Source organism: Mustela putorius, unplaced genomic scaffold (genome assembly GCF_011764305.1).
Source record: "Mustela putorius furo isolate JIRA1106 unplaced genomic scaffold, ASM1176430v1.1 tig00003845_pilon_pilon_pilon, whole genome shotgun sequence".
Classification (NCBI taxonomy): domain Eukaryota; kingdom Metazoa; phylum Chordata; class Mammalia; order Carnivora; family Mustelidae; genus Mustela; species Mustela putorius.
The window spans coordinates 6,106,922-6,179,010 of record NW_025421998.1 but is presented as its reverse complement, the minus strand read 5'-3'; the positions used below and the strand labels follow the sequence as shown (position 1 = coordinate 6,179,010).

The 72,089-nt window shown below is 38.6% G+C and overlaps 1 protein-coding gene and 2 long non-coding RNA genes across 3 annotated transcripts; 1 reads left to right on the top strand and 2 right to left on the bottom strand.

The window, feature by feature from the left end:
* The first annotated feature begins 34,452 nt into the window (after nt 1-34,452).
* On the top strand, nt 34,453-37,903 carry LOC106006372. Its single transcript, XR_001180395.2, has 3 exons — nt 34,453-34,964; nt 35,432-35,491; nt 36,989-37,903. It is a non-coding gene; the product is annotated as an uncharacterized LOC106006372 (long non-coding RNA).
* A 10,420-nt stretch (nt 37,904-48,323) lies between these two features.
* LOC101686968 lies at nt 48,324-54,033 on the bottom strand. The gene is made up of 3 exons (XR_198504.3): nt 53,782-54,033; nt 49,770-49,912; nt 48,324-49,546 (listed from the first exon to the last, which is right to left on the bottom strand). It is a non-coding gene; the product is annotated as an uncharacterized LOC101686968 (long non-coding RNA).
* An 11,074-nt stretch (nt 54,034-65,107) lies between these two features.
* LOC101677035 (acyl-coenzyme A thioesterase THEM4) lies at nt 65,108-67,476 on the bottom strand. The gene is given in 6 exon segments (XM_045089505.1): nt 65,108-65,164; nt 65,166-65,326; nt 65,329-65,553; nt 65,556-65,674; nt 67,013-67,095; nt 67,456-67,476. Coding segments are annotated over 6 exon segments (666 nt in total).
* Between the last annotated feature and the right edge of the window lie 4,613 nt (nt 67,477-72,089).

Genomic DNA, 72,089 nt, shown 5'->3' with positions numbered 1-72,089 from the left:
GAGTGGGGAAGAGGTTTACATTTCAGGTGCCCCACTTGACTTTGCTGATATGAATGGAGATGGGAGCAGACCATAGTTGTTGTTTTTTTTTGTTTTTGTTTTTGTTTTTGTTTTTTTGTAGTGTTTAACTAGAGTTAGAGGCATTATTGGCAGGAAGTTTTCTCTTACTAGGCTGTCCCTTTTCTGGTCCTTTATTCAAAGAAAGTGGACTTTTTTTTTTTTTAAGATTTTGTTTATTTATTTGACAGAGAGAGACACAGCAAGAGAGGGAACACAAGTAGAGGGAGTGGGAAAGAGAGAAGCAGGCTTCCTGCTGAGCAGAGAGCTTGATGCAGGACTCCATCCCAGGACCACAAGATCATGACCTGAGACAAAGGCAGATGCTTAACGACTGAGCCACCCAGGTGCCCTGAGAAAGTGGACTTTTATTGGGGCATTTTACATCTGCATCTTTGGCCTTTCTGGGTTGCTTTTCTCTTCAGTTCCAAGTCTCAAATACAAAAAGCAAAAGGAAAATACAGGGAATTCAGCACTCTGTCGTTTTTAGGGTCCCCATGCCACATCCCAGCCTGCATTTCTCCTATAAAATATCCAAGACATTTTAGTTGTACTAAGCAGAAGGAATAGGGGAAAGTACATCTACTCCATCTTCCTGGAAGTGAAACATGAAATTTTAACTTATTGATTTTATTATTTTATGTAATGGCAATCATTTTTATGTCCCATTTAATAGGCCCCTCGATTCTTAAGGTTCATAATAATAGTTTTCTGCTATGATTTTCTCTTATTACATAACAGATTAATTGGCTTAAAACATCACTTGTTTATTTTTTTCAGTTTCCATGGGGCATGAGATGTGGCGTGGTCTAGCTGTGTCTTCTATTCAGTTTCATAAAATGAAAATAAGGGTCAGCTAATCTGTATTCTCACCTGGGGCTTGGGGTCCTTTTTCCATATCATTTAGGTTGTTGACAGAATTCAGTTCTTCACAGCTGAAGGACCAAGGCCACTGGATCCAAGAATGGCATCTCTCCATAGACAATTCACACATGGCAGGTTGTGTCTTCAAGGTCAGCAGGAAGTGTCTCTATGTTTTGGGTCTCTCCCTTCAGGAGAGATAAATTTATGACTCCCTTTTCAAGAATCATATCATTTATGTATTTATTTATTTTTAATTTAAAAATTTAAAATAGTACTGGTGATAGTGGAGATTATGGTCTTGTTAAAGGGAATACCACTAGGGGTGCCTAGGTGGCTCAGCTGGTTAAGTATCTGCCCTCAGCTCAGTTCATGATCCCAGCATCCTGGGATCAAGTCCTAGGTGGGGGGGGGGGGTCCCTGCTCAGCGGGGAGCCTGCTTCTCCCTCTCTCCCTCCCCCTGCTTGTGTGTGATCTCTCTCCCTCTGTGTGTGTGTGTCAAATAAGTAAATAAGCAAAATCTTTTTTTTTTAAAAGGGAATCCTTCTAAAATTTCACAGAATATTTCTGTAGGTATTAGATATTCTTTTCAAATTAAGGAAATTTTCTTTTTTCTCTAATTTGCAGACTTCTGTTTTAATCATAGACACATGTTAAATTTGACCAAATACTTTTTCCACACATATTTATAAAATCAGATTATTTCTCTCTTTTATGTTTTTAACTTGACAAATTATATAATCAATTTTCTGATGTTAAATAATCTTTGCATTCTTAGAACTTGGTCATGATGTATTTCATTTTTATTTTTGGATAATTTGTTTTTAATGCTCTTAATATCTTGATGCACAATTTTGCCTTTATGTTTTCTTAATAAAATTGGTCTCTAATACGCCTTACAGATTTTATAAGTTTAATAAAGTGTAAGCTTAACTCTTAGGATTACTTATGGCATTTTCTCTATGTTTTCCATTCTCTGGAAATTTGCAAGGCATTGAAATTATTTATTCCTGGAACATTCAGTAGAACTCTCTTGTAAACTATCATAAGGTTTTGGATTCTTTTTAGGTAGATCTTTCCAACCCTGATCCAATATTTTTAATGGTTTTTGGCTATCCAGATTTTATATATTGACTCATCTTTGTGGATTATATTTTATAGGAATTTGTCTATATCTATTTTAAATTATTTTGCCTTTCTTCCATAATATACTCACACAAATCAAAATGAGGTCTACATTTATAAAAGTTATACCTTGGGAAGCCCAGTCTCACCTTTTCATCAGTCCTTATTCTTTACCCCTTGCCCTGAAATAAGTATTTTCTTAATCTTGTCTTTAAATGCATCCAGTTTTTTTCTTTTTGCAAAATACGAATTTATCTTCTTATTTCTTTCTTATAAAAAATGTTTATGAACTGTGTCACTCCTCAGCTCTGTCACCAGCAGCAATCTGGGGTGAGGGAGATGAAAGGGAGATGCTGAAAGGTAATCAAAATGGCAGCACAGTGCAAAGACTGTGAGTCCAGGAGATGGATCGAAGCAGAGGGAGTGAGTGTGGCCTGGGAGTAGTCACTGCACTGCCCTGGACAGCAGTCTTGTGGAATCTAAGCAGTGATTTGGAGCAGAGGGCTACCACACACACATTCCTTGGGAAGACATATCTCAAATAAGATGAACAGGCCATGTCAGACCTCCTCTCCTTTCTTCCTTGATGGATTTTGTGAGAAGAGGTACAACGAAGAAGATATTAGAGAGAGAGAAGTCAATGAGCAGGGAGGTCATCCTCAGACAACTGCATGGCATTGCACCGTGGATGGAGAGCTTTCTGACTGGCAGTAATTTTGTGTACACAAGAGTAAGGTGTAGTAAGCCAGAGAGGGATAAAAACGAAAAGTACAAGATCAAGTCCTCAATAAAAAGCAAAACCCAAAAACAGCCCTACAAGTCTGTGGCAGGCAGAATAATGCCTCTCACCTGACAAAAAATGTATACATTCTTATATCTGATCTCTATAAATATGTCAGATTCCATAGCGAAGGTAATTACGATTACAGATGGAATTACAGTTGCTGAACAGCTAACTTTAAAATTGGGAGATTGTCTGAGATAATATGGGTGAGCCCACTGAGAGTTCTTTAAAAAGTAGAAGAACAAGGCAGAAGAGATTCAGAGGGAGACGTGACTACAGAAGGTCAGAGTGAGGCGATGGGCTCAATGGGCCATTGCCAGCTTTGAAGATTCAATCAACCAGCCAAGGAATGTGGGCAGCCTGCAGAGAGCTCAAAAAAAGCCAGGGGATGGATTATCCCCTAGAGCTCCCAAAAAGAAATAGCCCATTGGGAACTGTTTCGAATTTCCAACCTACAGAACTATGACATAATAACTGTTTATTGTTTTAAATCACTAAGATTGTGGTAATTTGCTATGGCAGCTTTGGAAACTAATACAAATATACACAAAAATCTTAAAATAACCTTCTTTACTTTGGATTTGAATAGTCACTTGTATTTCTGGTGATATTTTAAAAATTATCAATCTAAAACTATGTCTCTGTACAATTAAGAAGTACACACAGCATGAAAAGTTGAATTTGAGACCCATGTTATGTTTTAAGATTAACAATTTGAATCAGACTTGAGCTCCCACATATTCAATACCAGTGAGGAGCCTGTCCAGAGTCTGTTCACAAAAGGAGGCCTCCTGAGACAGAATTAATTATAGAAAAAGAAGCTGGTCAGAAAAGCCTACAAATAAAAACATAGCAGGTGGTGAAGAAAGGCAATTTTGAGTATTGTCTGGAATCCATCACAATAATTTACTCAGCTTGGCCTATCAAGGGCTCCTGTCTGAATCCCATTGAGAAATGGAGATGTAATTTAAAATAGAAATAGCTGTTTTTCCTCTATACTATGCAAGGAATTCATTGTTCAAGCCAACGTCAGTTTGCTACCCCTCAAATTAAGCACAGCATAAAGGCAAGAGAAATTCTTCTTAGTTCAGCAAAGAGTACCTCCTGGCTTTATCTGTTAGTCCATTCAACTTCATTGAAAGTTCCAGAAACACAGTGACAATGTTTGACATTTGGAAAATTTTGGCATATTGAGAGATTCAGCACCTCTGCAGAGGCCATAGTGGTTACGGGTAGTAGGGCAGAGATGGTAAGGAGGGAGGTGCCTGGCAATGACGGAAATGCACAGGTAACACCAAGATTTAGAAATGGGCAGGGACAGGAAGTGACTCAGATTTCCACACATTGAGGTCTGAAGTCCAGCAGCTACTGTAGTGCACAGTGGGGCCAGGAAAGAGAGTGACTCTTGACTGACCCTTAGGGAACACCGACACTAAAAAGTAACTGGATGACATCTTGACATTTCCGGGCAATGCAAAGGAGAGAGGCAAAGCTGAGGGGAGAATGCAGACATCCTATTGCACCAGATGGACACAATAGTCAAATAATATAGTTCCACCCTATCAAAATTCTGTACTTTCTTGGCTTACATTGTATAAAGAAACATCGGTTACAAAGAACATTTCTGGATTTGTAGCAAATTTTAATAACTATATCACATTGCCCAGATCTGTGAGGTACTGTGAGCTTTGAGGACTTCTGTATTAATCCACCATTTTCCTTTGTCAAATCATGAAAGAATCACTGTAAATGTCTGAAGACTTTCCCATCAATAGAGAGATATTTCTTCTGAGGAAGAGGAGGTGAAAGGGCTGGTCGGCAGCTTACACATCAAGACACCAATCAATCACAGCAAAGATAATTTTCTCCCCTATAGTTTTACCCAATGCTTTTCACAATTTTAATGCTCTATATAGTTTATCATTATTAAACTATTTCTCCTGTTCTCGGTAGGCAGAGAAAGAAATTGCCAAATTAAATTCCACCATCCAACTTCCACTATGTTATTAGTCTGTGGGTATTGTACCCTCTGGCATTCAGAACTTCAAGAACATTTTATTCTTACATATTAAGAATTTTACTCTTGACTTCGCACAGACATGTCACATCAGTTTTTCTGGATTAGTACTGTAGGTTAAAAGAATAAATTCAAAGACACAGAATTGGGGATGTGTTAAGGTTTTTTTCCTCTACACTGACAAATATTTCACTTTTGAAGAAAACTTCATGAAAGAAAAAAGGCACTTTGTCAAATAAGAATAATAAAAATAAATATCCAAAGATTCAGAAAAACAAGAATGCGGAATTAAATTTTCTTGAAAATATTATTTTTATCCTACCCAATTTTGCACAATTAAATTATCCACATTTAGTTTAAATTTTCTTGTTATAAATAAAGACACTTCCTTTCACTTTAAATTTCAGTTAGGCAAATAAGAATAGAAAGAAAAAAGCACTCAATTGCTATCACCCACAGGCAACCATTTTCAAAATTTGATACACTTCTTTAAAAGTTTTTTCTACATTGTTTAAATATGCTAAATATAATATTTAGTACACATGTGTATTGTGATATGATTTTTATTTTCTAGTTAATGCTATAAAGCAGAATTTCTCTATGTTATTATAAATTATTTTATGGTATCTTAAGTGCACTAATATCCTCATCCACTGGAATTTACTTAATTTTCATTTGTCAAACATCCAGATTGATGTTTGCCCCCTTCTGAAATATGTCCACTTATAACTATGCTAAAAGAAGAAATTATGCATCAATATTTTTTTCTTTATCCTACTTACTTTGTTAGAATACTTCCTAGGATGTGGAATTATGGAATGAAAAGATAGAAATATTTCTAAATCTCTTGCAAATTGTTTTCTAGTAAATTAAAATAAATTGCCTTACTACTTGGCATGTATATGAATACCCTCCCCCATTCCTTTTTTCTAATCATTTCTTACCATACTCTATCATTTAGGAGGAAAATACTTTGCTAGTTCAATGTATTAAAAATAATTATCATGATTATTATATAATATGATTGATAACTTATTTCAAAAATTGCCAATGAGGACAACAATTTCATAAAATGATTCACTAGCTTAGCTTGAGGCAAGAATGAAAGTGCTCCTCAATTATTTGGAAGATACCGTCTCAGGGCAGTGAGAGGTTCAGCTGAGGGGTGTGAGGCAAGAGAAGTTGCAAAGCTACACAAGTGCGTACACTGTTGCACTGACTGCCCTGTGATAAGAAGCTGTGGAGGGACACAGCAGGTTCCTCAATGAACATTTTTGTTTGAAACACAGAAATTCTCCATTGCAAGAAGGAAATGCACCTGACACTTCCCAGAAGAGAGAAAAGAGAATTTGTCAGGATACCAGCTTCAGTGCCCTTCCTCTCCATCTCCCCGTGCAGTTTCATACGACTCTAGAAGGCTTGAACTAGGAGCAGGTGAGCCAGCCAACACGAGGAAGGGGAGGAAGGAGGCCATCCAAGGCAGCTGAAAAGATACATCAATATGTTGCTTAAATTTATATGCTGTGATTCCTTTAATAACCTCTTCAGACTTTATCTACTGGAATATTGAGGGGGAGAAACAGATTGGTGAAAACTGTGCAAAACTCAGACTTGTTTAAGAGTCTGATTTAAAAATGTACATGAATTAGATTTGCTTAAGATCTATCTTTCAGGGTTCCTGGGTGATTCAGTCATTTAGGGTCTGCCTTCGGGATGGAGCCTGCATTCCACTCCCTGCTCAGTGGGAGGCATGCTTCTTCCTCTCCCACTCCCTCTTGCTTGTGTTCCCTCTCTCACTGTGTCTCTCTCTGTCAGATAAATAAATCTTAAAAAAAAAAAAAAAGAGTTTTCTTTCATCAGTCTAAACAGTGGAAGACAATAGGTAATATCACACTTAGAGCTGTGAGATGAAAATAAGATAAACCTGGAGGTTTTTACTTCCCTAGGATGATATTATCATCTCAAGGTAATAGAAAAATATTCTGAGATAGAAAAGAATCAAAACAAAAAATCGGACTTTGTTTAACCACCTGAAACTTCAACCACCTAAAAAAGAATATAGTATATAAATGTCAATTAAAGAGCAATTTGGCTGTAGAGGCTCTCCTGTATGGTGTCATTTGTGTGATAATGTGAACACCAGATTTCTAATTCTACTAGAAGTTATCCACCCAGTGGTTCAGGCATTTTTAAATAAAAAAATCAGTTATTAGACACTCTTCTCACCCAGTGTCCCAATTTTTAAACATTTAATCTATGCTTGTACAGTCCATTTTAAAATTATATAATTTTTCTTTTAAACAAAACTCATTTTATAATCACTCCTGAAGCAACATTTAAGGTGATTCCTTGACATTCTTATATTTTGACTAATTTCAATGCTTTTGGCTTTTCTTTTCTGGTAATAATTTTATTAAGTGTACTAATATTCTCATTTGACATGTTGATTCATTTGTATTGTTCTGGGGAAAATACTTCAGTCACCTGTACAGAAGAATAATTGTATATTTGGTACTCATTTGGTATCTGAAAATATTGTTATAGTTTTCTTCACAAACAAATACTTCTTGAATACTACCTAGCTAATGCTTTCCTCTTCTAAGATGTGCGGTTTTCTCTCCAATGCCATCCAATTGGTGTTTTGGGAAGCTATAAAGATCATCTGTTTTCTATTCCCTTATGTATGACCTATTTTTTTTCCATTTTTTTAAAGGGCTTCCTTAAGTTTGTCTCTGATTTTTTCTTTCAGTGTAAAATGTGATGCTCATTCCTTCCATTGCAATTTTAAATTCAACAACCTATTTTTAACCCTGTGAGTATAACAACTAGACCCATCATTTTTGGGTGCTTCTCACAAAATTCAGGCAATGTGCTGAGTGATATGTATCTAAGATCACAGAGCCAATGCATAAAAATGAACCAGGATTTTGAACCAACCTACCCAACTCAAAAGCCTGTGTTCTAGGACTTTGGGTACTTGTGTCAATATTAGTTAATCTCAGATCATGCTATATTTATGACATCTTTCTCTAGACCAGAGATTGTGATGATTATATTTATGTGTCAGTTTGACTGGGCACCACAGGGTCCCCGGATATTTGGTTAAAAATTATTTTGTGGTGGGCGCCTGGGTGGTTCAGTTGGTTAAGTAACTGTATTGGGCTCAGGTCATGATTCCAGGGTCCTGGGATCGAGTCCCACATCTGCTTTCTCTCTCTGCCTGACCCTCCCTATGCTTGTGCTCTCTTTCTCTCTCTGTCAAAAAAATAAAATATTTTTTAAAAATTATTTTGTGGTGGCAACAAAGATGTTTCTAGATGAAATTAACATTTGAACCAGTATGAGGGATTGTGGGGGGTAGGGAAGGAAAAAATGAAACAAGATGGGACCGGGAGGGAGACAAACTATAAGAGGCTCTTAGTCTCATGAAACAAACTGAGGGTTGCTGGGAGTGGGAGGTTAGGGATAGGGTGGCTGGATTAGGGACATTGGGGAGGGTATGTGCTATGGTGAGTGCTGTGAAATGTGTAAGACTGATGACTCACAGACCTGTACCCCTGGGGCAAATAATACATTATATGTTAATTTTAAAAAAACATATTTTAACCAGTAGACTAAATAACATAGATGTTATTAACAACAGAGGGGAGAGCCTCATCCAATCAGATAAAGGCTTGAATAGAACAAAAATTGGACTATAGGAGAATTTTATCTCCTGACTGACTTCCATCTGGAATATTGGTCTTCTCCTGCCTTTGGACTCCGACAATAACTAGAACTTGCAGTATAGGCTTTCCTGGGTTACCAACTTGCCTACGACAAATCTTGGAGTTTCTCAAGTCTTCATAATCCCATGAACCAATTCACATATGTATGAATTGGTTGTATTTATCAATATTTTTTAAAGATTTTATTTCTTTATCTATGAGAGAAAGAGAGAGAGAGAGCATAAGCCACAGGAGTGGCAGGCAAAGGAAGAAGCCAGATCCCTGCTGAGTAAGGAGCCTGTGTGAGACTCATCAGACAGAGCCACCCAGGCATCCCTGTTTTTATCAATCCTTGCAGGAGTGCTGACCATGCTGACTCCATCTTTGGCACACCATCTTGTCCATGTCTGCTTGACAACCATCCCCGCTCCCAGGAACTATGTCCTCCAGGCCTCTTGGAGGCTCAGGTATGTCATGACCGGAATGCAGGCAGACTTGTTCTAGTCTTTGACAAATCTGTTTGGATAACTGTTAGAGGTAACAAAGTTCCCCCCATACCTCTCTTTTTTTTTTTTTTTAAAGATTTTATTTATTTTATTTGACAGAGAGAGAGATCACAAGTAGGCAGAGAGGCAGGCAGAGACAGAGGGGGAAGCAGGCTCCCTGCTGAGCAGAGAGCCTGATGCGGGGCTCGATCCCAGGACACTGAGATCATGACCCGAGCCGAAGGCAGCGGCTTAATCCACTGAGCCACCCAGACGCCCCCCGCTATACCTCTTAAGCACAAATGGCCCCACGAGCTCTGTTAAATGTTAACTATCAATTAAATGTTTGCAAACCCTTCTATCTCTCTACAACATCCTCCCACATGTCCCCTCACTCTATAAAGTCGGCAGACTGAAGTCCAACCTTTGCAGAAGTTAGCTGCACAGATCCATAACATCATCTGCCTAACCCTCCCTGTCAGTAGATTGCCCCGAATAAAACTCGTGTAACCTGTGTGGAGTTTCCTTCTGTTTCTCAGCCTCAAAGTGCTTTCTCAGTTTGGAAGATACATTACAGCCCCTCCACCTTCCAAAAATTCTGTTTCTCTGGAGAACCCACACTACTACAGAGGTAGTTTGGGATGAATAGGTGGAATTTAGAATAGTTAGAAAGCTCCTAAAATTTTATGTAAATATTTCCATGTGAATGTTAGCATATGTATTTTTCTGGATGTATTATCGATAATTTTCATGAAATTCTTAAGGATTCTCTCATTTAATAAATGCTAAGAAAAAAATGCTATAGACTGTTTTCTTTTAAATCTTATTGAAGACATGAGTCTTCTATTTTCTACATTTTACCTTTTCCCTTTAATGTCTTGAGGGTATCGAAGTCTCTGATAGTTCAAAGAAATGACAGTGTCCTATTTTGAATTTGCTATGCTCCATCTTTTTTTCCCTTTAATCTACTGTCAAAAACAGATTTATCATTATTCAGTTTGGGCTCATATGTAGTAGGAATTTAGAAGTGTTGTGAGAAGATCATATAAATGGGTCCTACAGAGATTTTTATAGTGCTTACGTTGTTTCTTCTTGATCTAGGTAAAAAAGTATAGAAAAATAAATGGAGATAGGTTATCATCTTAGTCCAGGTGTCTGAAGGGGTTATGGAAGCATTTTTCTAGGGATTTCCCTCCATGGCAACATGAATGTGGTATGGATAAAGATACTTATTTATTTATACTAGATGTTTCTCTCAGTATCTGAATACTGTCAGCTATGCATTGGAAGAACCTGACAGGGACTTCTTCAGGGACTTTTCTTTTTTTTTTTTTTTTCTCCCACTTCCTCCCCAACATTATTATTTCTCTTAGAAGAGGCTTATTACTCAGCCCTGTATGTCTTCATCTTGACTCCATTGGCAGTAAAGGTAGCAGAAGTTATTTTACTTTCCTAAAACAAGATGACACCTATTCCTAATTCCCAGAGTTGTTGAAAATTTTCCATGTTAACAAAATGTATTGGTCATTTTAAGGAAAATTTGGGAGGAGACAGAGTAGCCAGGACTTAGTCATGTACTTTATCTTTAAACTGGGCTCCCTGTCTGTGTTGTCAAATCCCGGAGCCCACAGAATACAAATTCAACAGGATGCCACCTACACAGGAGAGTCAAGTATGCATTCCCTTGTCACTGGGAAGTATGACTAGACAACTCTTTTTTAAGTTCATATTTCTTCCCGTGAACTTGACCTCTAAGCAGGAAAATGCTCATAAAGCTGGCTTTCCTCACCTTTGCTCGAGAGTAGTAGCTGTCTGAGTTAGGATTTGTTCAAGTAATGGAATCTTGACTCTCTTTTATGTTATCTTTGGTACACAGGCTGAAGGTTTTATCTTTATCTGTGTCATGATTCTAACAACGAAATAGCTCTGGCTAACATATAGTGACAGGTAAATCATTTAAAAACAGTTGTACAAAAAGTTCTTTTCCACAGTGATTACCTTTCTTAATAGTAATTCCTAAACCTGTCCATTTTAATGATTCATGAAATCACCCCCTAATAGTGTATAAAACATATACCTTCAAGATTTTCAAATTTTATTGTGGTTATAAAACTGAAAAAAAAAAAATCCCTTTTCTCCTTTCACCCTGTAAAGAAATAACAGTTCAAGTTTATGTTCTCCATAAAATAAATAAAAACAGAAAACCCCATACAATAGAAATCAATTCTTTTGTCATTTTAACAGGAGTAACAGCACCTGAATTCAGGTAGGATAACTCACAAGGAAATGATTTGAGATGACTTAGTCAGAAGAAGGGAAAAAAATATAAAAGATTTTCTCATTCTCACAATTATTTTGCATGATATTTAAAATATGTTTTTTGTGTTATTGTCTTTTGCAAAACATGAACAGAAATGCACAATGGACCACCAGATGCTGAGTGAAATTATTCACAATTAATGTCTAGGATCAGAAAATATTCAGAGAAGAATGGAGCAAAAATCTAAATGTTTGGCTAAAGAAGGTATTCCTATCTTTAAAACTTAGTCTTGGCTTAACTAATCCTTACTTTGGGTTTATTATGTATGAGTTGCTCTTCTAGACCAATAAGATTCTTAACTTGGATGCAGAGAAAAGAAAAGAAATAATGACAGATACTTGGATAAATAATTGTAACACAATAGGAGAAGTAAGATAATAGAAGTATACAAAATCTATAGCAATACTATACTGAAATGAATAATAAGTTTAATTCTGCTGGAGAAAATATATGTAAGTATAATGAGGGAAAGGGAGAGGGCAGATCAGTTGAAGAGCTTTGTTGATACAACTAGATCAAAGACAATGTTTTGATGACTTCAAAAAATTTGGAGTTCTTAGAATATTATTTTGAGGGAAGAAGGCAGGAATGACAGGCAGTATTTAAAGAGTAATAGGCAAGCATGGTCATGAACGTTATGTCAGGAGGAATCTAAGTGATGGGAGCCATGCACTGGCTTGAAGCAAAGCATTGACTTAGTCACATATGCATTTTACTGTAGTATGTAGATTGAATTAAAGGTCCCCCCCCCAAAAAAAAAGAAACAAAAGCAGAAGAATCAGTTAATAGGGAATTGCTGTAAGCTGAATATAAAAAGTTGAGATTCTGCAATAAAGTAATAATTAAGGGACAAAATGGAATTTAGCAATGAAAAGCATTATAAATACAAGGAAAGAACTAAGAAGATTTCTAATTTAGCTTGAGAAATTGAGAAATTGTGTAAACATTCACAGAAACCAGCACTATGGAAAGAGACTGTTATTTATTCAGAGAGATAATACATTAATTTGAGAATTACATTAAGCGATTTGTGACACAGCCAGGTACAGGTGTGTTTTGCTTTGTTTTTATTTATAAACCTAATGAGTGTGGTGTTTATTTTCTGAAAACTTACAACTTGGAAAAAAAATAAAGATATACTGAAAACATCTTTTTATGAATTATAAGTACATTTTTATCTTCTCTGTGGAAATATATGAGAATACTTCCTATAATAACAAAACACTAATTTAATTTTAACCGCATTAATCCAACTCAACAAACATTTATAATGGACTTCCTATGTCATAAATCATATTCTAAGGCAATAGATATGCAGAAATAATTAAGAAATAGTCTTTGTCCCCAAAAAAGCATATTGTCTAGTGGAAAAATAAAATAAAACAAAACAAAACATAAAAGCAACCAATGACTCAATGCATTAAAAGTTATAGGAAAGTGCTAAGTAATCACAAAGGGGTAGGGCATAGGGCGTGGGGGTCGGGGATGGGTCTCAGGTGACTGGGGTTTCTTTGGCCATACATAAGGAGGATGCAATTTTCCGAGTAAATCAGTCTCTGGGTCTTTAAATCAGGACGTAATGAAGAAATTGTCAAGCATCTTGATCATCATTCCAATGTCCTCTGTTTTACAAGGGAGCCTGGGTGTGCCAAGAGGTGTGAACTGAAGCAAGGTTTGTTTTGGATGCATTTGAGAGATGTTTTCCCACCTTCTGGCATCAAGTCATCCATTAGTCCGATGCAGTAATGTTTACATCTATTTTCTGGTTTTCACAGTTATTTTAGTAGAAATCTTGTTACATGGCTGCTTTAAAAATATTTGTACACTGAATACATAACTTTTATTTTTTCAACATTATTGAAGAAAATTTGAGAAAATTGTAAGATATTTAAAGCATACATCTTGCTTTTTTTTCTTTTTGCTCCTCTGCTTTTATGCCCTGTCTTCAGATTCACCCATCCTTTCTTCCACTTCATCTAGTCTGATTTTGAACCCCTCTACTGTATTCTTCATCTCTGTGGTTTTTGTTTGGTACTTTTTTATATTTTCTACCTCTCTGTTGAAATCCTCACTTGTTCATACATTATGTACCTCATTTCAGTTAACATCTTTATGACCATCATTTTGATCTCTATCAGCTAAATCACTTATCTTCTTTCCATTAATGTCTGTTTCTGATTTTTTATTTTCCTTTATTTGGAATGGATTTCCTTCATTTTCATTGGTTCTCTGTGTTGGTTTCTGTGCAGTAGGTAAGACAACCACTTCTCCTGGTCTTGAAGGGTGATGTCAGATAGGAAATCAACTTATCCTTAGCCTAGACCCATCCCTTAAACCTTTATGATTATGTAAGCCACCTATTTTGTTCTTAATGGTTCCAAACAGAAGTTGAGGTTGTGCCAGGACCTACCAATGTCCCAAAGAGGAGGAGCTCAGCACCTTATGCAGACTTCTGGAAGCTGGGCCCTCAAACCACAACTTTCAACTATGCAAAAATATCTCCTTCATGGGAAGACTGGGAGAGGGGTGTTTCTGACCCTTTCCCACTGAAACCTGGGAGAATAGTTGTTCAACAATTGTTTCTCTGTTTGCTGCAGACCTGTGACACTTGCAAACACAAATACTACTGTCCATCAGAGCTAAAGAATCAAGTGGTCCTCCTCTTGGTAGCAGACATGAAAGCCAGAGCACCAGACGTGGTCTCGTGCTCTTTTCAGGGAGATACCAGCCCCTCCTCCCACCCACCCAGAGGGAAGCAAAAAGAGATTATGGAGACAGCCTCTGCAATCACTCATTCTCATAATCATCTTCCAATCATCCTCTAGATGTGTGCTAATTTAGGAGCCTGAACTTCAGGCTAAAGCTTTTAATACATGTAAATAGGTCTCTTTCAGGAAAAGACTGAGAAATGGACATTTCTGTCTGCCTCTGTGCTTCCTTCAGGTGACAGCCACAGTGAGTCCTTGTGAGCCTATTAAGAACTGTTTCTTTGTTTGCTAGAATATTATAGGTCCCACGAACATAAGCCTCATTGGCTTTCAGAGCTAGATGTTCTGGGTCACATCCAACAGAAGTTTTAAAAATTGAGGCATTCGAGTTTGGACCCAAGCCCTTCACTCCTCAGGGAGATGCCAGGAGGTATAATTTCCCTATTGATTATATGTTGCTGTGCCAGGAGTTTGTTGTTTTGTTTTGTTTGTTTGTTTTTTATTTATTTATTTATTTATTTATTTTCAGGAGATCGAGACTGATTGCAGGGGGCATAAGAGAGAGAGAAAGAGAATCACAAGCAGACTCCACACTGAGCACAGAGCCTGGTGAAGGGTTTAATCTCACAACCCTGAGATCATGACCCAAGCTAAAACCAAGAGTCAGATGCTTGCCCACTGAAGTGTCCCAGAGGTTGGAGTTTATGGTGAAGTATGTCTCAGTCTCTCTTACCCACTTTTGATGTATTTTTTTCCTCATTCACTCAATATGTAGGAGTCACTCAACTCGTTTCTAGGTTTCTTCTAGAGGGAATTATTCTGTGTGTAGCTGCAGATTTGCTGTGTTTGTAAGAGAAGGTGACTTCAAGAACCTCCTATGTCATCATTTCCACATAACTTAACTTTAAGACATTCTTACTCAGAAAAAAAAGTTTTCTAAGTGTTAAATTCAATGCAAAAAACATAAAAGATTGACACATACAGTTACGTTAGCATTAAACATTTTCATGCCATCAGTTAAAAAGAAAAACACACAATCAAATATTTTTTAAAGACTTTTTGTGTATTTGAGAGAGAGAGCGAGCACAGGGGGAGAGGTAGAGGAAGAAGGAGAGAGAGAATCTCAGGCAGACTCCACACTGAGCAGGGAGCCCAAGGCAGGGCAGAATCTCACAACCCTCAGATCATGATCTGAGCTGAAACCAAGAGACAAATGCTTAATCAAATGAACCTCCCAGACTCTTCTACTGTCAAATTTTTTAAAACATATTAGCGTCATTTATAAATAATATTTTTTTTTAAATCAACAAGAAAGGGCTAAGCATTCTTAGGACAACATGTCTGAAAAGAAATGACTTATGCCCAGATTTCTTGAAAGGAAAACTAGATGGATAATAGGGTCACATAGTGAAGTGGAGAAGATAGGAGGGGACAAAACTTATAGAAGGGAATGATGCATTTAGTTTTGTTTTATGTTGAAGATGCAGATGTAAGAGTCTTCAGTTAAACATGAATTTTTAACCTGAATCTGTGTATTCCAGTAAGAAGGAAAGCCACTGTATTAAGGATGAGATGAATGAGAGAGATTGTGTGGACTTAGACAATAGAACAAGGACAAAACACTGACATTTAGAAGGCCAGGAAGGATTTCAGAGTTTTAGAGGCTTAAGAAGGAAAAGCCAGAGTCATACAAGGGGAAGCAGAAAGAGCAAAGGCATGGAGGCCAGAGAGACTCTAGGTAAGGAGATTGATGACAATGTATGCATCAAAAGTTTGGGGTAAAGAAACCCCTGAAAATGTCCAAGAGATGGGAATGAGGAAGTTGTCACTGACCTCAGTGAGTAAATTTTGATGAGATGCTATGATTATGATGTACTGTAAGTTGAAATCCAACCTAAAAGCAATGCTATAGAGAGTATAATTTCAAATTGATACAGAAAATGTCTGGGGAAAATATATCATGAAGTATTAATATTTTACTGTGCCTGAAATTAAGAGAATTTTCCTCCTTTACATTTTCTCTATTTTAATAAAATCCACAAAACATATGAAATATTTTAAAAAACCAGGAATTATTATACAAAGAGAAAGGAAACAGAAGAGCAATCAGCAGTTAGAAACCATTGCCAATGTCAAAAGCCAATAAATACATAAGAATAACCAAATAAAATGTGCATTGCCTAAATTAAAAAAATAAATATCTTATTAAAAATAAAAATGACTTGAAATAAGAAAAAATGAATAAATAGTGAAACATACTGAGTCAAAAAATCAATAAAAATCATTACAAAACTGAAGTATTTCTGATTAAAGTGGCATCATATCCTGCAAGGAAAGAATTATTGGGATACAAGAAAGATTGGCAAAACATTGATAATTGGTATATTTAGGCCAGGGGTACATGGGATCTTGATTCATGATTCTCTCTATTACTTGTTAAAAATAAAATGAAAAATATATATTAAGTTGCCAGAAGAAGACACTGAGAACGTGACAAATCAGTCTTACTAGGATATACAAAGTAAATACGTAACTCTAAATAAGCATGGTTTAAGTTAATAAAGTAATAAAATCAGCTACTCGACGCAAGAATTTACAAAAACAAAAAGTTCTGAGGTGATTGGAAGGAAGTAAATCAGAAACATCTAAGCACAAAAAAATGAAACAGACCACAGCCCCAACACAATAATAGGTCCATAAACCCAAGAACTGGTCCTTTACTAAACAGAAAAACCACTGGAAAATGTATAAAAATAAAAAGAAAGCATTTGAAACAATTCAGATACTTTTTAACTAATTATACCCTACATTTGCATTCCGTTTATTTGGATATTAACAGCACAAGGGGAAAAAATACAATCTAATGAAATTGACGTAATCACTGATTCTGCAGCCAAGCACGTTCATCAAGCACTTATTATCTTCTTTCCTTTCCTCTCTCTCAATAAACATGCAAAACATATTAATCAGTGTGCTCATAGATTTTTATAAAAAGTGGTTCATTATCTGTTCTATTAATAGTTGCCAGGTTTTTTGATTCAGGAGTCGGTTGCTCAGAATGATTAATATTTAAATATGTTGTTTTCTCTCAGTTGAAACCAAGTTTGGAATAATAAATGTGGAAAGCAGATACAGAAAGGCACATGGTGATGGCCACTTTTTGGTGTCATGTCCAAGAGGGTCTCTTGTCCTCACTTGAGCAATTCTATTCTGCATCATTTTAAATACGATATTTCCCATTAAATCCATCTCTCTCTTCCCATCACCTCCCTTACCCTTTCACTTGAAAACTATATAACCACATTTTTCTCAGGCTTCATTCAAATTTGCAGGCTATACAGAAAAGTCTGCAGTTTGTGTAAGATCTATTTCTTCTTGATTTCTATCAGGCTATTTCTTCATCTCCCTGAATACTGCAGAAAGCATTATGCATGTATTATTAATATAAAAAAGTCTACTTTGTCAGTCATTTAATGCCCCTCACCCCAACTGAGGATCCACAATGACTATCAAATCTGTCAGTGGGGATGGCCTACATTCCTTCTGCGGCTTTATCTTGTTAATTAGCCAATAAAAATAAGATAACATTCAATGAGGGATGATTATAATGTTTTTAATCACTTTACTGGAAAGTCTTTAAGCTGCTTTTAACAATATGACTGATGGCATCAAAGAAATGCAAGGAATATCATTTTGTTTGAATTTTGTTTGTGTGGACTCTTTTTATCAGCTCACAGTTGAAAAGGAACAGTAAGTTAAGAACATACACTGGGGTTGCAACATTTCCCATTCTGAAACATTCCAGTTCTTTAAGACTCTCTCTTGCTGTCCTCACCTACTTCTGCAGCACTAAGAGGAAGAATCTATAAATCTAGAGTCATCCTCAATCAATAGATTTAAATCCATTAACATGAAGCCACGTGTCTAACATGAAATTAAAGGACTTAGACAATTTCACATATCATGGGAACTTATAGAAGAAGAAAAGTGCTTCATGAGTTTAAGACTAGGCTTCCTCTGCCTCGAATATAATATGCCTGAAGTAGACATGTTTGGGCAAACAGGAGACTGGTTTGGTTACTGTATGCAACTTCATTTCTTCCCTTTCTCCTCTTTCTGCTTCTGTAGACACAGGAGCTGCCGATCCAGCTCTGAACCTTCCTTCTTCTCTTTTCTAAACAGCACTTTGTTTTTATTCTGCAGTAAAGTTTCTCACCTTCAACGCTAGGACATTTGGGGCCAGATAGCCTCACAACATTTGTTGTGAGGCTGTCTGGGCATTGCAAGATATTTAGCGGCATTGCTGGTCTCCACCCGCCAAACCCAAGTATCACTTCCAATCTCCCTCCCTATTCAGACAGGACCCCAAAAACATCTCCAGATGTCTCTGGTTTCCCCCTGCAGGCAAAATTGTCTCTGGTTGCAAACCTTTGCTCTACAGCATGGTGGAGTCATTGCACAACTTTCTCATTTTGATTATTCAACTATATATATTTTTTTATTTTATTATATTATGTTAGTCACCATACAGTACATCATTCATTTTTGAGGTAGTGTTCCATATTTAACTACTTTCAGTATGTCAATGATACCTGCAAATCTAACCAAGATTGAGGAAGATCAAAACATCTTCTCATGGATGTCTGGAGACATGAGCAGTAGGATCCTAACATGATGGTCATTATAAATCTAAACCTTGGGGAAAGCCAAGGAGAATTTGCATAAAGAACTTCAACTATTGGAGAGTGAGAATCCTCACTTTGTCAACAAAAGTAAAAACTCTTATTGAGTATCTACCAGGTATAACGTATCATGTATACACTATATACATGATACATTTTATATACTGTATAATATTATTAATATATTATACACTGTGTAATGATTTATACACTGTGTAATTAACTTAATCGTAACAAGAAACCTCATTTCTACAATTTACTTCGTAAAGACTTTTTTGCAGTTGGTGTGGGTAAGAGTTTTCTGGCAATGACTTAAAAATTCCTGATATTATAACCTTTTGAAGCTAAATAATGTTCTAGAAATAAAAGCCAAGTAGAGAGAAAAGTATATAATATGATGATATAATTAATACTTATGGTAATTCTTTTATCATTTGTGCCTAATTACTGTGCTGCAAAATAATTATTTTTACATTATTATGCGTACTTCCAATTAACATTTTGGTAATTTAATTAAGTTTAGTACAAGAGTACTTAATCCTCACAGATCATGGCTCTGGTACAGGGCTTGAAGTGACTAAGCAGTTATACAAAGAGGCAGTATCTCTCTTTAAATACATACAAATCGCCTGGGGATCTTGTTACCAGTTCTGATTCTGTGGGTTTGGGTGGGGCTTAAGGGTCTGTGTTTCTAGGAAGCTCCCAGGTAAGGCAACAATGTTGGTCCACAAGTAACGTGGGAAGTAGCAAGCCTCTCAGATCCTTTGACTGTTAGGTCCCCCAATAATGGGTCTGTGATTAAAGGAGCGAGACTGATACAAAGAGAAGGTCAAGCAAAACTTTATTTCACGCCAAGCTTCAAAAATCAAACCGACCGCCAAACAGACCAACCTGGGCCGCCCCTTACAGAGAGGGCGACCTCTCTGCTCCACAGACAAGCTTTTAAGGGCAAAGGCCATGTGGTTGGGCCTGGCCATGCACAGGTGGCCAGTGAAATTGTAACACACAGAGAAAGCTGCACAGTCATGTTAGTTCACACGTAAGTGACCAATTGAATTACAATTTACCCTATAGTAGACATTTGAACCAGCCCATCACCTTGGTCAGAATTGGCGTCCAAAAGTGCCCAAAGGGCGGGGCCCATACTCCTTGGTAGCTAGGGAGACAGTATGCACCCCACCCCACCCCTACCCCTGCACTGATCCGGATATTTCCACGTGGCCTGACCCACCCTTGTATTTGGGCTTTGTTACCCGGAACTGGTTTCCTGGACTTGTTTTTAAGTAAGCCCCTGGGGGAAGCTGGGCAGGAACAGTTTAAGTTTTAAACAACAAAATTATTGTTTAACCAGATGGAAGCTCTCTGGCTAAATAGGTCCTTACATTGACCTTAGGATCACGTCAGAATTCTTCATGAACGTCATGTGCTGTGCCAGTTTTGAGGAAGGGAAAGATGCATTTTTAAATTTAGATTTCAAACATTAAAACTCCTCAGCAAAAAATGTTGAAAACTCTCCCCATAGGAAAAGAAGGTATTACTCCCAGCGCTGAAGAATTCTCACAGAGGGAGCAGTGGGAGGCCTCTGGCATGGGAGACCCTTGGAGCCGCCGTCCTGAGATGCCCTTCAAGGCACAACAAGCAAAGGCTCCAATTCTCCATGTTCCAGACTAGAATAAGGGGTACAGTGCAACAGACCACAATTCTAGGGAAGCCAGAACGCAGAACACAGAAGGGGACTCAAGTGAGAGCAGCATAGGGATTCACCACACCTGCTGATTGAGAAGGAACTGGGTAATAATTTGAAAAGCAGCTGTCCATTCTTTATATTTTATTATATTCAACCTACACTTACTATATTTATAAAATTATATAGTTCATATTCCAGGATGGAGGTGCAAATGTTTTCAATACCATTTTCATAAAACTCTAAGAAAAGCAACTACCATCACTCTATAAAATATACAACAAAATAAGTAAAACAATATAAAATATATAATTATAACTGTATATAATATATAATACAGATAATAAAATACTGTATTAAATAACGGTTTGCATTCTCTTATGAGTCAGAGGTAGCCACAGGAGAGGCTCAGGAAAAAACAGTTTATTATACTGTCAACTTTTGTTCAACACAGGTTTAAATTACTTGGGTCTACTTACATGCAGATATTCTGCAGAAAATACAGTATACTACAGTAAATATACTTTCTTTTCCTTATGATTTTCTTAATGACATTCTCTTTAGCTTCCTGTATTATAAGAATACAGTGTATAATATATACAACATACAAAATATGTGTTGACTGTTTCATGTTGTTGATAAGGCTTCCAGTCAATGATAAACTATTAGTAGTTAATTTGGAAGAGAGTACAAATTATACATGGATTTTCAGCTGTGCAGGGGGTCAGTACCTGTCACCCCTGTGTTGTTCGTGGGTCAACTGTACTTACAGGTCCTAGAGACAGGAGGCAAAACACATCTTACAGGGCCACACGGAAAGGTGGTCAGGAGGTCCGGAGGTCAGGAGGCAGAAGACAGTAGCTAGGGAAAGGTTTGCCAAGCCATGGCTTTCCTGGGGCTTTGCAGGAAAGGTAAGGCAAGGTGAACAGTCCACGGTGTAATCCAGGTAGACTGGAAACTATACGGGTGGTCCCTACTTGGCTGGCCACTGGCCCTGAGATGAGTAAGGCAGAGAGATATTGCCTCCTGGGGCCAACAGCCAGCTAGGGATGGACTGGTTCTGGATCACTTGCTCAGGCTTCTGGCTGAGAGCATTGGCATCTCCAGAGATTGGCATCTCTGGCTGAGAGCATTGGCATCTCCAGAGATTGGTGAACCCCCCATCTCCAGAGATTGGCTAGCCCAGTGAGGAACACTCTTTTCTTGGCCAGAGATGTCGAAACACCATGATACACAGAAAATTAAAAATATTGATAATACCAATAACTACCTAGATTGTCCAGCTCCTTCCTCATCTGTTAGAGTCAAGAATTTGGTGTTCTGAGTGGGCAGAGCCTCTTAAAACCACCCTTTGAAGAAATTCAAAGGAATTCAAATTCAAATTCAAAACGTGGTTTTGAAAATCCTTAAGAAAAATCCTTAAGAATTTTCACTAAGAATTCTTAATAATTTCAACCTTTCTTTTTTTTAAAAGATTTTATTTATTTATTTGACAGAGATCACAAGTAGGCAGAGAGGCAGGCAGAGAGAGAGGGGAAAGCAGGCTCCCTGCTGAGCAGAGAGCCCGATGTGGGGCTCAATCCCAGGAACCTGAGATCATGACCTGAGCCAACGGCAGAGAGGCTTAACCCACTGAGCCACCCAGGCACCCCAATCCTTTCTAAAAATACAAAAAGAGAATCTTATTCTTAGATGTCAATATCTTATTTTCCTTATCAAGTTTTATTAATATGCAGCAAAACAAACATTAACATAAAAACATGTTAGATTAATTTTAGTGTCACTTTGATATGGTGAGATAATCACCACCAGTTTTTTCTTTGTTTTTTAACCAGCTATTATATCCTGTGATTAAGGCTACAGATGTGTGTGTGTGTGTGTAGCTATACAGAGACCAGGAATAGTAGGCAGCAAGACTGAAAAGAGCAGAGAGAAGAATCCAACGGAGCATGTAAGGTGTGGAAACACAAGTGGAGGCTATACTCTGATGTCTGTGACTGTTTCCACTCATCAGCTCAGTGGAAATATTGATTTTCCCAAAGATGGGTAAACAGAGGGGGAAACTTCCCTGTCCCCAGAGCCATGGCACTGCTTGGCCATTGCACTCTGAGCCTCCCTTCCCTTTTCTGTAAAATAAGGACATTTGACAAGATGATTCCTAAAGTACCTCTCAATTCTATGAGTCTATGACTTTAATATCTTTAATATTGAGAAAATGTACATGGTAATGTGTCCTCTCAGCACATCGCCTAAAATAGGACATGATTAAATAATAAAATGTCAGTTTTCAACTGCCTGGTATAATCTTTTAAAATGCATTTTGAGACAGAAAGATTGTTCTAAGCTTTTATAGACGTTAATATTTTTAAAAATTATTCTTTTCTCACATAGTGCCAGTAGGAATAATTTATTCCTGGACTTTTTCTGTCAGCATCTGTGACCTTGTTTCAAAATATCACATCATTAACACATAGATACAAGTATCCTGAACACAGACACATAAAAATTAATCAGAAAATTGCTACTGAGTGGAAATATCAAGAAAACAAATGAACAAGCTCAAATTTCTATCATCTTGATTTTTTTTTAAGTCCTTAAACTTTATATAAAGTGGAACACCTGGGTGGCTCAGTTGGTTAAGTGTCTGATTCTTGGTTTCAGCTCAGGTCATGATCTCAGGGTCATGAGGTCGAGTCCCACCCACCTCAGTTTCCCCACTCAGCACAGGGTCTGCTTGAGATTCTCTCTCTTTCTTTTCCCCTTCCCTCTGCTCGTTCTCTCTGTCTTAAAACTAATAAATTACTTGAAAAAATATATACCTATATAAATTGATTTTTGGAAACATGAACTATCCTTTCATTGACTTATTTCTAATCTGAGTGTTGTTACTCATAAAGCTGGCAATAAACATTATTATAAATGAAATAAAACATTATTAAAATACATTACATTAGCAGATCAGACTACCATTGTGCATGCTTTACCACCCTCATCCCAAATAAACTGAACATTCTGGTGCATTCCTATATTTCTGTATACACCGTGTCATGCTATTAATACTGGAACATAACATTCTATATTCTAGGTTTTCATTAACATATTGCAAAATGTGTTGGGGAAATGGGGTTGAAGTGTTTTTTGTGCTTTTTTTAATCAAGTTGACATTGTAGTAATATTCAGTAGAGGAGAACACACCAGCCTTTTATTCGCCTTCTACTTTTCAGGGAATTTAAATCCATAAAGATCAAAACTTGTGAGATATTTTAGTGGAAAATGGGTAAGTCCTTCTGAAACAGCTGACCTGCAACTCCTACCCACTCCCAGAGATCAGAGGCTCTGCAGGTTTAAATGCTGCATTCAAGCAACCCAGGTGAAAGATTAGCTTCTCATCAAAATTGAACTAATTCTTTCAAGGGGATTCTTATTTGTAGCCACAGACTCACTGTGATTCCCTGTTTTAAACTAAACTATTGGGAGTTTTATTTTTCTAGTTTGTTGTCACCGTCCTGAGACTTAGCTCATACTGGTGAAGCCCTTGATAATGTATATTGTTGTTTGTTTGTTTTTTAAATGGAACACACATGCAGTCTCAGTATTGAGGATGAGCCTTACACACTGGAGAATAAGAAGTGGAGAGCAGTTGTGTGGGCTTTTATATTTATACAGATTTAATGGGAAATAGCTGCTTCCAATGAGAATAGCTCTGCTATCAGCACAAACTCAATTTCTACTCAAATATGTAATTATATTAGGCTTGAGAATAACTAAAAAACAATACTGCTAATTGTTGGCTTTAAATCACCAGTTATCTATCTAAATCATGATGAATAAAATGATTAGCAATAGCACTATTGATTATTAAATGTCAGAATGAATATACTAATGAAGTCATGGAAACAAATGTATACATTTGAATATTGTGACTAGTCTGGCCAAAGCCCTGAGTCAAAAATCCAAAAGGTTCTAAAAATATAAAAGGAAGCGTACATAATTGTATCTATCATAACAATTAATCTAAACATTGATTTTGTTCAAAAATATGTTTCCAAGATAATTTTAAGTATAAAATACAATTTGTCATTCACAAACCAGTCATTGTGAACCTATCCCGTGCCCATAGTGGTCTAATGCGGAGTGTACCTAAGTGAACCAAATACAGAAGACTTCTTGCTTTCTCACTGGGGAATGAGATCAAGAACAAGTAAATAATAATTACAAAAGATGGTAAGTGCTATGAGTATTATACAGAGAGCTATGGTAGAAGGGTAGGTGGGGAAGGAGAACTTAGAAAGAGACTAGTCTAATTAGACTTGATAGGGGAGATCTTTCCAGGCAGAGATTTCAGAGATGCCATCATGTGGAGCAAGAAGAACGCAGCTTCTTGGAGGAAGGGAGACAAGGCCAGCTGGGCTAGTGCTTTATGCCTCAGGCGATCTGTAGTAGGAAGGAGGCAGGAGACCATGTCAGGGGCGGGTCGCGACCACATAGGGCCTTGGAAGCCATGATAATGGGTTATTTCACAGGTAATAGGAAGCACCTAAAGCACTCAACCTGGAGAAACAATATGATTGAATTTAAGTATTAAAACTATCCCCCTGGCAGCCGGATGGAAGCCACACTGCGGGTGGAAACAACACAGGGATGGGCTGGGGGAAGGGGTGGAACAGACGTGGAGAAAGTACACGTTGTCCCAACGAGAGATCAGGGTACTTGGATGAGGGCGGTGATGCTGCAGATGAACAGAAGGGAGCAGATTTAATATTCGTATCTGGGGTAATGCTTATACATATGAATTATTTCCTTCTTCTTCCCCAGCCTTCCCCCTGCTAATTTTAAGTGTATGACCCTTTCTGGATTCCTCACTGCAAGGGAATCAGGAATAGTTTGCTCTTTCCTCTCTTTCTCTTTTTTCCCCTGAAGGCTATGCCCAATAAGAAAATGAGGTTGGGCCCTTCTCTTCAATTCTAACTCTTTAAAGGATCAACCCTATCAACATACAAATATTATCTTGTTTCCGCTACCAAAATAAAAGCTTGCCCTTGACTGCCCACTTCCACTCCATCATCGTCCAGGGCTCACATTTCGTTAAGTCACCATTACAGCAAGACGTTGTTAGATTTGTCCATAGTCACTGGCTCTGCTTTCTCACCTGTTCGTCTTGGCTTTCCTCTCCCCATTCAGGATGCTGTCTCCTTCTGTCCCACTGAGATCACCCTTACAAAGAGTTACAATTATTGCCCTATTCCAAACACATTTTATGGAAAGTTTTATTTAGAAATATTATCTGGTTTCAGTCTTTAATGGTCTCGTGCTCTGTACAACTACCTCTGACCAACCTGCAGTCCTTCAGTTTCATGAGCTGGATCCACACGTTCTGCTGGACCTCTGTGCAGTGGAAGACAAGAGAAGTTTGTCCTGGATCCTCTTTCTTCTCTACACACATTCCCTAAGAAAACTCATTCAGCTCACTCAGTACTTCACAACTCATGCCGGGCTTCAAGCGTCATATCTCTGCCAATGGCTCTCAATGCTCCATATTTAGCATTGACAAGGTCTTTGTTCTCCAATTCCATGCATTCAGCTGCCTACTTGCCATGCCCACATGGATGTCCGCTAGGTGTTTTAATACTCACCCCAACAAAACTCCTCTTACTTCTTTTTCCCTATAAGTGCCAGTATCCACACTACTTCCTTGTGTTGTTCAAGACAAAAATGTGGAAGACATTTTGACTTTTCCCTATTTTCCCCTTACCCCAGACATCTAACCTACCAGCAAATCTTACCAAATCTATTTTGCAAGAACAACCCAAATTTCATTCCAAGTCTCCTTTACGGTGCTTATGCTATAAGCCCAGAATCATCTTTTAAAAATATAAATTAGAACATTTCTTTCTGTTTTGAACTTTTCCATGACTTCCTATAACACACAAAATAGAAGCAAAACCATTTGCTCTGGCTTTGGTGCTTTTAGTCACCCGGAATGTTCCCTTTCTGCCTCAGCTCATCACACACCCTAAGCTCCAGCCTCTCTAAACTTGCCAAGTTGATCATCCTTTAAGGCATTTGCTCTAGTTATTTTTTCTGCCCAAATGTCCTTCTTAAGTTTTCTCATGACTGATTCCCTCTTATTTCATTCAAATCTCAACTCAATCTTTCCAGAGACCTTCCATGGCTATCCAACCTAGCCAGACAGTACAGTCCCCATCTGTCCATCACGCCATTTTATTCCTCACTACAGGGCTGTATTTGTGTAGCACTCGTTAGTTGATTGCTATCTTCCCAGCGTTTGTCCCCACACCATCCCAATCAAAGTGCAACTCTGTGAGAGTAGAAATAACGGGTGTGTTGTTCACTGTTGTCTCTATAGTACCCGGAGCAGGACCTGACACATGGTGGGTTCTCAACAATATTTACTGAATGAATCAGGAATCAGTGACTGCCAGGGAAAGCTCGTCATGACAAGGAAATGAGGAAGAAGGGGAGAGATGGAGATGAGAACATACAAGTAGGAGGGTCCAGAGAGACTATGCAGCAGTCTAGCTGTTCTTGCCCAGCGGGGCTACCACAGCTGCCTGGTCAGCTGGCCACACTCCACAGGTTTAGTCCATAAGGAGACAAAGAGCCCAGATAAATTTACACAAGTCATTGCTTCTGAGACAGCGAGCAGCATGAGTCTTGTGTTTGCATTGGGTCCCCTCCCCTCCAACCTCATGTTCCATGACTGTGATGTGCAGGTGGGACCCAGCAAATACTAAACCCACAGCAGCTCTGGGTCACGCTTCAGGAACTGCAAGGTTAAGAGATGCTGGTCTAACACAGTTAGGGGCTGTTCGCTAACTTGGCCCTTCTCCTCATGGAGAGAGACATCATCTTTATTACTCTGGAATTTCTCCAAGGAAAGATGTTTCTAAATCTCTCTTGAGGGAGTCACTATTTTTCTACTGCCAAGGCTGTCTGTTATGCAAACATCCTTGAACAAAGCTGTCAATATCCTTAGCTAAAAAGATGTGCATAAATACCAGACAACTGAGAATAATCTCCCCAAAGAGGTATCCTGTAGCCTCATGTGGTACAGGGCCTCTAAGAGGCAGAAAACACCAAGGCATGTTTGAGACAATGAGAGAAGAAGTAATCTTCACCTTGTTTCCCAGAGGAGGGTAGGATGGCACAAAAACTCAGGGAGTTTAGAGCTGCACAGTGTATCAGAAACCATGGAGCCAAAGGTTTGTAATGTTTAGTTTAAGGTTTTTAATGACATCAGACTAGATTGGTTAACATTATTCCTAGATTCTCACACATTTCCCAGAAATAGAGGAATGACCAACACCCTGGAAGATACCAGGTGGACAAGAACAGACAACGCTTCAGTGGTGACTTAAGAAACGGGACCTTTTGTCCAGTTAAGGGCTAGATGGGATGCTCACCCCACAGGATAGATTAGAGAAGGGTCAGATGAAGGCTCTCAGTAACTTCATTCCATGGATGATTCCAAAGAAATACTAGAGGGAACATTTTTCTTGCATCACTTTCATGACAAATAAAGATTTTAATCTGCTTCCCCCCCCCCAAAAAAAAATCTGTTATTGAGAGACATCAGTCTCTGCAGCCAGGCAGGAGCTGGTGTGGGGGTGCGGGGTTCGTAGCCTACAGGGGGCAGTGAGTCAGTCACCAGCTCCAGGGCTGCGGCCATCTTGTTCTGTCGCCTTAGCGACCACTGTTCACATCTCTCCCTCAGCAATTTATTTTTATTATAGCTTGCAAAAGTGTCCATATGGAATGGATTGAAAATAAAATTGAAAGGAAAAAAAGTAACAAGTGCTTCACCACAGATAGCTAGAGAAAGTACTGGTGTGGAACAGTGCCATCCAGCTGAATTTTCTGCAAGAATGGAAATATTCCATTCCCGCACCAACCAGTCAGTGGCCCCTAGTCATATGTAGCTACTGAGCACTTGGAACGTGGCTATTGGAACTGAAGACCTCCTTCAATTTTTCATCTTATTTAATTTTAATTAAATTTACATAACTGCATGTTGACTAGTAACTTTAATATTGGACCCTGCAGGTCTAGACTTTAAGCAGTAACCTGAGACCAAGGCTCCCCTGTTTGCTAGGGCTGCGATTTACCCTCTCAAAGCATCTATTACCTTGTAAGATGAGGATAAAAGTAGGATCATTCATGTAGTGGATATATGAGGCTTAAAGAAACAATCATGTTAGATGCTTAGTACCTGCCTGGCATTGACTTATCACCTGGTAAGTATTAGATGAGGATGGAAGCAATAATTGTACTGATGACAATGATCACAGACATAGAGTTCCAGGGACCCTGTGGAAGGGTTTGGGGGAATGGGTGACTGGCAAGAAAAGGTTTGGGCCAAGCAACAGGGGACAAAGTTTGGGTGATAATAGGAAGCAGAGGCCCTGTATCTGGCCATGTCTGGGAGCTCGGGGCTGTGAGTGGTGACAGCCTCAAATGCTCAATACTGGTGAGAGCCCTGAGTATCAAAGGCTATGGGGAAGCTGCTATCTGGGACTGCAGACAATGCCCACAGCAGGGGCAGTGATTTCTGGCTGTGACAAGGTCATTTACACTGTATCAAAACACATTTTTTGACACATTTATCAACTAATTTGGATCAAAGCACAATTTGCCTAATTCATCTGAAAATGTATATCAAAATATGTTCTCAAGATATGTGTATCTATCTGGGTCCAACAGGAAATGCAAAGCGCAACATAATTTTAAAAAAGGTAAGTTTAATGCAAAATATTAACCTGTTTCTTAGGAAACAGGACAGGAGAGTAAGTGTTGAGATAGAAAGAGAGCTCTCAAGAACATTCTAGAGCTATGGGAGAGGACCCAAAGACACACACACTAGGACAAATGCTCAGGACTTAATGAAGGACAGTACCCACTGGGTGGTGGAGAATTTTGCTGGGTTTTTCAGGCCAGAGTTAGTCCACAATCACTGGACCAATGGGAACTTTCCAGTGGGGACATAGGCAAACTGAGGCCAAAGGGCAGGCAGAGACAGTCAGATTATACTGCAGATGTGACACCCAAAGCACACAGGGGCCATGTCAGGAAGGCCATGGGAAACAAACTTCTAGGATGCAGGAAAGCTGAGGCTGACGGGTGGCAGACAGAGCGAGGGTGCCAGCTGGGTGGGAGAGGCCACCTCTGCAGGAATCCAGCACACTTCTGGGCACGACATGGGCCTACGTGCTCTGGGCCTCTTCAGGAGATAAAGGTCAGGCAGCAAGCCTCAGATTGCCTGTGCAGGAAGTTAAGGAGAGCCTGGGTGCAAGGAGCAGCAGAAGCCTGGGTGGGTCCAGGCTACCATTGTTGACTGCCCTGGGACTGTTCATATCAAGATCTGCAGAAAACCATCTACAGCAAAACGCTGGAGAGACTGCCCTGACCACGCACCTATGGCTGGAGAAACCACACTGCTGAACAGGCCAGAGAACAAGGTGGCTCCCCAGGAGCCTGGTGAATGAGCCACAAGAGCCAGAAAGGACAACCTTCTGCTGACATTGGACTGCCTGGCAAAGGATAACTATTAAAGAGGTCCATCTCCATTTTCACAGACCAGATAACGAAGGGTGAATTTGGAGTCGAGTCAGTAACTGGTGAAAGAGTCGACGTCATCCAGCCCACCGGCCCCACTTACGGTGACACTCATGAAACACTTCCTGGGACCTTGTCAAGGATCCATGTAAACAACTGTCTTCAACAACAGGAGAAAAATCCCTTGGTAAATCATCACTCCTGTGTGTGAAATGGTTGTTTTGACCATCATCTTGCCGTTAGTAAGTTCTCAGTAGATCAGCTTGAGCTAAAACCACACAAGTGAGGAGATGCACTTGTTAAATGTTTCCCCTGCCTGGAAGCCTGTCCAGAGATTCAAGGAACTCAACTCATTCTAGTGTTAAATATATTCTGTAGCGGACCATACAATGCTCTATGACCCAAAAGCTAATTATTCTTTCTATAGGACATAGAGTAAATACAAAGGTCAGCGATAGTATAGAACTCCTACAGAATCTTGAAATCAATAAAACCAAACAGTGTGTAAAACATTCCTGTTTTATTTGGCCTTGTTCTTGCATGTTTTCTTTTTCCTTAAACAAGTAAAACAACCACATTTTCTGAAATGTAAAGGGGATCCAATAAATAAATACATTGCATTGTTATCATGGTTCATAAAAATTTTTAGAATGAAAATGTACAATGAATATTCATAGAAGTTGTTACTCTTAGATCTTTAGCAACATTAAATATGTAATATAATTATACCTCTATTTCCTTTTCTAATATTTCTCCCTGCCTCATTTCTAAATCATCAATTTTTCCACATTTTCCTCTTCAGTTATTTAAATGGTAAAGTAGGCTTGTTTTCAGCTAGTTTTAATTAAAATATTATCTATGAGCACTTTCAAGCCAGATTGTCATCATCAAAGCAAAGGAAAGAATTGAGGCAATTTTGGAGAAAACTCAGTGCCAAATCAAATTACTTAGATGAATGCTCTAATTTTTCTATTTTTCTTCACTAACCTTAGAAGATGTGGATGATTATTCTACATAGGTACTCACATGACACAAACTTAATGTAAATTCAAATAAAGAGCTGCAAGGAAATAGAGGAGGAAAGCCCCCCGTCCACTACCCTCAGCCCTCCATCAAATAGAAGATGTTTGGCACCTACCACACACCTGTTCTGTCCTGGCTGTGCCCCAAACCACGGCCTTACAAAGCCTGCTTTCTAGAGGAAAAGGCTGATCACAAACATGTAAATGAATAGTGAATAACTTGTGGACAAAACCACAAAGCACAACAGAAAAAGGTAAGCGGTGGCTGAAGAGATAAGGAAGGAGGTAGGGAAGTTTATTGTTGAAACCGGCTCATGGATCTAACAACAGAATTCCTGCCGGAGCTCCTCGTCTAACACCCCTGGACTTGAGAATTCCTGACCTACACAGTGTAAGCCTGCTTTTAGAGCCTTTAAATATCTCTTCCTTTTTCTGTCCCACACACCAAGCAGGGAGTGGGAGGGTGAGAGGAGTGGATACAGTTTGGGCTTGCAGAATGGCCTCTTGGGTCCATGAGTTTCCCTGCTAAGGGCAGAGCTGGGATGGTGGGAGCCTTCTTTGCACTCTTGCCCTCTACCCTCTGCCACTGTGAGGTACAAGCCTGGGGGCACCTGATCACTGAGGACCATGCAGGAGGAGCTAGGACCGTGGCTGCATTCCTGGAGCAGTGGGAAGCCATCAGATCTTTTCACCAAGGAGCCATGTGTTTCCCTCAACCTTGACCTTAGAAAGACTCCCAGCAAACATGGAATGGGTCCCTAGGAGGCCAAAAGCACTGGAGACACAGCAGTGAGTGGGGCAGTCACACCTAGGGCTACTGGCATCTACCACCCAGCAGAAAGACAGATGTGAACTCATAATTTCCAGTGTGATGCTTGCTTGGTGCAGAGATGAGAATGGATTGTAGTAAAACATAGGAGTCTAACATGAAAAAATGTTCATCATCACTAGCCATCAGGGAGATTCAAATTAAAACCACATTGAGATACCACCTTATACCAGTTAGAATGGCCAAAATTAGCAAGACAGGAAACAACATGTGTTGGAGAGGATGTGGGGAAAGGGGAACCCTCTTACACTGTTGGTGGCAATGCAAGTTGGTGCAGCCTCTTTGGAGAACAGTGTGGAGATTCCTCAAGAAATTAAAAATAGAGCTTCCTATGACCCTGCAATTGCACTACTGGGTATTTACCCCAAAGATACAGATGTAGTGAAAAGAAGGGCCATCTGTACCCCAATGTTTATAGCAGCAATGGCCACAGTTGCCAAACTGTGGAAAGAACCAAGATGCCCTTCAACAGACGAATGGATAAGGAAGATGTGGTCCATATACACTATGGAGTATTATACCTCCATCAGAAAGGATGAATACCCAACTTTTGTAGCAACATGGACAGGACTGGAAGAGATTATGCTGAGTGAAATAAGTCAAGCAGAGAGTCAATTATCATATGGTTTCACTTATTTGTGAAGCATAACAAATAACATGGAGGACAAGGGGTGTTAGAGAGGAGAAGGGAGTTGAGGGAAATTGGAGGGGAGATGAACCATGAGAAACTATGGACTCTGAAAAACAATCTGAGGGTTTTGAAGGGGCGGAGGGTGGGAGGTTGGGGGAACCAGGTGGTGGGTATTAGAGAGGGCACCCAGTGCATGGAGCACTGGGTGTGGTGCAAAAACAATGAATACTGTTACGCTGAAAAAATAAATTATTTAAAAAAAAAAAAAACATAGGAGTCTAACTTCATTTGGGTGGAGGTTCAGGAACACCTCGCTGAGATGGGGTCATGAGGGAGGGTAGAACAAGTCAAGCTGGGACACGAACCCTGGAACAGTGAGCTATGGGTGCAAGACATTCCAGATCTAGGCAGAGCTTTGGAGCAAGGAGAACCTGGAGATTTTCCAAAACTGAAAGAAACCCTCAACCAGGAATGTGGAAAGAAGAAACATAAGCATGTAAAATCATGTTAGGACCAAATCATACAACCGTTGTAGAACATGCTGTAGATTCCATTTCATTCTGAGGACAATAGGAAGGTATCATAAAAGGGCTCAACCCAGAAGTTAACATGATCGGGTTACATTTAAAAAGGTCACTAGCTACCGTGGGGAAACAGGTGGGAAGGAGGTAAAAGCCAACATGGAAAGATCTGTCAGAAAGCTGCAAGACATGAAAGATACAGTGACATAGATAGAATGAGGTAAGGAGGGGAGGAAGGGAAATGAAATTTCTCAGCACTGTGTCTGGACGTAACAGACACTCCATAAATATAGGGTGAATGGTTTGACTTTCCCCACCACTTGAGATCCCGGCACTATATTTCATTTTACAATTGAGGATTTTGAGAGACTGAGCACCATGCCCAGGTCCCAGGTTCTAGGTCTGAAAACCTACAGTGAGCTGTGCACGTCCTCCTGGGATGCAGCATTCACTGCCTTCAAGTATGGAAAGATGATGAATGAGACCTGACCTTTCTGAATGCTGCAGACCTGCCAAGCACGGGGCGTTCGGCATGTATGCTATGGTTTTGCCCACAGTTTGTCTTGCACATGAAAATTCAAGCTCTGCCCAAGAATACAGAGCTAGAGAGGGCTGCGAGCCAGAGGGAGCACGAGCAGGAGTCTCGGGCTCCGGCTCCTAACCACTCTGCAATACCGCCACCTGCTGTCCTACGCAAGACAAACAGCAGCGAGCACCGTGCTGAAAAGAGGGACACTTGGTCTGCAAGTGGGGATGACAGCGTTTTCCGTGAGAACGATAGAAACTGAGATAGAAACTCCAAGACTGGAGGATAAGAGTGGTCGGCAAATAGTGAAGAGGCCATTGAGGCAAGAAATCAAACGCAAGACGCGCGTGATCTGCAGACCACCCGCGACAACGGAAAGTTTCACACATTTCTGGTTAATAGCACCTGTGGGAGCCAAGGGCCGCCCACCCTCTCAAATGAGATCGCCTGTTCAGCTGAGTCTCTGGTGTCTCTAAGCCCGTGACCAAGACTGTGACAAATCTGTCACCAGTGTCTCCCGTGGTCCACTGTCCCATGCACTTGGGTTCATTTCTGTTAACAGAAGAGTCCGAAATCTCAGTGGCTTGACACGACACATTTATTTCTCACTCCCACCAATCAAGACAGGTCACAGAACCCACCAAGAAATGATTTAGGAACCCAGGATCCTTCATCTGGGTACCATCTTTGAAATGTTCACCAAGTTCTCCAAGTTCACCACCTGAGGATAAAAGGAATGATCCAGCTTGAGGACAGGTTGTGAGGGTAGGCCATTCACAGACTGTCAGTACCACAGCTGATGGAAAGCTGATTGGGCACTTGTCCAGCTGTGTGCCTGACAGAGAACAAAGGCAGTATTATGAAGCGCTAGCAGACTTGGCCAGACTCTCAGGCACCTGAGCATTCTTCCTCCTGTGCCTAGAACACTCTCAGGACCTCCCTGAGGCAGGGCGGGGTAGGGGGGGATGCTCCCAGAATTCCGCAGTCAGTGCCTCCAATTCAAGTACTGGGACCCCCAGGTGATTCCCCTCCATCAGGCCTGGTGTGCCCTCACTTGGTGCTGCAGCCTAAAAAATGAGAGAGGCAGGTGCTTATTTTGTCCCACTCAATAGACAAGGAGCGGATTACTGCCGTAAACACCCTCATTCAGAAAAAGAACAGAGACTTCCCAGTCACTGACTCACAAGGACACTTGGACCTGCAGGGCAGCAACCTCAGCCTGGACTTGGGGGAGCCCTGGTCCGACTCCAGGGCTCCTCTCCAGAAGGGACTCCAAGGACTCAATTTTTCTGACAGCTCTCCATCTTCCCTCTTCGGAGTTCTTTCTTTTCCTAAGTAGGTTCCCTTAGTTGAACCAGGTGTTGGGGATCTGTCTGCGTAACTTTGGATCCCACTTTCTACCTATGACCCAGTCAAAGATGTTGCAGATGAGGTTTGTAGTGTCTTTGGGCAATATGATTCCTTTGATTACTTTTGATCGAGTTGCTTCCAGATAGTTCCATATAGTTGTAACCACACCCGAAGCATTCTCATAGACAAAGTTTTCAAATCTTCCTTTCTTCCTTTTTGCTTTCTCATGCCCTTGCCTACATCAGCTTAATAGTGGGGAAAGAAAAAAAAAAAAAAAAAAAAAAAAAAAAACCTCTTTAATCTGATTGTCACCATGAGGCTGAGTCATAATATGGCTTTGTAACTCAAAGCCTTTTAATTCAATATCTTATTTCCTTGTGTTTGTGTTTCCAGAGGCAGTTGGAATTTGCAACCCTTCACAGACCCAAATTTCTGGACTTTCTGCTTGCAAACTAGCCAGTTTTCTCCCGAGTTCTTCTCCTTCTTTTAATAGCATGCCAACACAGCCAGCTGCAGCAAACACACATTAACACTTTGATTTTTTTCCAGCTGCTTTTGCTACGGTTACTGAATCATGAGGCTTACAATCTGCCTCCAAAGGCATTGCAGGTAATAATTTTACTAAATATTTCCACCGTATAACATAGATCACCATCTACCTTGCCACCTGACTCTAAGTCAATGTCAGACATTAGCTTTTTGTGTCTACAGCCTTTCAAAGTATCAATCTACTATATCAGTCATGGACGTTTAATTGCTGTACAAATTCTCATCTCAGAGGTTTTAACACAATACATGTTACTTTCTTCTTGGTGTCACTGTCCAAGGGAAAGAGTTGGCTGGTTCTTCTCTAACCCTGACTCGAGAGCCTATACCTCTTCTGTCTTTGGCATTTCCCTATTTGACATGCAGCCTCTAGGCTTGTCCCTGTGAAGCTGGGAAGCACTGACCTCACACCCGTCATGTCCCATGAGCCAGGCCATAGTCACATGACCCAACTCACAGCAAGGGCTCCTTAAGTTCATTCACCTGTGTTTCCAGGAAGGGAAAACACAGCTCCGGGGGGAGGTCTGGCAATTTGGGCCACACTGTTGATAATAATCATAAATTATGATTCCAGTCCTCCCCTCTAGAAGCTTATAGGTGATATATAATAAAGCAAATAAAGTTAAGATGGGAGTGAGAATTTTGTATTCTCAGCAGGCTATTTACATGTCAGAAAAGGTACTTGTCAACAGAACAGGTACAATATAGTCCTGACAGGGTATCTGTGTGGGGTTGCAAGGCAGGCAGGAAAGAGGTGGCAGCACTGAGAAGTCTTTCTGCTGCTCCTACATCACTAGCGGTCACACACATTTGTTATTCATCTTACAAGCATTTCCTGAGTGACTGCTAAATTCTAAGTATCAAGTTAGGATCTGAGGATTGTTTCAGTTCCTGCTCTTGCAGTATTTAAAGTCTAATATTTAAAGTCTAATAATTACTCATATAAATAACGATTAATTTAATGAATGATAGACATAATAAGTACAAGAAAATGTAAGATAGCAAAAGACAGACCTAGATTGGGAGTGAGTAGAGGTTCTAAAGCATGAAGCTGGGACCTAATGGCAGATGAAGAGATGGGGAAGAAATATCAAGGTTTCTGGCTTTTATGATTGGGAAGGAGAGAGTGCCATGCTGGGATAGGAAACACTGTCTTTAGGTTCGATGGGAAGATGATAGTTTCATTTTAGGATACACTGAGGTCAAGTTACCCTTGAGACCTCTGAGTGGAAATGTCAAGTAGGCAGTTGATATTCAAGTAAAGAGCTCTTTCGAGAGGTCTAGAATGGTGCTATAACTTTGGAAGAAGTCTTATGGACACTCTATTTTGTCCTCAAAGATGTGCCTCAGCGCCCTTTCTCTAAATTTATCATCTATGGGGGAAACCCCCAAAAGTCACTTACCCATCATCCAACCCCTGTCATTTTAGGGCTATACCCCAGTAGGGTGATTAATTTTGAATAGGAGCATTCTCATCGGAAGCCTATAGATTTTGTTAAATAGTGAATCAATAATGCACGAGTAAGAAAGGTTTTCCTTTTTTTTTTTTTTTTTTTTTAGGTTTTCCATTTTTAAGTATCACTTCTCAGCCCAGGATGGAGGACAGAAACAGTGCTACAAGAAACAGAAACAAAGAGCACCTGGCCGGTATTCCATGATGACAACAAGAGAATACTCAGGGAGGGAGGAAGGCAAGGCAAAAGGACTCGATCTTCTGTTTTTCTTTTGCCTGGTTTATCCAATGCCTTAGGCAGCAAGCACCAATCTAACATTCAGCTTGGCATTGTTTTAAGCACAAATCTTTGCTTAAGCAATGAGTGTTCCTTGTAGGTTTTGAATATGAACACATAAGTAGGAGTGCATTTATTTTAACTCATTTGATGATGAGTTTACTGGAAGCCGAAGATCTGGTGTCTGTGAAAACCTTAGAAAATGATTTGCAATAACTCTTCAGATGAATGCAAATACATGAAAAGAAAAGCAGTTGAAGGTCGTCACACAAAGAGCCAGCACAAGCAGCAACCATTAAGAACAGGCATCTATTTTAATTTCTCAGGTGTGCGTTGATGAGGAGAATTAGAACTGTTTTAATTGCTAATCTCTCAGAGGAAGGAACACACCATGTTAATTAAATTCACTGATGATAGAAAAAGTGGGGGTGGATTAATCACTTCTAATGGCAGAACAATTTTCTTTAAAAGCCAGCTTTACAAATAAGAACTGGAATTCACCAAAAGAGAACTCTGCTCTTAAAGAATGTGCATGTGCACGTGCGTGTGCACACACACACACACAGCCTAACTACCCACGGAGCATAAATTGCAAGCTGTACACTTTTTAAATCATTTCAAGAGGTGCAATAACCACCCCAGAACGGCATCTCTAATTCACTTTCTGAGCAAAGATGTAGCAAGTACTTGCTACATGCACAAAGCTGCAGTATGAATAATAAAAGAAATTAAATAAATGTAGCTCTTCAACTATATGTTTGGACCGTGGATGTTTCTATGCAATCTGTATAGATCAATCATTAGGGACAAATTCACTTTTCTATGGCACTTCAATAAGGTAGCACCAAAACACCTCAAGGAGATGAAGTTAGGGGTGTCTCATTTTATTGAGTGAAAATGCTTTAGATCCTCTGGCATATAATAAAGTATATATCTCTAGGGACACTGAGTTTTGTCTTTATAAGGAAAGACAAGGGAAAGGCAAGTAAAATACAAGTTATAAGGATTATATAATCGAGCCTCTAAATAAGAAAATGGCTGGCTCTGCAGACCTCATACTGGAAATATTATAACTATCAGATTCCAGAGATGGAGGAAACAGGTGTCCAACTAGACCTGGAAGCAAGAGTGCCCATAAGGAGAAAGAGGGTAGGAGGGCAGTTCCTGTGTGGTTAAGGACTCTCAGCACATTCCTTTGAGAATATGACGTTTCTGTAACGGCTGTGTCCAAAACAGTGCCAGGGACAGACAGTACAGCTGGCCCCAAAGAAAGAACCCGGCATGACCATGACAACCAGCCATTTCCCATGACTTAAAACAAAAACCGTGTGTTCCTGGAGTCAGGGTGCCTAACTAGAAGCAGCAACTATCAAAAAATGTCATAGGAAGCCCACTCAGTAGCCAAGACCAACACAATTTTTATCTTCTAGCTTGTACACACGTATTCGGTTCTTACCAGGACAATGGAAACTACACAAAACTTCACTATTTTTATTTTATCTCCTGACATTGGGACATTCTATACTCTCTACCTTCAATTTGCTGATGATAAGGAAGGGCTGAAGCAAAAGGAACTATGGGTGCCCTATTTTTCCATTTTTTCTATGTCATCATGTTTAGCCTAAATGGCTGGCTAATAGCAGAAAGTAAGAATAAATAGGTTTCCTGGTTTTTCATGTGTCTTAGAATGCAAGTGCATTCTCTCTACATTAAGAGAAAGTTCTAATTCACACAGAAAGCGTGACCTCTGGGGGCTGTCAGCACCTTGCTTACTCTGACCTACAGGCAACGCACCCACTAACTCCTGTGAGTCCAGCTGAAATTCCACAAGGTATGCTCAGGGGGAGTCTGGGGGCTGTACACGATGGTGGGAAGGAAGGGGTGACAGGAACATGAATAGTTCATGTCTCCCTTAACAAGAACCATCCCATGTCCCATTGGGCTGCCTTCCCCAAAGATAAGTTCAGAGTTACAATTTTTAACAATTTCAAGATGGTGGCAGCTGAGCATTACAACAAGCACAGGACCCTCCTGAGAGTGGGCACCTCTGCGGGTGATGCCCTTTTGCCACAGCACAGGCTGCAGACCCACATATGCACAGCTCTGAGGGACCGATGATGACAGTAAAACTTGGGACATGGGGTCTCTATATGCCAAATGCTACAGGCAGGTCAGAAACAGTGATCCCATAAGAATTTCCAGCAGGCATCAGGTTTTCAAGTTTTTCATCTACACGGTATGTTGAAGAAACCAGACTGTAGAGTAGAAGACTGCACCTTAGTCCTAACAGCTATGCCTTCATTAGCCCTTATTAAATTTCTGTTCCACAGTAAAAGTTGTACTCAGGAAATGTCCATCCGCATGTCCTGCAACCTTGACTCATGAAGATAATTCATCCGGTCCTCTTGACAACCCTTAAGACTAGATAGATCTACTAGGTTTAAAAAAAAAAATTAGGATACCAAACTCTATCTGCAGAATGATCCAATTTTATTTAAAAAAAGAAAACAAAACAAAACTAGAATGAAAATTTCTGTGCCTTAGCAGTGACTATATAGTAGATTTAAAACTGTATTTTTTTTTTTATTTCATTTTATACAGTGCCTGGGTGGCTCAGTGGGTTAAAACCTCTGCCTTGGGCTCAGGTCATAATCTCAGGGTCCTGGGATCGAGTCCCGCATTGGGCTCTCTGCTCAGCAGGGAGCCTGCTTCCCTCTCTTTCTCTCTGCCTGCCTCTCTGCCTACTTGTGATCTCTGTCTGTCAAATAAATAAATAAATAAATAAAAATACTTAAAAAAATAAATAAATTTCATTTCATAAATTTTCCAAATGGAACTTGCAATTATAATAATGAAGGGGAAATGTTGCCATTTTTAAAAAGATACAATGCTTTCTGACCTTTGCTTCTCCAGAACTTGTATTGCTCTTGGGGTGAATCAGAATTTCAGTGTTCAATAGAAGAGCAAAACTTGGACACCCTTCCTTTTTTTGGTCCTGACAAGTCAGCTGGCAATGATAATATATGCCTGACTGCAAGCAAAGAAGAGTAAAAAATGTTTCTTGTAAAGCAAAGCTGGAATTAAAACAACAACAGTAACACCAACAATAAAAAAAATTAAAAAACAAAACAAAACAGGGAGCTCATTCAGCCATCCACTATCTGACATAGAAGGAGTTCAGTAAGTGTGTATGAAATTGTATTAAGGGTATTCATGCTTTCTCTCTGTCTGCATTTGATTAGTTACCCTGCCTTTCCTTAACCTATTAGAGTTGGAAGACAAGGGAATTTTGTTAGCTTGTTTCCCCAGGTCTGTACCTGTAAGATTTATATTTTATATATAATTTGGAGAATTTTGAAATATCTTTGAAATATATGTATGCACGTCTTTAACATCCTATACCAGAGAATCCAAAAAATCAAATTATATGCAAAGTGTAGAAGCAACAATGATTTCTTTACAAGTGATTGTTGACTTACTGCCCAAGATCAAGGCTCCATCACCTCACTGATCCAGGAACAGAATGGAACACTGGAGTTTTCAAATTACCCCACCTGCTGCAATTCTCAAATCAGGAGTTTGTTGTTGAGATATATATATATATATATATATATTTTTTTTTTTTTTTAATTTAAGCTTGTCCTGGGGCGCATGGATAGCTCAGTCAGTTGAACGCCCAACTCTTGGTTTTGGCTCAGGTCATGATCACAGGTCATGATCTCAGGGTCATGAGATTGAGCTCTGCAACCCTGCATCGGGCTACATGCTCATTGGGAGTCTGCATAAAATTCTTCCTCTTCCCCTCTCATCTCTCTAAAATAAATGCATCCTTTAAAAAACCATAAGCAATGAAATTGTGGTAGATACAGGTGCCACCTGGGGCACCAGCTCCTTTCGTCTTCTTAAGCACATAGCCATCCGTGTTCCCACCGATCTTTCGCTGAAGAGTGATCACATGGCAAAAGGGTGGGGATTGACTTCTAGGTTGGCCTCTAATCCTCCAGGTCCTATCCCTTCTGGCAACGACATGAGCACACCCAGGTGACTTCTTTGTAAGGCTGCTGCAGATGGCAGATTCACAAGGTGACTCTCGGAGCAGCTGTGTCTCCATGACTCCTCCCTGGATTTTCTAGAAAAGAACTCCATTGCCTCTGAGCTATTGTACATCCCGGGGACTACTTGACTTAACAGTTAGCGTCCCTCACTAATGGAGACATTTACCCAGAAAGAACAGTTTACTTCTTTTTTTTTTCTTTTAAAGATTTTATTTATTTATTTGACAGAGAGAGATCACAAGTAAGCGGAGAGGAAGGCAGAGAGAGAGGAGGAAGCAGGCTCCCTGCTGAGCAGAGAGCCCGATGCGGGACTCGATCCCAGGACCCTGGGATCATGACCTGAGCCAAAGGCAGCGGCTTAACCCACTGAGCCACCCAGGCGCCCAGAACAGTTTACTTCTTTAGTTTAGTTTTGTTTGTTTACTCAGAATGTTTAATAAACCAAGTTTACTTTTTAGAAAATCACAAAATGGTGGCAGATTATGGAGATTTTACAGGTTCAGTGAAAAATTGAGCACTAAGTTACTGATACGCTATGTGACAGAATTTTATCGCTCTAATTGTGCACTCAAATTAAATGTACATACCAAGAGTCATTTTTGTGTAAATATACTTAAATACTATTCACCTGAAACAGATTTGTCATGTGTTGGTGATTTGACAAAAGGCCAATTCAGTTTTTGATCTATTTCAAATAGTCTTCACCTTAATCTCGAATGGTTTTGATGCTTTCTGTTTTTGACATTTCAATTTTTTTATTTTTGACAGAAATGAGATTTTTAACCTGTGCAAGCCCCCTCTCTGTTCCTCTCAGGTGATTTATTCAATTTTTTTAGTAGTTTTTGAGACACTAGGGCCGGTGCTATGATCATCTGTCTCATTATCCCAAAAGGAAGAAGTGAAAACTTTTGTGTCTAATATAATGTTTAGAGGGTGGCAAGATATAAAATAAATACAGACATCAATTGGTTTCCTATTAATATTCTAAAAAAGAAAAAAATAGCCCATAAGAAAGTAGAATGGGAGAAGATACCAGTCGTATTCTCCGTATCTCGGTGCGGTGCTTCTCAGGTTGTGGAGCACACCACCTCAATCAGAAGGGAGGAGGAGGGCAACAGATTCCCGAGACCCACCTAAAACTTCCTAACTCAAATTCTGGGTACATATACCATTGAACCTAAAATTTTAAACAATTTTAAACAGACCCCTAGTTAGTTCTTTTGTTCTCTAAATTTTGAGGTTTCCCAGTACACTAAATAAGAGGAGACGCCGCATAAATTTAAGCAAATTATTAAACTTATATAGGCTTCAGTTTCTTTATATGTAAAAAAAGGAATAACAATATTACCTATATCACAAGGCACTTTGGAAGAAAAATGAAATAATATAGGTAATGTATTTGAAACACTACTTCATATCCAGTGACCAATCATTTATTAGATAATAGTATTAAATACTGAAACAAGAAGCTAAAATATGCAGAAACAAGCTTAAGGAAAATCCGGGTCTTTTTTTTTTTTTTAAGATTTTATTTATTTATTTGACAGAGAGACACAGAGAGAGAGGAAACACAAGCAGGGGGAGTGGGAGAGGGAGAAGCAGCCTTCCTATCCAGCAGGCTCAATCCCAGGACCCCAGCTGAAGGCAGATCATGACCCCAGCTGAAGGCAGACGCTTTACAAATGAGCCACGGGGGCCACCCAGGACGATTCAGGTCTTAAAAAATCCAACAGAATGCCTTAACAAGGGACACCTGGGTGGCTCAGTTGGTTAAGCAGCTGCCTTAGGCTCAGGTCATGATCCCAGCATCCTGGGATCGAGTCCCACATCGGGCTCCTTGCTCTGCAGGGAGCATGCTTCTCCCTCTGACTCTGCCTGCCACTCTGCCTGTGCTCGCTCTTGCTCTCTCTCTCTGACAAATAAATAAATAAAATCTTTAAAAAAAAAAAAGAATGCCTTAACAATACTTTTAAAACTCATATAAATTGAGAAACATACTGTGTCCCTTTCTGTAGCAGAGGTGGGGAAAGGAAGGAGAATGTAATATTGTAAAAAAAAAAAAAATCAACCTTTTCAAAATTGATTTTTAAGTTTCAAGTAGCTCTATACAAAATACCAAACCAAGGCTTTGCAATTGAACCAAATGAAGCTAAGTATCATCTCAAAGAAGAACAGGTAGCATAAAAAAAATTATCCAACCCTCTCCTCACCGATATACAAAATGCAGAAGGAAGCATAGTAAGGACCACTTTCTTTGTCAGACATCATAATGTACAGTTGCAATACATTTAAGAGCATAATATCATTATCAAAGTGGGCAGACATACCAATGAAAGTAAAGAGAAAATACAGAAATCTATATAAGGACATAGCTTAGAATACGGTAGAGTTGGTATTTCAGATCAAAGGAAAAACAGAAATTATTTAATATATGGTAATTGGATTATTGATTAAGTAATTAGAGTAAAAATAAGCTCTCTCCAATTTAATTTCAAAATGGAATAAAGAGTAAAATTAAACTATAAAAAAAGAAAATTAGAGTATAGAATAATGTGTCTGGAAGCATTCTGCATATTATGTTTACAGAAATAGAATAAAGATTAGGGAAGAAGTTAGGAAGGCAAGAATGATTAATAAAATATAAGAAGAGTAGGCAAGATAAGAAAGAAGAGTTAGTAGAATATTTTTAATCTTTTGATTATAAGAAGGAGATGAGCTAGAAACATTCCACCAAGACAAGAAAATACTCTAAGACTAAACTGCATCAGTACCATTTATGGTTACCTGGGTTACTGGATACTCTCACTTTGCTAATGATATAATAATTAGCAGAAAAGCAATAAAATCATAAATGCAATAAATGTTCATGAGAAATGGAATGGTGCGTAGAGTTCTATAGATCTCCATGGATCAGACTGTCTGACAGCCACAGTGGTCACCATCTTACATGGTGGGCATATCTACTTTTCATATCTCCTGTCTTATGGAGGTCTGTGAATTGGCCTCCAAAATCCCAACATGTCCCATACCTTGTGAAAACAGAGACCATTTTAATCTCACAAGCATCTATAGCCAACAAAGAATAGCTATAAAAGAACTCCCCTCTCCAGTGTGTGTTAGAGATTTGCTCTATTCCTGATACTTTCATAATTATATCTATCTTTGAGAAGATAATATTTTCTAGGCCCTCAGGGAACATAATTAAAAGAGCAGGTGAAAAGGACACACATGACAGAGAGATACCCAAGAATATAAATCTTCTAAAGGACAGATGAGCTTTCTAATTAGTAATACCTGCAAATTTTCTGGAAGTCAATTTGATAACAGACATCAACCAACTGGGCAGTACACATATGTTTTAACGCAGGATTTTACTTTTTTCCCAATATTTTTTTTATTGTGGTAAAATACACATACTATAAAATCAATCATCTTAGCCATTTGTAAGTATATAGTTCCATGGTAATAAACACATTAATTATGCTGTGCAACCATTACCACCATCCGTCTCCATAACTCTGCATCTTACAAAATTGAAATTCTACAACCATTAAGTAATAAGTCTCTAACTCTGCATTCCCCCTCCCCCAGCTCCTGGAAACCACCATTTAGATGGAAACCATCTACTTTGTATCTCAATGGATATCATAATGCTAGATAGTTCATATACTCTAGGTACTTAGTTGTCTTCTCGTGAGTGGCTTATCTCACTTAGCAACGTTCGTCCTTGTAGCACATCAGAATTACCTTCCTTTTTAAGGCTGAATATTATTCCTTTGTATGTATACATCGCATTTTGTTTATTCTGAACATTCCATGTTCTACGATCATGGGTATACAAATATTTCTTTAAGACCCTGTTTTCAATGTGAATATATACCAAGGAAAGGAACTGCTGGATCACATGGAAATTCTATTTTTAACTTCTCTGGGAACTGCCATATTGTTTTCCACAGTAGCTATGCCATTTTACATTCCCACCAACAGGGCACAAGTGTTTCAATTTCCCCATATCCTTGACAACTCTTGTTTTCTATTTTTTTAATAGTAACTACCTTAGTGGGTTTGAGGTGGCATCTCATTTTATTTTTGATTTGCATGTTCCAAATTATGAGTGATGTTAAGCACATCTTTCCATATGCTTATTGGTCATTTTTATATCTTTTCTAAAGAAATTTCCACTCAAGTCCTTTGCCTACTTTTTGAGTGAGGTTGTTTGTTTTGTTGTTGTTGCTGTTGAGTTTGGGAAGTTCTGCCTATATTCTGGATATTAATCCCATATCAGACAAATAATTTGCAAATGTTTTCTCTCATTCTGTGGGTTGCCTTTTAAGTCTGTTGATAGTGTCCTTTGATGACAAAATATTTACATTTTCAGTAAATTCAACTTGTCTATTTTTTCTAAAGTTACTTGTGCCTTCAGTCATAGCCAAGAAATCATTGCCAAATCCAGTAGCCTGAAGGTTTTGTCTTGTGTATTTTTTTGTGAGTTTTATTATTCTGGGTCTTACATTTAGATTTTTTATCAATTTTGAGTTAATCTTTATTTACAATGTTGGGTGAAAGTACAATTTCATTCTTTTGCATGTGGATGTCCAGTTTTCCCATCACCATTTGCTGAAAAGACAGTCCTTTTCCACACTAAATGATCTTCTTTGTTCACATACTGTCTTCTTGACTTTCTCTAGCTCTTCTGTTATGTCTTTCAATAGATTTAAAACAATTATTTTAAAGTCTTTGTCTAGTAAATCTTTCATCAGGTCTTTCTTTAAGAATGGTTTCTATTGATTTATAGATACACATTTTTTTAATGGGCCATACATTCCTGTTCTTTGTATGCCTTGATATTTTCTTATTGTTGAAAACTAGACATTTGAGTGAAATAATGTAAATCTGAAAATCAAATTTTCCCTCTTCTCCAGGCTTGCTCTTTCTTGATATTGTTCTTATTTTCATGATTGCTGTGGATGGTCTCTGGGTTGAGGATCAGCCTGAGATATAAACTGAATGCCTCAGATTTTTACTGAGTCTTTCTCTGGGCGTGTGTTGTCACTCTCTGTTTTGCTCATATATGCAGTATCCTTTGAATATTCTAGTCTTTAATATATGGCTCCCAAAGGGAAAAAAAGGAAAAAAAAATAGAGGAGAGGATAAGGTGCTGGCCCTTTAAATGGTCTTTAAGTCACTTTGGTGAGGGAGAGGGACTTCAACAAGGTGAACAGCAGCAACAATGACTGCCCACTCTGTCAGCACCTCTGTGATCAGAAATAGTAATCAGTAATGAGAGCACGTGTCCCTGGTATTCGGAACACAGGGTCCTTTGTGCACACCCTGGCTCCTGCAAGCTGTGTGTGAGCTGCTCCAGGAACAGTTGCACGGCTGCTGCCATGTTACTGGGAGTGGGGATAGATAGCTGCCTTTATGCTAAGAACTGAAATTGACTAAAACTAACTGAACTTTATGCTCTAAGTCTTCCCCTGGAAATTGCAAGCCTTCAATATACTCCAGGATTCTGAAATGGCTTATGAGAGAGTTTCTGTCAGTGTTACAGTTGCCTAGAAGGGAAGACAGACTCCTGGTGCTTCCTGGTCTTCTATCTCCCCAGAATCTTCTATGTGATTCATTTGCAATAATTTTTTAAGGAAAATAGCTGGATATTTTAAAAGATGTTTGTAAAGACTAGTCATAAGGATACTATTATCATTGCACAAAGTAAAACTTATGTATCCAATAGTAGAAAATGACCCAAATAAATTATGGTATGTTGATATAATACTATGACATTAAAAACTGTGTTATATGTCAAGGTTTTTATTAGAAAAATACATCATAGGGGTGCCTGGGTGGCTCAGTCAGTTAAGCTTCTGCCTTCGGTTCAGGTCATGCTCCCAGGGTCCTGGGATTGAGTCTTGCATCAGGATTCCTGCTCAGCAGGGATCTGCTCAGCTAATTTTACAAAAAATATTAGATTGGTTCACAAAACATAAAAAATAGTATGATTGAACTTTTTATAAACTAAATGTGTGTGTACATGTGTGTGTAAAACACAAGCCCAATAAATTGTAATTTCTATGCATGAGAAAAAAGTCAAAATCCACCTGTATTTGTTATGCATGAGACATTAAGTTACACTAAGAAGAGCCAACTGCGTTTCCACCTTTACTATTTAAATATAATTCACATTCTTATTTTGGAAAAAGACCACAACATAAATTTTGTGTCTAGCTTGGCACAAGCTAAGAAATAAATAACTCAAAAGTATTTTAGGGAGAACTCAATCATAACAAGTTATGAGAGAAGGATGGGCAAATTTGTAAAGGGACCAAGAGAGTTTTGTGAGAAACAGAAGAAAATCTCTCTCTTCTGTTTTGAAGTTCACCATTACGGGAAAATTCCCAGTGGGTGGAAACACTATGCAGGCAGCCCACTCGTGCTCTTAACAAGATGATCACCATGAGAGATGCAAGAAGATGGACGCATAAATTGTGCTGAACACTAAGGCATCCAGGCACAGCATAGGGCTCCTGCTAAAACTTGACCAGCTCTGCTTCTAATGCCTCTTCTTCTAACTCACGCTCACTGTTTGGGGAAAGCACAGTTCTAAGTGCTCTGGGACAGCTAGGTTATGCGGTCATGCCTCAGTGTGTGGGCTCATGCATGTTTGTCCCAAAAGAGTTCTGTGCTGAAGCATAATATGGAAGACCAAGAGCAAAAGAAAAAAAAAAAAGGCAAATAAAATGCCAACAGTGGGGCGCCTGGGTGGCTCAGTGGGTTAAGCCGCTGCCTTCAGCTCAGGTCATGATCTCAGGGTCCTGGGATTGAGTCCCGCATCGGTCTCTCTGCTCAGCAGGGAGCCTGCTTCCCTCTCTCTCTCTCTGCCTGCCTCTCCATCTACTTGTGATTTCTCTCTGTCAAATAAATACATAAAATCTTAAAAAAAAAATGCCAACAGTAATTTTCTTAGAGTAGTTGGGGACTTTGCTTGCTTGCTTTAGAACTTATTTTTTCTGGCTGTTTTGGAGAAAAGTTTGGAGACATACCAGTCATAAAATGGATTACTCTCCCTTCTACTAATTCATGCAACACAGGTAAGACATAAAATTCAAAGTAATATTTTTATAATCAGCTCACAAAATGGTTGAGGCAGCTTTTGGGCAAACTGTATTATTTTCTTTTCTCTCTATTTCTGCATTCTGAGAGTATTTATTCTCTCTGCAGATCTGTTTTGGGGGATTGATCAACATTTTTGCTGACTGCCTTTTGGAACTGAATCCTTTAGGAGCAATACCAGAGAGAGATAAGCCTCTAGGTTTCCATTTCAATAAATTACACAGGTTCTGTAAAAATAGAATCAGGACACCCATCACATCTGTGCTTTCATGATTGTGGGAGAAGAATATAAGGAAAAGATTTCCTGTTCAATGGCTGTGTGCCCCTGGTTTCAGCCTTCTCCTCGTGTTTCCTTTTAAGGGCTTAGGGTTGAGGAAATCTGGGGAAACTCCCATCCTAAAGAGCAGTAAGGGAAGAATTGCTATCTACTCACACATATTCTTAGTTCCCTTCTGTGCTTGTTTATTTTGTCTAGTTTTTTACCTTTTAGTGAGAATTTGGAAGTTACAGAAATGTGCCAAGCAGACAAAAGGTAAAATTAAACAAAATTTGATTGTGTTAACTGTTTATTTTTACTCATGCCAGCCCTGGGTCTTTATAATAAAAAAAGAATTGGAAGAATTTTGGTTAAAGTGGTAGACCATACTTGTTTCTTTTTTTTTTTCTCTTTTCCAAAACTCTGCTAAAATGACAATAAATAATTTTTACAAGACCTTAAGCCACGAGGACAAAAACTGCAAGAGAAAGAACAGTAGTCAAGAGGTTTCAACTAATATTTGAAAACCAGAAGTGGGTAGAGATGGCTTGGCAACCATGGCAATCAACGGTTCTATAGCCAAGCACCTGCAGAGGGTGCTTGGCTCCCACAGAAATCCCGCGGGCTGCAGCACCTGTGAGCACCAGGAACATAACAGTGAAGATGAGAAAGGGAACTCAGAAATAGAAACTGACAGAAAAGTACAGAACAATTGGAGCCACCGACTCTTCTCCTCCTTAGGCAGTGAGGTAGGAATTAGAAGTTTGTTACCTCACATGTGTTCATTCTTCTTTTACATTCTAAATGAACAATTCTGTGATCTTTATGTAAATTTTGAAAACTAAGTATTTAAAAATACTTGAAGAAAAAATAGATTAAATTGTTATCATGAATAAAACAAAATAAAGCTGTTTGTACATTCATTAAAAAAAGAAGAAGAAGTTTCTTACCCGAAAACACTTCAAACCTGTGGAAAGAAAATACATTAGTGAAAGGTTATGAAGGAGACTACAGAAACCCCAGCCAGCCATCAGTCTGCCCCCATGTGGGACCCCCTCGTCTCTACCCCTCCCCCACTCCAATCACAAGATAGAGGCTTCTCTGAAGATACTCAGCAGCCCCAGAGAAAATGACTCCAATACTGAAAATCATGGGCCCCTCCCCCAAATGTCCTCCCACAGCTTACTCACGTGAGAGTGGTTTATGTTTTCATTGCAGGTGTTCAGTAAATAACTGCAGAATGAAGTCGCAGGTCCACAAGCATTAACTACTTGCCCACGGTCCTCTAGGTGCTGCGGGTAAAGCAGGAAATAAAGTCCCTCTCTTGACCCAGCTTGCATTCCGCGGGAGGAAGGACCGAAGATAAGGAAAGAAATTAATTAATTAATAAAAATAAGTACCAACAAATAGATAATATGGCAGCTGGTGGGAGGGTAGAGAGAGAACCAAAGCAGGAGAAGGGCATAACAGTATCGGGGTGGAAATTTACTGTTTTATGTGAGAATGTTCAAGAGACAGCAAGATAAGAGGAATGCCAGTGTGAGGGAGAGTTCAAAAAGCTAGAGCCCTCGTCTTTTTAAAAGCAATGATAAAGGGGCGCCTGGGTGGCTCAGTGGGTTAAGCCGCTGCCTTCCGCTCAGGTCATGATCTCAGGGTCCTGGGATCGAGTCCCATATCGGACTCTCTGCTCAGCAGGGAGCCTGCTTCCTCCTCTCTCTCTCTGTCTGCCTCTCTCTGCCTACTTGTGATCTCTCTCTGTCAAATAAATAAATAAAATCTTTAAAAAAAAAAAAAAAGCAATGATAAAGCCCTTGGCCTTCCTCAGAATAGCTAGAAAGCCACTTGAGAGTTTCAAGCAGAGAACAAAAAGGATCAGACTTGCATTTTCGAAGGTTCCTTCTTGCCAGTGCCTGGGGAAAAGACCCTCTTTGTTCTGCTCTCCCTCCTAAGAGGAATAGCAAAGAGCCCTGAGATTTGTAGCTCCTCATGATTCCAGCAGTTAGCTTTACTGTCTCCTAGCCCACCCTGACCACCTCGGAAAATTGAGGAACAGGCAGAGGAAGAAGCTAGGTCTTTTTCTCCCTCTCTCACAATTTCAGGCAGCAACTTTGTGGTGTCAGAACTCACTGTGCAGACCTCACATGATTCTAGGTTTCCTGTGCAACAACTTGTTTTCAGAGTCTGGAAACATCATCTCATCCAGGAGTACCTCCAGCCCTAGGTCATTTCCCCACAATCCCAATCACCTTCTCTGCTCTTCCATCACAATTTCCTGTAAAAGTCCCTCTGTGTGAAGTACCTAGAGGTTATGGTTGTCCTGGTGGGACCCTGGTTAATTAAGAGGCTCCTGACATTATCCAGGCAAGACTAATTGAGGTTTGGACTAGGATTCGATGGCTAAAGACCAAAACAGAGAAGCAGAAAAATGGACACTCAGGGATTGAGGGAAAATTTCCAAAAAGCTATAATTACCCTTGGAGAGATTAAAAAAAAAAAAAAAAGATGAAAGAAGAACCCAATGATAAAAAGAAAAAAAAAATAAGACTAAGTTACTTAAATTTGAAAACATCATAGATAAAACAAAAATTTAATAAAAGGGTGCCATGGACTAAATGCTGGTAGCCCCCCAAAATATATTTTGTAGTCCTAAACCCCAATATGATGGTTCTAGGAGGTGGGGCCTTTGGGAGGTAATTACATTTAGATAAGATCTCGAGGGTAATCTCCATGATGGGATTAGTTTGCTTATAAGGAGAGAGAGACCAGAGCCCTCTCCCACCTTCTCTCTGCAATATGAGAACATAGCAGGAAGACAGCCACCTGCAAACCAGGAAGACAACTGTCACTAGACATGGTATCTACCAGCATCCTCCAGCCTCTAGAACAGTGAAAAATAAATGTTCCTTGTTAAGCCACCCAGTCTACTGCATTTTTGTAGTAACACTCTGAGATGACCCCGACAAAGAGTTGTCTAAGAAATAACCAGAAAGCAGAACAAAGCAACAACAGAGACTAAAACTACCAAAGAAATGAAAATCAGGGACTAATCTTGAAATCCAGTTTCCAGTAATAGGATTTCAAGAGTGTGAGAACAAAGAAATTAGTGAAGCAAATATTATTCAACCAAGAATACCACATTTACTCAACTTTCAAATCTGTGAGAAAATGGTAGCTGCCTGTTTTCAAATTTTCCCCCACATGAGCAATTAAAGCATGCAGGAGCTATACCTTTAGTATTACTACACAACAGAGATTATCATAAGCTTTAAACCCAATTCCAAATGCCAGCAGAGCTTCTACCGCCACCAAGCCTTTGAGTGTGAAGAGTAGGGAAGGGGTGACTTAGACACTTTGTAGAAGTATAGAGAAGCGAAAGGGGTGTATAAAAACAAAGAAGTCACTCCATGAAGAGAAATTTTGACATTAAAAGCCAAAATACTTAACATCAGTCAGGACTTGCTAAGTCACAGTATTAATTGCCGGGCAAGTCTTGAAAGTGAGTGAGACAAAAATGGCGGCCATAGGGAGCAGAGCTTCTGGAAAGAATCGGCTTCATAGAAAAGCAGTTGGTGCCTTTAGAGACATAAGGGAAAGAAGAAATAGGAAGAGAAGTTAAGTATTCTGGGCAGAATAATATTGTGTTAATGTTACAAGTTCAAACAGTAAAGACAAAGCAGCTAAAAAATGGGGAGAGAAAGGAAAAAGTAGAAGATAATTAATTGTTATCTAGGCAATTAGTAGGAGTCAAGGATACTTCTAAAAACTGATAGATGAGACAGTAAAGTGTTAATTATGAAAAAGGAATTGGGAATACAATAAAGGCAACTTCTAGGATAATACAAGTTTTGCTAAATACCAAGTGAAATTATTTTTAAAAAGCAATAAAAGACATATTAAAGACACCATATGACAGGAAAACATACATCCACATAATGGAATTATGCCAACTACCATATGAATTTAGAGGAGCCCAAGCTCCAGAAAAGAACCCAACCAACCAATACCTTGATTGCAGCCTGGGAGACCCTAAATGGAGGACCCCACTAAGCCACAGCTGAACTCCTGACCCACAGAAACTATGAGAATTTAATGAACATGGTTACTTCAAGGCACAATGTTTGTGATGACTTAGTAGACAGACATGGAAAAAGAATATAGAAGTCGACAAGAAAAATAAAATAAAATAGACCTGATATCATCATGTGCTTAGAAAATACTTCTCTTTCAACCAAAGTAAAGATATCAGAATATATGGGAGAAAATTCTGTAGACATAAAGAAATCAACCAATCAGAGGTGAGGAGTATTAATTCCAAGAACATATTAAGAATTTTATAAGAAAGGAGATGTTAACCATGTGGCTGAAAGTATATTTTTTTTACTTTTTTTTTTTAAAATTTTGTTTGACAGAGATAGAGCAAGAGAAGGAATACAAGCAGGGGGAGAGGAGAGGTAGAAACAGGCTTCCCACGGGTAGGGACCCTGATGCAGGGCTTGATCCCAGGACCCTAGGATCATGACCTGAGGCGAAGGCAGACGCTTAACGACTGAGCCACCCAGGTGCCCCTGAAAAGTACATTTTTATACTATTGAAAATACTGATATTTATTTATCTGTAAATTATAATGTAACTAATGTGGGAAACAAAGGCAAAAGAAATATAGCTTAAATTAAATCTCCTTATAGCTTGCAGCCCACTGAGATCCCTGAAACACGCAGATCATGACGGTCCTCAAGGACCTCATGGCTGCCTTAGTACCTTAATGTTTAAAAGTAACCTTATCTTGGCAGCAGTCGGCCCTTCAAGGTTCTGAAAACCAGATTCCTTGAGATTTGTGCTATCCCCAAACCCCCATTAATTAAAAAGTACACAATCAGTCACTCCTCACAAACCCAGTATTGCTTTTTCTGCCCACAGGTCCTGTCCCATGAATAGGGAAGGGGTGAAGTTCTAGGTAGGTGGGTTAGGAGGCCCCTGCCCCCTCCCTCCGACTGGGCTCTGGAACTATTCCTGTCACGTGGAGATGCTGAAACAGAGCTAAGCACGAGATAAGGGAACAAACCAAGAGAGCACAAGAATCCCAAGGCCACAAGCTTCTCCAGTCAGCTCTCAATAAAAGACTGGCCCTAAAATCCCTCAGGGGCAACCCATTCGGGTCCCTTCTCACACTAGAGAGTTTTTTTCTTTCCTTTCTGTTCTCACCTTCCCTTAATAAACTTCTGCTTCTCTTCACCCTTTTCCATCCTCGAGGTTCCTTCTTCGACTCCAAGAGACACAAGAACCCTGCAATCTGGTGACATAACTATGTTGGGTGAACTGTAGGAGAGCAATGCAAAAAGTTAATGCACTATGTCCAATAGGAATAAATCAAGAAAAAAAATAAGGCTTTTTGGGTTTTTTTTTATCTTTTTTTTTAAATTTTAATTTTTTTATTTTTTATAAACATATATTTTTATCCCCAGGGGTACAGGTCTGTGAATCACCAGGTTTACACACTTCACAGCACTCACCAAAGCACATACCCTCCCCAATGTCCATAATCCCACCCCCTTCTCCCAAACCCCCTCCCCCCAGCAACCCTCAGTTTGTTTTGTGAGATTAAGAGTCACTTGTGGTTTGTCTCCCTCCCAATCCCATCTTGTTTCATTTATTCTTCTCCCACCCACTTAAGCCCCCATATTGCATCACCACTTCCTCATATCAGGGAGATCATATGATAGTTGTCTTTCTCCGCTTGACAAGGCTTTTTGGTTTTGGTTTTGATTTTAACGTGGAGATACACCAGTGGAATTGGCAAGAAGATTTGAAGCGAGTCACTCTTTGGGAGCAAGTCTGTCAGGTGGGAAGAGGTGGCATGGTTACTGCTATTTTTTATGATAAGACATTAACACTTTTACTTGAACTATGTGCAGATGGATTTTTTATTATATTTGGCTTTAAGCAGTGGCATACTAGGGCCACCTCTTAACTGTTCATTTTCAAGTTTACTTTCACATTTTCCATGATTTCACATGTTTAGGAATCTTGCATTCCAGTTAGTCAACACAACCATATTAAAAAATTTAATTCCATAAACAATTAAATAAATTATACTTAAGAGGTAATAAATACTCAAAACTCATGACTTCCTAACTATTTTACTACATTTTACTATTGATATATTTTTTGAGATTACTTACAGCTATTGTGTTTATGATAGAAATATGATAGAATGGTGTGCTAATGTGCATTTCTTCCCCATTTCCCATTACTGACATCGGCTTATAGTCTGAATTGGCCACGGTGGGAGTACTTGCAGCCTGGAAATGAACAAATGTTTCAATTCAGAGCTTGGTTATTGTCTTTTTATTGTCTAAACTTCATAAATTGGGAAACAAAATGTTAATAAGACTAGATTTAACATTGTGCCATATTTGTAGCTTCCATAATGTGAATTGCACAAAAATCTTCAAAAATATTCTTCCAGTGTTTGAAAACTATCATTTAATTCAGTAAAGAAGCTCCCTGACATATGAGAACAAACATCTACATTGTTTTACTTTTGCCTCACTTGTTACCACAATGAAAACATCAACCAGTCAGAACTATGCTGACTCATCAATTTCAAGAGCAGATTGGCTACAGATAAGAGTTTCACAAAATATCACTGAATGCCTTCTCTGAGAATCCACTGACTATTTTGAATTTCAACAAAGAATATTATATATTTTATTATTTATAAATTAATGTTATCATCCCTTATATCAATAAAATCTATAAAAACTTCTGTACATGTTAACACATATCCATATTCATAACCCAATTGTTAAAATGCACTAACATGTTAGTGGGACTTAATATAATTCATTGATCTCTATTGCAAAAACTCTCTGTTCTCTCATTTCTCTGTGTTCAAAAATATGTATAATTTAAAATAAATTGATAATTCCTTTTCCAGAATTAGAACATTATAATATTCCAGATTGAAAGTGGCCACAAAATGAAACACAATAAATAAATTCTGATGTGAAGTCTTTAAAAGTGACTTGCCTTATATTTCAAGAGCCTTAAAAATATCTAAAATGTTTACCAGGTAATTATACACTTAAATATATTTCACAATCGGGGCATCTGGGTGTCTCAGTCAGTTAAGCATCCCATTCTTGATTTTGGCTCAGGTCATGCTCTCAGGGCTGTGAGATCAAGCCCCATGTTGGGCTGTATGCCAGGCATGAAATCTGCTTAAGATTCTCTCTCTCCCTCTCCTTCTGCTCCCCTCCCCCAACTTTCACATGCTCTCCCTCTCTCCCTATAAATAAATAAATAAATTTCACAATGGAAATTATTAGAAAGGTGAATAGTATCTATATAATAAGATGTTCAAATCATTATTTGAAAAAGCATAACTTATGGGAAATTCAATATTTAAACTTAGGTAAGGGGTTAAAGTCCTCATAATACATCAATGTGGTAAACTGCTCTGTAATTAACGATGAGAGTTGCAGATAATTTTTATGAAATTAGGTACCTATATAGTAAAATATTAAAAATTCACAAAGATAATATATAAAAACCTCAAGTATTGAAAGAAAAAAACAAATAGAATTTTAAAATAATATCATGTTTATTATTATTACTGGGATGAGTGGTTATTTTTATTTTTGCATCTTTTCACATATCAACAATTACCAAATGTCTCTAATAGTACTTTCATAATGAAGAAAATATAACATTGAAAAAATATAAAAGGAAATTGAATGGAACATTTTCTGATCCTCGGAGAAAGAAGAACATGTTATATTTAGAGACCATGAGATGATGAAGAAATTACATAGATAGGCAAAAGACATACACTAGTGATTCATTTTTCGTAAGAATATGATATAGTAAACAAGCACATGGGGAAAAGCACAATATCAGATGTAAGTGAAAAAGGAAAGTAATATAAAATTAGTAAAATAAAGACTAAGGCAACATATGGACAAACTGAAATGAAACAGTAACAAAAACGTTTGGATTATAAACTGGAATGAGGTCTTTTGAAAGTATATATACACATTATATGTGTGCATATGCATATGTGTGTTATGTATCTGTCTATACATACATATATATGTATATATACACCCACATTTACCAATCATTCCTAGTCACTGATGGAACAACTTCAGTTCTAGATTCTTATCCTTAGCAAAAATTCCAAAACAGATAAAGCTTTTTCACAATGTAAACTACTAGAGCAGAACCAAACATATAACAGGAAAATGGTAGGTTTAATCACACACACACACTCACACACACACACACACACTCATATACAATGATATACTTATGAATTATTATAGATTATACACCCAGTTAAATTGTGTTTAAAATTTCTCATTGAAAGTATTTATATCTGAGTGGGGAAAAGGATACAGTATCATGTGAAGTGAAACATAGTGTAAAGTTGTAGAACCATGTAGGTAAAAAGTAATACTTAATACTAATTAAATAGTATATGTTGAATAGTATGCTCAATGTTCAAACATTTAATTTTGTTAATCCTCACAACTCTGAATAGGTACAAATGTTACACCAATTTTATAAATGATAGAATCTCAAAAACTAAAAATGATACATAATAGAAGTTAAAATATAACAGGTGTTAAAAGATTGTTTTCAATTATAAGTGAGTCTTTCTTTATGAGTGAGTTTTTCTTATTTTTACTACTCTGTATTTTTTAGAGAATCCTATAAATTAGGAGCCATTGTTTTGATAATTGGGATTAAGAGCAATGTACTTTATTTTTTAAATTGGTTATTTGGCAACAAAAACATACATCAACTAAATACAGTGAACAAACAATGAGAAAATGTTTGGTCTCAGATAGTAGCAATAACGGAAAACAAGTGGAAAGATCACAAATAGTGTCATTGTATATTAAAATGTATGATTTGATCAATAGGATGTCAAGAACAAATATACATTAAAATGTCATTTAATTAGATGTTTTTTTAGTGCCTAACAGTTGTGTAAGAATATTTAAGGTAAATACAAACAAATTAACTCCCAAATCAAACAAAATATAAAACTGTAAAAATCTAAAAAAGAAAACCCAAAGTAATATAATAAAATATTTATCAGATCTGTATCATGAGGGCAATCTCAGCTTTGAAGCAGTAGAGGAAAATCACAGAGGAATAAACAAATGTATTTGAATATAAAATATTTACCATATGCAGAAAGAAAAAATAACTAAGATGGAATAGACCAAGAAAAATATTTTTTAAAAAATTCTGCAATTGGGAAAAGGCATCTGTCAATTTCATTTTGCATCTTGATTGATCTTTATATTAACATCTGATTAGATATTTGGGAAAAGATTAAAATATGTCACACACAAAACTGTATCCAGGCTTATAAATAGTAAACAAAATGTAAGAAAATACACTCCTAAATAACCAAAATACGAATTAGAGCAATGGCCAAGTGTCTTTCACTTAACAGCAAAAAATACTGTATAAAAATGATACAAGCACCCAACGGATGCAATTACCATGAAATAATCTTGGCTCTATTTAAATTTTTACAACCTTTTAGGAAAATTCTGTAGCACAAAACAGTCCCATCATTTGACTTCATACTTCCATTATGGGACTTTCATTTTATGAATTTATTCTAAGCCCAGTGAATTTAGGATCATGCTATTCCCACAGCCAACCTGAAAAATAGAAATTACAGTCCCCATTTGACAAAAGAGAAAGTCAAGGCTCAGAGCCATTTAACAAGTCAACCAATGCCGTTTTCAGAACTTGACCTCTGCTTCCGAAGATCCAGTTTCTTGCAATGATACATGTTACTGCCAAGCAGTGAGGAAGTCCCCAGTCTCAAGGGGATGAGGGGATGAGTACGGAGCTGCAGGTGTCCCTGCTGTGTCTGGTAGGTCGGCCCGCCATACTCCCATAGACATAGACTGCCTCAGTGGATCCACATGGCTTATCACTTACAGCAAAAGCCAAACAGTGGAGCGCCCGGGTGGCTCAGTAATTAAGCGTCTGCCTTTGGCTCAGGTCATGATCCCAGGGTCCTAAGATCGAGCCCCTCATCGGGCTCCCTGCTCCATGGGAAGCCTGCTTCTCCCTCTCCCACTCCCCTGCTTGTGTTCCCCCTCTCACTGTGTCTCTCTCTGTCAAATAAATAAAAATATATAAATAAAATCTTAGAAAAAAAAAAAAAAGGCATGGTGACATTTCCCCATGTCCTTAGTTCTACGGGATGACACTGAGCCAGAGGATCCAGATGCCGAGCAGCATGGGCAGTGGGTTACCCAGCCACCAAGGAGCCATAGGACTTTACAAGGTGCAACTACACCCTAAAGGGAATTAAGTGGTGTCCCAAGTTTTTACTGACATGAGAGGTACAGATGAAAGCCTCACAGAAGCCTCCTGTGAGATAGAGAGGAGGATGGATAACTGCCTTGACAGCTGCCTACAAGGCTGCTTATCTCCCCATGCATTGGGGCAATACAGCATGTTTGCAAAGACTCGGGTCAGGTTGTGGTGAAGCCTCCCCTTCCTGACCTATATGGAAACATACAAGATCATCAGGGCACTACAATGACACTGATGTCCATGTTGCTTCTTCTTTCTTTCTGCTTGGTGCCTGCTTTTTCCTTATTGACCCGTGTTCTACTGTTACGGTCCCCTGGATAACCATCTTTCCAGTATGCCACCAAATTCAAGAGCGTCATCTGAATCCAATGAGGGCTTCTGGACCTGACTTTGTGAAGTGTGAGTCCTGCAGGTACATCCTGGGGTCCACATATGGGGTTGGAAGGAGCTACCAATGTGTACTAAACCAAGTCACAGAACTTGAGAGTAGATTCTCCACTTAGAGTATAATAGTTGTTTTAGTAGAAGAGGCCCCATTACAACCACCACCATTACCACATTGCACAAGTCCACGGGCATCTATTGAGTGGGACTGGCTTTACCCAGGCACTGGCTCAAGTAAGTGTTGTCATCTGTCTGCTGAATTCTCTCTGTCAGCAGCAACCATGAGGCAAGAGGACTTCTTAGGCCAGAAGGTCCCCCACAGCAAGGTCTTCTACAATACCTGCTCATATGGCTTATGTGATAGGACCTCTACTGAGATGTTTTAAAGGTTAGACAGCCACTAGAATAGAAATAGAATAGAAAATTCACAAAGTACAAAGGGAAAAAACAGCCCTGAACTTCCTTTTTTCCTGCTTGTGGACTCTGATCACCAGACTCTACCAATAGCATTTTGCTGAGTAAAGGTATTACATTCATTTCCTAGAATTGTGTAACAGATGATCACATACTGGAGGCTTAAAACAACAGAAATGTATTCTCTATAGCTCTGGGGATTGGGATTCTGAAATCTGAAAGATTGGTTCTTTCCAGAGACTTTCTGAGACCCTGAGAAAGCCTTTGCTCCATACTTCTTGCCTAGTTTCTGGTGGTTGCCAGTGATTCTTGATTCTTGGCATTCTTTTTTTTGGTAGATGTATCACTCTGATCTCTGGTTCCATCTTTGCATGGTCTGTCAGTCAGGGTCCTCCAGAGAAACGGAGCTGATTATGCAGTTATACCATTAGGGAGGCAGGCAAGTCCCAAGATCTGCAGAGTGAGTCAAGTGGAGACCCAGGAGAGCCAATGGTGGAGTCCCAGTCCGAGTGAAAACCTGAGAACCAGCAGAGCCAATAGAGTAGGTCTAGTCTGAAGGCTGGGAGTCTTCAGACCCAGAAGAGCCCAAGTTTCAGTTTGGGTCCAAAGGCAGGGAAAAGGCTGATGTCCCAGATCAAGGGAGAAAATAATTTTCCCTTACTGCATGAAGGGTCAGCTTTTTTGTCCTATTCAGGCTTTCAGCTGATTAGGTGAAGCCCACCCACATCAGGAGGGGCAGTCTGCTTTTCCAAGTCTACTGATTCAAATGCTTATCTCAACCTAAAATACCCTCCCAAAAAACACCTCAAGTAATATTTGGCCAAAAATCTGGGCACTCATGGCCAAGTCAAGTTGAGAACTAAAATTAACTATCATGCATGACATTCTCTATGTGTGTCTGTGTCTAAAACTGTCCTTCTTATAATGGTACCAGTCAATGGATTAGGGCAATTAATAATTATTAGTTATAATTAATTATGACTTGATTACATCTACAAAGACTCGATTTCTAAATTAAATCACTTTTACAAGTACAGGAGTTAGGATTTGAACGTTATCTTTATGAGGAACACAACTGAACCCACAACAAGTATCCATAGATAAAAGCTGTCTCAACTTCTAGCAGATTACAACCTCATGGGATGGGGCAATAGACATTTACTGGAATCATTTGAATATTTTGTTGAAAAATAGGAGCAATTTCCACCTATGCTAGGGCTCTCATGGCATCCACAGTAAGGGAGTGATCAACTCTGCACATGTTAAAGTGAATTTGATCTGGACACAAAATGGTGTAGTTCCTGGTATAGTATAGTGATGATTCCAATTAGATGAGCAATTTCTCTTTCCTGATAGAACCATGATAGAAAAATGAGGGGGATGATACTAGTAGTTATTGCTGGTGTGGGTGTAAAGTGGTCCAACCATTTTGGAAAGCTGTCCGGCAGTGTCTACTGAAGTGAGACACACAGCTACTCTGTAACACTACAATCACCTACTAGATATATACCCAAGAGAGATGAGTGCATACTTGCACCAGAAGACATACACAAGAACATGCACAATTGTAAAGAATTGGAAGCAGCCTGAATTTCCACCCTGTAGGAGAAACAATAAATATACGTATGTTTATACAAAAAATACTTGCCGCCATAAAAATAAGAACTATTGATACTACAGCAACATGATGAAAATCACAGACAAATATTGAGCAACAGAAGCCAGACAGACTTATACAATATAAGGTTCATTTACATGTCATTCAAGAATAGGCAAAACTAATATGTTGGTGGTTACATCTTGGAGCATGTACTGACTGAAAAGGGCACAAGGGAAACTTCTAGAGAGATGGAAACGTCCCACATCTTGATGGTGTTTGCATGTGTGTATATGAATACTATAAAAACTCATTAAGCTATACACTTAATATGTGTGAAATTTACTGGATGTGTTATGTACTTCAATAAAACAGTAAAAGATGTATTGGAGCCCTATGACATGACAAGCATTATTCCAGGCATAGCAGTACAAAAAAAACAAAATATCTGTTCTCATGGAACTTTCATTCTAGGGAGAGAAGACATTTTTTTTTAAAGATTTTATTTATTTATTTGACAGAGAGAGCTCATAAGTAGGCAGAGAGGCAGGCAGAGAGAGAGAGGAGGAAGCAGGCTCCCTGCTGAGCAGAGAGCCCGATGCGGTACTCGATCCCAGGACCCTGAGATCATGACCTGAGCCGAAGGCAGCGGCTTAACCCACTGAGCCACCCAGGCGCCCGAGAGAAGACATTTTATAAACTAATAAAAACCAATGAACAAACCATGTGTGTGTATGCCCATGCAAGTAGAAAAGAGAAAGAGACAAAAGGAGAATGAGCAAGAGATAGGAATGGCATGGTGACAGGCACTGAGTGAAAATGAATTAGATACAAGGAGATAAATCGATAAGGTAGTAGTTAAGCAGAGGCCTGAGTGGAGGAGTATGGAGGCAGCCAGGAAACTATCCAGATGGAGGAACGTTCAGGCTGAAGGACCAGCAACTACTGAGCTGGGCTAGCATGGGGACCTTGGAGGAACAGCAAAGCCACTGGTGAGAATGGACCAGAGCAGGAAAACTAGAGCATAGAAGGAGTGAGGTCCATGGGGCAGTGATGGAAATGGTAAGATTTAGGAATATTTCCACTAGAGCCAATGGGATTTGTTGATGAATTTAAAGTAGGATTTTTTAAGAGCATATTTTTATTTTGGGTCTGACTGTCTCATAATGCAGGTTTGAAGAACAAAGTGAGGAGTTCAGTTGTGATCTTATTGATCTGTGATTCTTCCTAGACATCCAAGTGCCATGCTCAGGCAGGCAGCGAGGCATACCTGTCTAGTCAAAGGAGTGGTCTACACTGGAATTTTCTATTTGTACTTTTATAGCATATATTTGGGTTTTTTGCTTGTTTGTTTGTCTTTATAAAATGGGGCTTGATAAGATTGACAAGAGAGAGCCTGAGGGGATGGAGAGGTTGGAAACTTTGGGGTTTTAAAAGAAGCAACTGCTATAGAACTACTTCACTGCTTAAATTATGTGCCTGTGTACCTTTGATAAAACACAAAACCTAAAAATAAATGTAATAGCTAATTACATTTACTCTCACACTTAATTAATTTCTGTACACATTACATTCATATCTTCCCTCCAAGTTCATTTTTCTCCCTGACGAAATACATCTCAATATTTTAGCATTTGTCATACCTCTTGGTCTTTTTAATCTAAAAATGTCTAAATTGTCTTGAATGTTAATTTAGTTGATATAATGAGATATTCAGTAAGAAAACTCAAGGCACCCAAGTCCAAAGTAAGTTCTAAGACAGACAACACCTTAGTGGGTTTTTAAGTATATCATTGCTCACATTTTTCATACAAGCTATTTCTTTTTACATCTTTTTTACATTCTTAAATATAATTATTGCAAATATTTACCCAACTATTCTGAATAACCTTATCTGCAGTAAATTTAATATTTTATTTCTTAATTTTTTACTATATCTTTTTATCATAAAAGATTCTATGCATTTTATACATTTTTGCAAGCCTGTGTTTGGAGAAGTTTTTGTTTGCTTTTGCTTTGCTTTTCTTTTTTCTTATTCTCTCTGTTTACCTCTTTTTATGTAGAGACTCTGTGTTGCCTCCACTTAGTCTCCCAGATACCAGGTTAGAAACAGGTAATCCTAGGAATCCTAGTTCATATTCATATGGGGGACAATATTATTTGAACAATGTGTTTTGGTCAATGCTTATTAAAAAAAAGGTCAATTGGTTCAGATGTGGACATGAAACTATGCCTTTGTCCAGCTGTCTTCAAATGTCAAAATCTTCTAAAAATGAGCCTTTGTTTGTTTTTCTGTCAGAAGGCTCATCCCTCACCCAACTTCAGGTCAGGAGCCTGGTTCTCGAATCTACCCAGTAGGTGCTAAACACTGCCCTTGCTGTGCCCGTAGCCACATTCCAGTAATCTTTGCCACCAACATATGTCCTGTTGTGTATTTTTTAAGTATTTTATCTATTATTGCTTTGAGTTGAGAATGGAGACAGCACCAAAGCATGAACTTAGTATAGCATCTTAACCAGAATCTCATCTGTTCTAACTTATTGAATTGAATACTTTGTTCATTTATTTCATCTCTCCTTTTAAAATAAAAGCAGTCTCAGCTAACAGAATAAGAAAAAGAAATAAAGCATATACTGATTTGGAAGAAAAAAATGAAACAATCTTTATTGCTCATATGATTGCCTATGTAGAAAATCTGAAAGATTTAGTCAAAAAACACCTGGAACTAATAGCAAGGTTGCAAGGTACAAGGTTAATAATATACAAAAGGTCAACCACTTTCTTGTGTAACAGTAAAAAACAAATGAAATTTGAAATGTAAAATCCAACACTTTTTACCTTAGCCTCTCCCAAAATAAAATACTTAGACATAACTCTAACAAAATATAAATACAAGATCTATACAGGAGAAACTATAAAACTAATGAATAAAATCAAATAACTAGATAAGTGGGGAGATATTCCATGTTCATGGATGGGAAAACTCAATATTATCAAGATGTCAGCTCTTCCCAACTTGATCTATAGTATATTCAATGCAATTCCAATCACAATCCAAGCAAGTTATTTTCTGGTGATGAAAACCTGATTCTAAAGCTTATGTGGAAAATCAACAGACCAAAAATAACCAACAGAATATTGAAGAAGAACACAGTTGTAGGACTGACACTACACAATTTTAATACTTATTTTAAGCTACAGTAATCAAGATTGTGCAGTATTGGCAATAGACAAATAGATGAGTGGAACAGAATAGAAAGCCCATAAATAGATCCACATAAATAGTCAACTAATTGCTGAAAAGGAGCAAAGACAACACAATGGAGCAGAGTTTTTTTTGTTTTGTTTCATTTTGTTTTTAACAAATGGTCCTGGATCAATTAGACATGCACATAAAACAAACAAACAGAAAACAGACTTTATGTAACCTGAAAGATTAACTCAAAGTGGACCACAGACCTAAATGTAAAATATAAAACTATAAAACTCCTAGAAGACTAGAAGATAACATAGAAGAAAATCTAGATGACCTTTCATCTGGCAATGACTCCCCCCCCGCCCCACCCACCAGTAGAGAGTGCTTCTATGTTAAAAAGTTTAGAAGATGGAAATATCTCTTGGAGTTATATTCTGAATATTTGTTCAGGAAGGTTAGTGTTAGCAGGCTTCATCCTCTGGGGGACTCAACAGCAGGTAAGTAAAGGAGGACTGGAGACAGCAGCTTCTTCTGGAGGAGAGAAAGCCTAGTGCACACTGGTGTAGAATGCACCAGCAGCTCTCTTACGTCAAAATTTCTTTGGGATCCAGCTTTACCAATAAACTTGTTGCCTCTGACTATATATAGGGCCTTCTCATCTGTGCTTTGAACATCACAGAAAACAAACAATTTCCTTCCTTCAACTTTATCAAGTTGGCTGTTTATCACAACAACAGAGCAAAGGGGGATTGACAGCTTAAAATTAGTGCTGAGATTGTCAGTCATGACAGTTCCCCAACTGTAATCGCAGACATACCAACTGTAGCATCAGTCATGGCTGCAATGGCACCTCCATGAAGGAAGCCAGCTGCTCCTTGCAGGTAAGGACCTCCTTGAAATATGTAAACTATTCTTTCTTCAACATTATTATGAAATATCACATATTCAAGGCCCAGGCCTTCCTTAAAGCTTCTAGGGAAGAGCTGGGGCTATGACTCTTGTTATTTTACAGGCTTTATGTCACAAAAAAGATTTTGAAGTCTTGAATACTTCAAGTTGATTTACATTTGTATTAAGGCAAACATTTCTAGGAGTCATCTTCATGTTTCTTCGTGAACTGGTCAAAGAGGAGTCTCACGTCCTTGTTCCAGCTGGGCACGAGAGAGAATGGTTCCTATTAATGATCTCAGAAGAAAACTACCTCTGCACAGCTGCATGGCCCCTCACTAGTGGGGGAACACCTCCTTGTGGAGGATCACTCCCCTTCAGCCCCCAGTTACAAGCAACAGCTCCACAGCTTGGCTCTCAGGGTGCCCAGGCTTTATCAGGATGGCTGCCTGGTCACCTGCCCACCCACTTGCTCCTGCCCATTCATGGAGGGGTATGTGACACCCAGCAATGACTTTTCAGATAAAACACCAAAGGCACAATCTATGAAAGAAATAGTTGATAAACTGGACATCATTGAAATTAAAACTTTCTGCTTTTTAATAGACACTGTCAAGAAAAATAAACAGACAAGCCATAGACTGGAAGAAAATATTTGCAAAGACATATGTGATAAAGATCTATTATCAAAAATATGAAAAAAAATTCTTAAAATTAAACAATAAGAAAATAGTCTCACTAAAAAATGAGATAAAGTCATTAACAGACATCTCATCACAGAATATATACACGTGGCAAATAAGTAGAGGAAAAGGTACTCCATGTCATGTCATCAGGGGAATGCAAATTAGAACAGTGAGATACTGCAGCATACCTACTAGAATAGCCAAAATGTCAATTAATTAACTAATTAATTAATAATACCAAATATTGGTGATGATATGGAGCAAGAAGAACTTCCATTCATTACGAGCATGAATACAAAATAGCAGCCAATTTGAAAGATGGTGTGGTAGTTTCTTATAAAACTAAACATAGTCTTACCATACTATCAGCAAAAGCACTCTCTGGTATTTACCGAAAGATGCTGAAAACATTTATCTACACAAATACCTGTATATGGATGTTTATAGCAGCTTTACTCATAATTGAAAAAACTTGGGAGGAAACCAAGATATGCTCCAGTAGGTGAATAGATAAACTGTGATATAGCTAGACAATGGAATGTTATTCAGCACCTAAAGAAATGAACTATCAAGCCATGAAAAGACATAGAGAAAATTCAAATACATAGTTCCGTGTAAAAGAAGCCAGTATGGGAAGGCCATACATTGTGATTTCAACTCTGATTTTCTAGAAAAGGAAAAACTATGCAGGTAATAAAAACATCAGTGGCTGCTCAGGATTGGTAGGAGAAAGAAATGAACAGGCAGGGCACGGAGGATTTTTAGGGTACTGGAAATACTCTTTAGGCTACCATAATGGTGAATATATGTCATTATACACTGGTCAGAATGTACAAAAGTGTACCCTAATGTAAACTATGGACTTTGGGTGATAATGACATATTAATGTAGGTTAATCAGTTGCAACAAATATACCACTCTGCAGCGATGGGGTGTTGATAATGGAGGAGAGGGCATAAGGGATCCCTCTGAACCTTCTTCTCAATTTTGTTATGAACCTGAAAATAATAAAGTCTTTAAAAAACAAAAGCAAAAACAAAAAAAAGGTAGTATTTTAGTCCTCAGAGTTTGACCAAATTCTGTAAGTTTTCATAAAATCTTTTCATTAACTTTGTTTTCTCAATAACCTATGATAGTATTTTTAAATTTCCTCTTTGGCTCCAGAGCTACTTAGGAATTTTTGTTTCTTTTGCACTCAAAATAGGAATCAGTGAATAAGTCACCTCTTTTTCTAATTTTAAGCCTATTTTCAGCTCATCTATATATACATTTACCACTATATGCACCATGAAAAAGAAGCTCCAAGTCATCAAAGTCCCTATTTATCCATCCTCAGGAAGAGACACAAGAAATCCTACCTCAGCAACCTTCATAGCCATTTCCTATCTTTTACTGCTGATGAGATCCTGGCTGAAATTCCCCAGAGCTGACAATATAACCAATAACATTAATATGAGAATTTTTAGTAATACATGCCTCCATTCCACAATATTAGTTTTATGCTATTTTTTCCCTCTATCTTACATTCTGACGGTTCAAATTGAGAAGAGAAATGAAAACACTTCAGGAGACTTATTTATATCCATTTTATTAAATTCAAACTCAATCCATGAAGGCTGTAAGAGACTGTGTATCAGAGCTGGAAGCTACTTGGGGCAAATTTCTGCATTTTTTCCCACTTCACATTGTTAAATTCAGTAAAAATGCTTTGAGGAAACAGGCAGGAACATTGAATGAATTTAAATCTATTTCAGCAGCTGACTTAATCTGATAAACGTGCACCCCTCTTTAGAGAGTAACTAAAAGTTAAAATTTAAAATAGGCTCCATTTTACCTCACTCTATGTGAAGAAAAGGGATATTGCCAAAGGAAAATGTCAGCAGTGATGTCAGCCTTTCCAGCCTTCAGGGCCCGTGGTTTTATGTCAGTCCTTTGGTGCACGAGCACCTCAGCAGCGAAAATGAGCAGATAAGAAAATTAAGTGAGAAGTGAACTGGATAGGGGTTTCGAAGAAACGGGGAGGTCTTCCCTCTAGACCGTGTTTACTTGAAAACACCAGTTCTCAAAGAGTGTCCCTTGAACCAAGAGTATCAGTCTCTCTTGTGTGCTTGTTAGAAATGCAAATTCATGGGCACTTCTGAACCTATTGAATCAGAATCTCTGGGGATAGAGCTCAGAAAACTGTGTTAAAACCTCATCAGAAGATCTTATGCATATTAAAGTTTGAGAAGCATTGAGGTAGGGAAAGATATTCAATTAGGCAAATTGGGTAGAAGAAATTCAAAACGTCAGAACTAACTATGAAGACAAATGGGAATAGTCACTTAGCTTCTGGGATTGGTATAGCCAGAGCAAGACCATAGCCCACAGCTTGTGCAGAAGAGGTCCAGAGAGGAGGTTTATATTTTTAATTAGCAGAGTTATTGGCAGGAATTATGCAGGATTTGGGGGCCTAGACAAGCTAAGGAGTTTTAACAGCTCTTGTCTACTCCCAGCAGTGAACTGGATTGTTAAGGAGTTAAACCAAAATTCAAGTCTGATTGTAAAGGTTAGAATCGAATTAGAATCTAATACAATCATTAGATAGATAAATAGGGCAGGGAACAAAATGAACACTACCACATATGCTTCACAAATGTCTGGAGCTAATCTCCTGCACAGAAACAAGAGGTCTGTAGTCAGTAACATTAGGTTTGGTCCCACTTGATGAGTGGGTTGAGGGCTCTGACTTAGTTTCTGCTTTGGTCAGTGATGATTTAAGAACTAGCTCCACCAAGGCAATGCCTGGCAGGTGAAAGAAGGAGACAATAGTGGAGAAAATGGGAAACTACCCATCCTGACATTAGCATTGAAATTCCAAGATCCTAGAAAAATCCTAGTTCCAGAAAAACCAAGAGGTTCAGTGAGCCAACAGTCAAGTAAATTCAAATTCTCTGAGGTAAATATAACACCTGTAATTTACTCTTTGTTATCTTGGCATCTTGTTAAGTCAATGTGATTTGAAGGTATATATTTATAGAAATTTGCATATCTGCTTACTCTTTATAGACTGTGGACCAAAAAATAATTGTAAGTGCACATTATGTGAAATCATGTGCTATAGATTTGGGGTGGGTTTTTTTTGGTAATAATCAAAAAGAAAGGAAAAATTATATTTTCAGCTTTTAATCAATGCTTACTAGGTAGGCGGATATTTGAAGAGCTACGGGACACCTGGAGTAACAATACTTGAAACTAAGGGACAAAACTTTGGAGCAGATGTGTTGTGAATGAATTACAAAGTGGATGAATGAATCAATAATCACGAAACTATTGGACACATAAAGAGATTCCAAACAGGTGCAGGATAAAGCAACCAACTCTGATCTATTTTACCAAATTAGAGAGCTTATGTCATGTTATTTAGAACAACTTGTGAAGAAAACCAGTTCTCCTTAACTTGAAAAGAATTATTTCAGCTCTTGCTTTATACTTTTGATATAAATCACTACTATTAGAATTTTCTCTAGAAAATCATTCTTAAAAAAACCACATCTTTTAAATAAGGCTAATTTTATAAAATCTATCAATAGGTGTAAGGGGCTTGGGACTCATCCCTATAAATTATGAGTCTATAACAATGCCTTCTAGGTTTAAGATTACATAAATAAAAAAATCAAACATTAATTGAACTTAAAAAATGCATTATTTCTTGCAGAGAAACAGCTGCATGAGAGTCAAGAATACAATGATTTGAAGCCCTTTCAAAAGCAAACATTTTATATAAATTTTTATATAAATGTTGTTCAAAAGAAACCCTTTATACCAAGTCAGCATTGCAAAAACTATGAGGAAAAGATGACTTTTATAGAAAACAACTGTTCTAATAAACTGTATCTAATAGTTTGGATCTTCTTAAATTGTCTGAATTCTATTTATCATGGTCCAAAAAGTCCTCAGGATCAGTCAAAGTAAGACAATTACCATATGATTTCACTCATATATGGAATTTAACAATGTATGTTAACAATACCGGAATTAAAATTAAAAACTTAATTGATAAAAGCCTTCAGGAAATAAATACATACATAGGAAGTTGGTAAAATTTATTCTAAAACAGTTACCCAGGAAAAAGAATAAAAGAAGATCAATTTTTAATGTCTGGATCAAGCTATTCCACTTTAAAACAACCTTAATTCCTGGGGGAATGCAGAAAGACTGCCTGGGCTCTTCCACTCTCTTATAATTGGTATGAGGCTTGAGAATATTCCTGAAGGTTTTTTCAATCATTTGTTTTAACATATGTAATTAAATGACAAAAAATTTCTAATACTAAATAATTTTCAGCATGGAATTATTAAGGTTTCTTAGTATGGATGACCTGTTGGATACAATATGTTCAACAGGTGACTCCAACATTCTGAGTGTGTGTGTATGACACTCACTTGGATAAGAAAAGAAAGAGTACTTCTTGAGTGTGAGATATTAAATTTTTTCAATATGCAAATGTCTCCATGGTTCAGTTACAGACAGTTTTAAGTAAATAATCACAGGGTAGAGGGTCTGGTTTTAAACGGTGAGTAGCTAGCAAAGTCAAATTGCCATTCCTTAGCTTGTTGTTAAATTGCCAAGGAAAATGGGTGGATGGATGGATGGATGGATGGATGGATGGATAGATGATAGATACATACATACATACATACAGAATGATGACAAAGTAAATAATTATCCATGGGGAACTTAAGAGAAGTAATATGTTTAGGGCAAGGGTGGGTAGTGAATGTGTGGCGTGTAAACTGGTAGTGAGTTAGAGTAGGGAATAGTTAGTGAGTAGGTGAGGTTGAAGCCTAGTAAACAAGCATGGGGAGTAGATGATGAATGGTTGGTAAAGAACTGGTATGGGTCAGGGATTAACCAGTGAGTGGATAGGTAGTGAGTAGGTGTAGGTAGCAAATGGCATGAGGTAAATGGTAAGGAATGAGTGGGTGTGAGGTGGAGAGAAGTAGAATATTATGGGCATAGATTGTAGGGGAGGGAAGTAACTAATGAGTGTATAGAGGAGAAAGATTAGGTATGAGTGGGTATGCATAGGGAGGTTGGTAGAGAGTGAATGTGGGGTGGGAAGTAAATAATGGGTGTGTGTGGTTAGAAGTTAAATATATCTAATCATTTAACTCCTAAGTGAGTGGTTGAGGGGGTTATAGAAGTGTGTAGGTAAGGAGTAGGTGTGAAGTGGGTTGTGTATAGCAAGTGGTTAGGTAGCATATGACACAGTATAGTTTTTAAGTCACTGTAGGGCAGGGTGTTAACAGGAAGTAAGTAGGGTTTGGGTTAGGATGTATATAGTAAATAGGTAGGTAGAGAGTGGATATGGGCCTGGACATGGTCCTCATGATGAAATTTGTCTAGTTCATTGGACCTGATTTTGGGCATGGAACTTGGTTTTGTAACTGTACTTTGAACATGAATTTTACCAGGATTTTTAATCTAAAGTTTGATTCTGCACTGGGACTGGACTTTGATGCTAAGTATTGAAAGAGAAACACTTGCCTCAGACCTGAACTTCCTGGACTTATCATGAAACCTAGATATGGACCTTCAACCATGTCTTGGACCTGGACCTAGACCTTAGAAGTAGAAATTGAACCCTGTATTTGAACCTTGGATGAAAACCTCAAGTTGTATCTTTGATCTAGACCCTGTACTTGGATCTTAACCTTAATCTTAGATCTGAAATTGTTCCTTGGATTTAGAAATTGAACCATAATCTGGATCTTGAAACTAAATCTCAAATCTCTGACCAGACGTTGAACATGACCTTAGGCACAGAAATCAGACCTGGACATGGATCTAAGGTTTAGAACTTATTTCTGATTTAGACTTTAGAATTGGACTTTTGGCCTGAGACCTACACATCAAATCTCAAACCTGAACCATGAGATACCCTGGCCTGAAACAGAAACTGGACCTTGGGCCAGTTTTTATCCAGGATTTTGGACTGGAAATTGAGCTG